Genomic DNA, 72,089 nt, shown 5'->3' with positions numbered 1-72,089 from the left:
CCAACCTCAACCGCTACCCTACCTCATATCAAAACCATACTAACCTTATTAATATTACTTGCACTCCCTTATCTCCTTTTAATTGTGCCCTTTGGAATCCACGGTCTGTATGTAACAAGCTTCCTTTCCTGCACAACTACTTTGTGAACAACTCTCTGAATCGGTTGGCCCTCACTGAAACCTGGATCCAGGACTCTGACACTGTCTCCCCTGCTGCCATTTCCGATGGTGGCTTACAATTCTCCCATTCCCCAAGACCCACAAACAGACAAGGTGCTGGAGTCGGCATACTCTTGTCCCCCCAATGCACGTTCCAGGTTATACCCCCAGTTCCATCACTCTCTTTCCCTTCTTTTGAGGTCCACACCATCAGGCTCTTTTGTCCCATCTCCCTCAGAGTAGCGGTCAGATACCGGCCCCCAGGCTCACCCACCCACTTCCTGGACCACTTCTCAGCCTGGCTGCCGCACTTCATGTCCTCAGAACTACCAACCCTTATCCTGGGAGACTTCAACATTCCCATTAACAGCCCCACATCTGCATCCCAGCTTCTATCACTAACCACTTCTCTAGGCCTCTCACAGCTCTCAACCTCTGAAACACACAAAGATGGTAACACCCTGGACCTGGTCTTTGTCTGGCTCTGTTCAATCTCCTACCTTGATAACTCACCGCTTCCCCTCTCTGACCACAACATTCTATCCTTCACACTCACAATTACTCGCCCACCCCAGCACTCTCCTACCTACCACACACTCAGAAATCTACATGCCATTAACCCTCATACACTTTCAGACTCCCTACACTCATCATTGTCCCCAATCTCTTTTTTTTCCTGTCCTGATCTGGCTGTACATCACTACAATGACATTCTTAGAAGCACCCTTGACCAAGTAGCTCCCCTCACCCTCAGAACCTCCAAACACAGAGTGAAACAGCCCTGGCTCACATCGCAAACCCGATTTCTCCAGTGATGCTCTAGGAGTGCTGAACGCTTATAGAGGAAAACTCACACACCAGAAGACTTCATACACTTCAAATTTATGTTAAGGACCTATAACTCTGCCCTTCACCTCGCCAAACAGTCCTACTACACCACCCTGATCTCCTCACTATCCAACAACCCCAAGAAACTTTTTAACACCTTTCAATCCCTCCTCAGGCCAAAAGCACAAGACCCTATCACAGACATTTGTGCTGATGACCTGGCCTCCCACTTTATAGAGAAAATAGACAATATCCATCAGGAAATCTGCTCCCAGACACCAAGTGCAATGACTCCCATTCCTCCCTGCATCTCCCCTGGCTCACTCTCCACATTCGATCCCATCACAGAAGAAGTCTCCAAGCTCCTCTCCTCTTCTCGTCCGAAAAAATGCACTACTGAACCCATTCCCTCTCATCTCCTCTAGTCTCTCTCTCCAGTCGTCACAAGTCACCTAACTACAATCATTAATCTCTCCCTCTTCTCTGGCATTTTCCCCTCCTCCTTCAAACACTCTATCATTACTCCATTACTAAAAAAAACACCCTTGACTCATCCTGCACAAACAACTACAGACCAGTCTCCAATCTCCCCTTCATCTCAAAACTCCTGGAGCGCCTGATCTACTCCCGCCTTACCCATTACCTCTCCACTCATTCCCTCCTAGACCCTTCACAGTCCGGTTTCCGCCCCCTACATTCGACAGAAACTGCACTCATCAAGGTGACCAATGACCTTATGACAGCAAAATGTAACGGTGACCACTCTCTGCTCATTCTCCTCGACCTCTCTGCAGCTTTCGACACTGTTGACCACCCTCTCCTACTCTCTAGGCTCCAGTCACTAGGCATTAAGGACACTGCTCTCTCCTGGTTCTACTCCTACCTTTCTGACCGCTCCTTCAGTGTTCTGTTCTCTCGCTCCACTTCATCTCCTCTTCCTCTAACTGTCGGGGTACCTCAGGGCTGTCCTTGGCCCCCTTCTCTTCTTCCTCTACATAGCCCCAATTGGACAGACCATCAGCAGATTTGGCTTTCAGTACCATCTTTATGCTGATGACACACAACTATACACGTCATCCACTGACCTTACCCCCGCTGTACTACAGAATGCCACTGACTGTCTGCAGTCTCCAACATCATGTCCGCTCTCTATCTGAAACTCAACCTCTCCAAAACTGAACTTCTTCTGCTCCCGCCTTCTACTAACCTTCCTAAATCTGACATTTCCCTCTCCATGGGTGGCACCATAATAACACCCCGGCAGCAGGCACACTGTCTGGGTGTTATTTTTGACTCCGATCTCTCCTTCACCTCCCACATACAATCTCTTGCCCGCTCGTGCCGCTTACACCTAAAGAACATCTCTAGAATCCGCCCTTTTCTCACCATGGTAACAACAAAAACCCTCACTGTCGCCCTAATCCATTCCCGCCTGGACTATGCAATGCTCTATTAATTGGCCTCCCCCTTACTCGACTTTCCCCTCTCCAGTCTATCCTTAATGCGGCAGCCAGGGTCGTCCATCTGGCTAATTGTTACTCGGACATTTCCGCTCTTCGCCAGTCGTTACACTGGCTGCCCATTCATTACAGGATACAATTCAAAGTACTTGTTCTCACCCACAAAGCTCTCCACAGTGCGACACCCCCTTACATCTCCTCCCTCATTTCTATCTATCAGCCTAGCCGACCGCTGCGCTCTGCAAACAACTTTCGACTAACCTCTGCACTAATCCGTACCTCCCACTCCTGACTCCAAGACTTCTCCCGTGCTGCGCCAATCCTCTGGAATGCTCTACCCCAAGATATTAGGACCATCCACAACTTGCACAGTTTTAGGCGCTCGCTCAAAACACATTTGTTCAGAGCAGCCTATCACGTTCCCTAATGAAACTCATTTTATGTTTGTGTGTGTGTGTAGCCCATTCACTATCTCCATCTACCCCCCACCCCCTGAAGATGGCTGGACCATCATTGTAAATACATCATTGTAAATACACACCTGTACTTTGTATCTCCCCCACCTCATTGTAGATTGTAAGCTCTCACGAGCAGGGTCGTCTTATTTTGATTTATTATTGTATTGTTAATGTTGTTACCTATGACTGTTGTGTTTGAAACTGTTAAACTGTAAAGCGCTGCGGAATATGTTGGCGCTATATAAAGATTATTATTATTTATTTATTACCTCCCACACCTGCTATTCGCTTACCGAGAGGTTCTGAAGGCCTCAACAGGGTTCTCACCGTTCGAGCTCCTGTACGGCAGGCAACTCTGGGGACCCCTTGGGTTGGTAAGGGAATCCTGGGAAGAGGAGTCAAACCCTTCTGAAGTGTCCATAGTGGAGTATGTCATGCACTTTCGTGACAAAATGCAGACCTTGACGAACTTGCTACATGACACAGGCTCAGGCTGATCAGAAGCACTGGTACGACCAGAATGCCCTGGGAGCGGACCTACCACATGGTTCTAAAGGTGTGGGTGCTGGTCCCGTACCAAAGGATAAGCTTCAGGCAGCCTGGAAAGGCTCGTACATCATCCACCAACAGCTCAACCCAGTCACCTACGTGGTCACGCTTGACCACACTTGGGGTAGACGAGAGGCCTTTCATGTCAACATGATGACGGCTCATCACGAATGTGAAGCTTGCGTCCTACCGGTTTGCAGCCTGCCCGAAGACAGGGAGGTAGACCCCCTCCTGGACATGCTGGCAAAAGCCAAGGCTGGTGGGTCCATTGAGGACGTGGAGGTAAGCGCCTTGTTAACCGAACCTCAGCGGTTGCAGTTGCGGACCACGCTGGAATCCTTCCGGGCCGTGTTCTCCAACCAACCTGAAGACCATGTTAGCAGTCCACGAGGTGGACACCGGAATCATGCCCCACTCCGTCGAACACCCTATCGGCTCTCCGACTAGGTGCAGCAGGTTATGCGCCAAGAGATCGATGAGATGTTAATGCGCCAGGAGATCGATGAGATGTTACAGCTGGGGGTGATTCAATGATCAAAGAGCACGTGGGCCTCACCTGTAGTTCTCGTGCCAAAGAAGGATCGAACCACCCAGTTCTGCGTGGACTACAGTGGGCTCAACGCCATCACAGCCTCTGTCATGCACCGAATGCCGCACATCGAGGCACAAAATATCTGACCATAATGGATCTGAGTCGAGGATACTGGCACATTCTCCTGAGCCCCAAGGCGCAGAAGTCACCCCCTTCGGACTGTACGAGTCCACGGTCATGCCCTTCGGCAAGAAGAATTCCCCTGCCACTTTCCAGTGGATGGTCAACCACCTGCTTCGGGGACTGGAGAAGTATGTGGTGGTGTACCTGAATAACATCCTCAGTTCCTCCTGGGATGAACACCTGCAGCATCTTCAGGAGGTGCTCAGGCAAATTTGCAGCGCCCCAGAGTCCTGGTCATTGCAGTACTGTCGCTCCACCACTAAGGGGAGTGATGGTACGTCTGATGGCACTTAAGGAGTCCACCTGACCAGGTATCACAGTCACACATTACACTTCACACTCTGGCCACCAGGGGGAGCAAAGGGTTCTATGATTAGGCCACTCCTCACAATCTGGTAAAACTGGGGGTTGGATAGGAAGTTAGAGAGAAGCTGACTGGGTTTGATCTAGGCAACATCCTGTGGCAGAGGCTGTTGCGGGGGAGAACTCAGGGGGGTCCCTGTCAGGGGTGGGATCCTGACAGAGGCCTAGTGAACAGAACAAATCGTTACGGAGCCGCGCCTCTACTTCATTGCGGCGGTATCTTAAGAAAGGATAAGAAGCGAGGTTTATTGTGGAGAAGTGAGAAACGAGATCACAGCACAAAGGAGAATAGAACCAGTAGGAGTCGTGCCCCGAGATCAGCAACATCCTACTGAGGCGCGTAGCCGGTGGCCGGAAAGCCGAGAAAGTATTGGGCTCCAAGCATTACTTCAAACAGCGGCAGGGCAGTTGACTTTAGGTTGGCTGTCTCACCTAAATCACCTAAGCAGACATAGGAGGCAATTGTGGGAGAGGGGCAACTCTAGGGTCCCGGAAGAACTCCAGGCCTACCCGTCAAACGGGTGCGTCCTAGCCATATCATCTGGGGGACGGAGAAAAACATCAGAAGAGAAACGATAGTTGTGAGGAAGAAAATCAGAAACAGACACAACAGTTGTGAGGACTATCCCGTGGTGCTCAGCAGGGAGGTACTACAACACACAGGCGCTAGAAGGTAGGCACTGATTTCCACCTGCTAAGGAATCTCTGGATGTGCCTTTGGACCGGCCGGTCTCAGCCAGCCCTGTTAGCAGTGCTCTGGATTGCGGACCCTGAAGCCTTCAGTGCACCTTGCACCCCGCACCGGCACCACAGCTTCCATTGGACGCCCCTTAGCAGGGTCACGGACCGGGTTTAGCCACCGTGAAAACCTCAGGACCGAGACAGAGAGGCCCGATACCGAGTACCCCACGACCCTGCGTCTGGGGGCGCTCCAGATTCACTGAGCCAGTCTGACCATCAAGCTGGGAAAGTGCCAGATGGGCATGAGAGAGGTACATTACCTGGGCACCGGGTAGGTGGGAAGTCCATTAAGCCAGAGCCTGCAAAAGTGGACGCGATCACATCCTGGCCCACCCCAGGACCAAGAAACAGGTGATGTCCTTCCTGGGCACTGCAAGGTACTATAGGTCCTTCGTACAGAACTATAGTAGCCTGGCAAAACCCTTGACGGACTTCACCAGGAAGCAGCTACCCCACATAGTCGACTGGACCAACTGCTGTGACTGGGCCTTCCAGGCGTTGAAAACAGCCCTGTGTAATGCGCCTGTGTTGAAAGCAGTTGACAGCAGTCGACCATTCTTGGTGCAGACTGATGCCAGCGAGTTTGCCCTTGGTGCTATGCTCAGCCAGGTCAACTCGGGGAACCATGACCACCACATCTTGTACCTGAGCCGGAAGCTTCTGCTGAGGGAAGTGGCCTATTCCACCATCGAGAAGGAGTGCCTGGCCATAGTCTGGACCCTACAACATTTACAGCCCGCTAGGGAGAACCTGCCGAGGTGCGCATGGAGATGTAGCGAGAGGTCCTGCCTCCGTAGGGCAGTCCAAAAGGGGAGGTGTCAGGAACATGAGGTATCGCGCACTGAGCTCTGCCACATCCAAGAACAGAGAACAGACACCCGCTGCATGTTCGACCCCCCTTCTCTGCTGGCAGCACATTGGAATTCAAGCCACTCGTTCCCCCTTCCCTTCCCCCAGGAATGTCTTTGTTTGGTGAAGCTAAAACGTAAAGAGTGGAAAGAAGAGTGCATGCCATAACTCAGCCTACTCAGTGATGTCACGACGAGGATATACAGTTAGGTCCATATATATTTGGACAGAGACAACATTTTTCTAATTTTGGTTATAGACATTACCACAATGAATTTTAACCCCTTCCTGACATCAGACGTACTATCCCGTCGAGGTGGGGTGGGCCCGTATGACCGCCGACGGGATAGTACGTCATCACCGATCAGCGGCGCTCACGGGGGGAGCGCGGCCGATCGCGGCCGGGTGTCAGCTGCATATCGCAGCTGACATCCGGCACTATGTGCCAGGAGCGGTCACGGACCGCCCCCGGCACATTAACCCCCGGCACACCGCGATCAAACATGATCGCAGTGTACCGGCGGTATAGGGAAGCATCGCGCAGGGAGGGGGCTCCCTGCGGGCTTCCCTGAGACCCCCGGAGCAACGCGATGTGATCGCGTTGCTGCGAGGGTCTCCTACCTCCTTCCTGGCTGCAGGTCCCGGATCCAAGATGGCCGCGGCATCCGGGTCCTGCAGGGAAGGAGGTGGCTTACCGAGTGTCTGCTCAGAGCAGACACTTGGTAAGCCTGCAGCCCTGCACAGCAGATCGTCGATCTGGCAGAGTGCTGTGCACACTGCCAGATCAATGATCTGTGATGTCCCCCCCTGGGACAAAGTAAAAAAGTAAAAAAAAAAATTTTCCACATGTGTAAAAAAAAAAATAAAAAAATTCCTAAATAAATAATAAAAAAAATATATATATTATTCCCATAAATACATTTCTTTATCTAAATAAAAAAAACAAAACAATAAAAGTACACATATTTAGTATCGCCGCGTCCGTAACGACCCAACCTATAAAACTGCCCCACTAGTTAACCCCTTCAGTAAACACCGTAAGAAAAAAAAAAAAAACGAGGCAAAAAACAACGCTTTATTACCATACCGCCGAACAAAAAGTGGAATAACACGCGATCAAAAAGACTGATATAAATATCCATGGTACCGCTGAAAACGTCATCTTGTCCCGCAAAAAACAAGCCGCCATACAGCATCATCAGCAAAAAAATAAAAAAGTTATAGTCCTGAGAATAAAGCGATACCAAAATAATTATTTTTTCTATATTTTAGTTTTTATCGTATAAAAGCGCCAAAACATAAAAAAATGATATAAATGAGATATCGCTGTAATCGTACTGACCCGAAGAATAAAACTGCTTTATCAATTTTACCAAACGCGGAACGGTATAAACGCCTCCCCCAAAAGAAATTCATGAATAGCTGGTTTTTGGTCATTCTGCCTCACAAAAATCGGAATAAAAAGCGATCAAAAACGGTCACGTGTCCGAAAATGTTACCAATAAAAACGTCAACTCGTCCCGCAAAAAACAAGACCTCACATGACTCTGTGGAGCAAAATGTGGAAAAATTATAGGTCTCAAAATGTGGAGACGCAAAAACTTTTTTGCTATAAAAAGCGTCGCTGGTTTCACACTTGCGTTTTTGTCTGCAGCGTTTTTTGCACAAAAAAAGCATGCGTTTTTTCCCTATATTTAACATTGAAAACGCATGCGGTTTTTTTGTACGCGTTTGGTCGCGTTTTCAAACGCATGCGGTTTTTTTCTGCATGCGTTCATTTTCAGAAATACAACCTGCAGTATTTTCTTGCGTTTTTAAGCACATGCGTTTGTTTGCGTTAAAAACGCATGCATTTTTTCGAAAAAAAAAAACAGAAAACACACTGAAAAGCCACCCACCACCATCAAGGTGATAAAGGGATCCAAACCCTAACCCTAACTCTACCCCTAACCTCACCCCTAACCGTTTAATGAACATTTTCTGACAGTCATAGTGCCACGTATTTCAGTGCCACGTATTTCAGTGCCACGTATTTCAGTGCCACGTATTTCAGTGCCACGTATTTCAGTGCCACGTGTTTCAGTGCCACGTATTTCAGTGCCACGTATCACGTATTTCAGTGCCACGTATCACGTATTTCAGTGCCACGTATCACGTATTTCAGTGCCACATATTTTAGTACCACGTATTTCAGTTGCACGTATTTCAGTGCCACGTATTTCAGTGCCACGTATTTCAGTGCCACGTATTTCAGTGCCACGTATTTCAGTGCCACGTGTTTCAGTGCCACGTATTTCAGTGCCACGTATCACGTATTTCAGTGCCACGTATCACGTATTTCAGTGCCACATATCACGTATTTCAGTGCCACATATTTTAGTACCATGTATTTCAGTTGCACGTATTTCAGTTGCACGTATTTCAGTTGCACGTATTTCAGTGCCACGTATTTCAGTGCCACGTATTTCAGTGCCACGTATTTCAGTGCCACGTATCACATATTTCAGTGCCACGTATTTCAGTGCCACGTATTTCAGTGCCACGTATTTCAGTGCCACGTATTTCAGTGCCACGTATCACGTATTTCAGTGCCACGTGTTTCAGTGCCACGTATTTAAGTGCCACGTATCACGTATTTCAGTGCCACGTATTTCAGTGCCACGTATTTCAGTGCCACGTATTTCAGTGCCACGTATTTCAGTGCCACATATTTCAGTGCCACGTATTTCAGTGCCACGTATTTCAGTCACGTTTAGGGTTAGGGGTAGGGTTAGGGTTGGAGGTAAAGTTAGGGTTGGGGCTAAAGTTAGGGTTGGGGCTAAAGTTAGGGTTAGGGTTTGGATTACATTTACGTTTGGATTAGGGTTGGGATTAGAATTATGGGTGTGTCAGGGCTAGGGGTGTGGTTAGGGTTACCGTTGGGATTAGGGTTAGGGGTGTGTTTGGGTTAGGGTTTCAGGTAGAATTGGGGAGTTTCCACTGTCCAGGCACATCAGGGGCTCTCCAAGCGCGACATGGCGTCCAATCTCAATTCCAGCCAATTCTGCGTTGAAAAAGTAAAACAGTGCTCCTTCCCTTCCGAGCTCTCCCGTGCGCCCAAAAAGGGGTTTACCCCAACATATGTGTTATCAGCGTACTCGGGACAAATTGAACAACAACTTCTGGGGTCCAAGTTCTCTTGTTATCCTTAGGAAAATAAAAATTTGGGGGGCTAAAAATCATTTTTGTGGGAAAAAAAATATGTTTTATTTTCACGGCTCTGCGTTATAAACTGTAGTGAAACACTTGGGGGTTCAAAGTTCTCACAACACATCTAGATAAGTTCCTTGGGAGGTCTAGTTTCCAATATGGGGTCACTTGTGGGGGGTTTGTACTGTTTGGGTACATCAGGGGCTCTGCAAATGCAACGTGACGCCTGCAGACCAATCCATTTAAGGCTGCATTCCAAATGGCGCTCCTTCCCTTCCGAGCTCTGTCATGCACCCAAACAGTGGTTCCCCCCCACATATGGGGTATCAGCGTACTCAGGACAAATTGGACAACAACTTTTGGGGTCTAATTTATCCTGTTACCCTTGTGAAAATACAAAACTGGGGGCTAAAAAATCATTTTTGTGAAAAAAAAAAAAAGAATTTTTATTTTCACGGCTTTGCGCTATAAACTTTAGTGAAACACTTGGGGGTTCAAAGTTCTCAAAACACATCTAGATAAGTTCCTTGGGAGGTCTAGTTTCCAATATGGGGTCACTTGTGGGGGGTTTGTACTGTTTGGGTACATCAGGGGCTCTGCAAATGCAACGTGACGGCTGCTGACCAATCCATTTAAGTCTGCATTCCAAATGGCGCTCCTTCCCTTCCGAGCTCTGTCATGCGCCCAAACAGTGGTTCCCCCCCACATATGGGGTATCAGCGTACTCAGGACAAATTGGAAAACAAATTTTGGGGTCCAATTTATTCTGTTACCCTTGTAAAAATACAAAGCTGGGTGCTAAAAAATCATTTTTGAGAAAAAAAATAAAAATTATTTTCACGGCTCTGCGTTATAATCTGTAGTGAAACACTTGGGGGTTCAAAGCTCTCAAAACACATCTAGATAAGTTCCTTAGGGGGTCTACTTTCCAAAATGGTGTCACTTGTAGGGAGTTTCAATGTTTAGGCACATCAGGGGCTCTCCAAACGCAACATGGCGTCCCATCTCAATTCCAGTCAATTTTGCATTGAAAAGTCAAATGGCGCTCCTTCCCTTCCAAGCTCTGCCATGCGCCCAAACAATGGTTTACACCCACATATGGGGTATCATCATACTCAGGACAAATTGCACAACATTTTTTGGGGTCCAATTTCTTCTCTTACCCTTGGGAAAATAAAAAATTGGGGGCAAAAAGATAATTTTTGTGAAAAAATATGATTTTTTATTTTTACGGCTCTGCATTATAAACTTCTGTGAAGCACTTGGTGGGTCAAAGTGCTCACCACACATCTAGATAAGTTCCTTAGGGGGTCTACTTTCCAAAATGGTGTCACTTGTAGGGAGTTTCAATGTTTAGGCACATCAGGGGCTCTCCAAACGCAACATGGCGTCCCATCTCAATTCCAGTCAATTTTGCATTGAAAAGTCAAATGGCGCTCCTTCCCTTCCAAGCTCTGCCATGCGCCCAAACAATGGTTTACACCCACATATGGGGTATCAGCGTACTCAGGACAAATTGCACAACATTTTTTGGGGTCCAATTTCTTCTCTTACCCTTGGGAAAATAAAAAATTGGGGGCGAAAAGATCATTTTTGTGAAAAAATATGATTTTTTATTTTTACGGCTCTGCATTATAAACTTCTGTGAAGCACTTGGTGGGTCAAAGTGCTCACCACACATCAAGATAAGTTCCTTAGGGGGTCTACTTTCCAAAATGGTGTCACTTGTAGGGGGTTTCAGTGTTTAGGCACATCAGGGGCTCTCCAAACACAACATGGCGTCCCATCTCAATTCCAGTCAATTTTGCATTGAAAAGTCAAATGGCGCTCCTTTCCTTCCGAGCTCTGCCATACGCCCAAACAGTGGTTTACCCTCACATATGGGGTATCAGCGTACTCAGGACAAATTGTACAACAACTTTGGGGGTCCATTTTCTCCTGTTACCCTTGGTAAAATAAAACAAATTGGAGCTGAAATAAATTGTGTGTGAAAAAAAGTTAAATGTTCATTTTTATTTAAACATTCCAAAAATTCCTGTGAAACACCTGAAGGGTTAATAAACTTCTTGAATGTGGTTTTGAGCACCTTGAGGGGTGCAGTTTTTAGAATGGTGTCACACTTGAGTATTTTCTATCATATAGACCCCTCAAAATGACTTCAAATGAGATGTGGTCCCTAAAAAAAAATGGTGTTGTAAAAATGAGAAATTGCTGGTCAACTTTTAACCCTTATAACTCCGTCACAAAAAAAAATTTTGGTTCCAAAATTGTACTGATGTAAAGTAGACATGAGGGAAATGTTACTTATTAAGTATTTTGCGTGACATATGTCTGTGATTTAAGGGCATAAAAATTCAAAGTTGGAAAATTGCAAAATTTTCAAAATTTTTGCCAAATTTCCATTTTTTTCACAAATAAACGCAAGTTATATCGAATAAATAATACCACTAACATGAAGTACAATATGTCACGAGAAAACAGTGTCAGAATCGCCAAGATCCATCAAAGCGTTCCAGAGTTATAGCCTCATAAAGGGACAGTGGTCAGAATTGTAAAAATTGGCCCGGTCATTAACGTGCAAACCACCCTTGGGGGTGAAGGGGTTAAACAAAACAATTCAGATGCAGTTGAAGTTCAGACTTTCAGCTTTCATTTGAGGGTATCCACATTAAAATTGGATGAAGGGTTTAGGAGTTTCAGCTCCTTAACATGTGCCACACTGTTTTTAAAGGGACCAAAACTAATTGGACAGATTAAATAATTTGAAATAAACTGTTCATTTTTAGTACTTGGTTTAAAACCCTTTGTTGGCAATGACTGCCTGAAATCTTGAACTTATGGACATCACCAGACGCTGTGTTTCCTCCTTTTTGGTGCTCTGCCAGGCCTTCACTGCGGTGGTTTTCAGTTGCTGTTTGTTTGTGCGCCTTTCTGTCTGAAGTTTAGTCTTTAACAAGTGAAATGCAGGATCAATTGGGTTGAGATCAGGTGACTGACCTGGCCATTCAAGAATATTCCACTTCTTTGCTTTAGTAAACTCCTGAGTTGCTTTGGCTTTATGTTTTGGGTCATTGTACATATGTAGTATGAAATGACAACAAATCAGTTTGGCTGCATTTGGCTGGATCTGAGCACACAGTATGTCTCTGAAGACCTCAGAATTCATTCCTGTGTCACATCATCCATAAACACTAGTGACCCAGTGCCACTGGTAACCATGCATGTCCAAGCCATTACACTGCCTCTTCCGTGTTTTACAGATGATGTGGTATGCTTTGGATCATGAGCTGGACCACGCCTTCGCCATACTTTTCTCTTTCCACCATTCTGGTAGAGGTTGATCTTGGTTTCATCTGTCCAAAGAATGTTCTTCCAGAACTGTGCTGGCTTTTTTAGATGTTTTTTAGCAAAGTCCTTTTTCTTCTTGATGCTTATGAGTGGCTTGCACCGTGCAGTGAACCCTCTGTAGTTACTTTCATGCAGTCTTCTCTTTATGGTAGATTTGGATATTGATACGTCTACCTCCTGGAGAGTGTTGGTCACTTGGTCGGCTGTTGTGAAGGGGTTTCTCTTCACCATGGAGATTATTCTGCGATCATCCACCACTGTTGTCTTCCGTGGGCGCCCAGGTCTTTTTGCATTGATGAGTTCACCAGTGCTTTCTTTCTTTCTCAGGATGTACCAAACTGTAGATTTTGCCACTCCTAATATTGTAGCAATTTCTCGGATGGGTTTTTTCTGTTTTCGCAGCTTAAGGATAGCTTGTTTCACCTACATGGAGAGCTCCTTTGACCGCATGTTTACTTCACAGCAAAACCTTCCAAATGCAAGCACCACACCTCAAATCAACTCCAGGCCTTTTATCTGCTTAATTGAGAATGACATAACGAAGGGATCGCCAACACCTGTCCATGAAATAGCCTTGGAGTCAATTGTCCAATTACTTTTGGTCCCTTTAAAAACAGGGTGGCACATGTAAGGGAGCTGAAACTCCTAAACCCTTCATCCAATTTCAATGTGGATACCCTCAAATGAAAGCTGAAAGTCTGAACTTCAACTGCATCTGAATTGTTTTGTTTAAAATTCATAGTGGTAATGTCTGTAACCAAAATTAGAAAAATGTTGTCTCTGTCCAAATATATATGGACCTAACTGTATCGTTGATAATTATTGTTCCCGCCTGTGTGGGAGTAGTTATATCACCCTCGCTGCAGCGTGCCCAAGAGAGCTGCAAGTTTCAATGTGGAACTGGGAAGTGGGATAGATAAATCCCCTTCAGAAGAAACGAGGAGCAACCAAACAACCTCGGTTCATGACAATTTGGTGTGAGTGGTGGGGATGAAAAAGGTATCTTCCCTGTAAACTGTGAGAGTGGTGGGATCCCTGACATATCCGGTGGGTTTCGTGACATATTGGTGGCAGCACGGTGGGATTCATGACACCGCCTACATCTGCATGCATCCTACATACCCTAATTTTAACATTGGGTACGCAGGCCATGCAGATGTATGCGGATGCCTCCGCATGTCATCTTGATGCTGTGCTGACCTGCGTCAAACTCAACATGTTGCGGTCAGCGCAACTTCAAAATGACGCATGCAGAAGCATCCGTATACATGCGCATGGCCTGCGTACCAAATATTAAAGATGGGGTATGCAGGACGCATGCAGACGTAGGCGAAGCTGAAGGAAGAGGAGCGGCAGTGGGCGGGGCTTCACAGAGTTAGAAGGCTTTCATTCACAGCCCTGTGGAATGCTAGTGTGAAACTAGCCTAAAACAATCCCTTTTAACCTCTTTTCCGAAATCAGGCGTAAATGTACACAGATGTATGACTCCCTCCCTTTGATGTGGGCTCCAGCGCTGAAGCACATCTTTTCTGGCACATGTCAGCAAGTGCATCGGAAATCCCGCTCATCAGTGACCCCGTCACATGATCGCAGGTTACCAATGGGTTGGCATGACAACCAGAGTTCTCCAGCAGAAGTCTATGGTTGTCACTGCTGGATTGCTATGAGCGCCGCCCGCTAGCCGAAAAGGCATGAACCCAGGGATTCATCTCGCCAAACTCCTTCTATCCTTTAACCCCTTCCCGACATCTGACGGTATAGTACGCCACATGTCGGGACCCCCGCTTTGATGTGCGCTCCGGCGCTGAGCGCACATCAAAGCCGGGACATGTCAGCTGTTTTGAACAGCTGACATGTGCCCGCAATAGGCGCGAGCAGAATCGCGATCTGCGCGCGCCTATTAACTAGTTAAATGCCGCTGTCAAACGCAGACAGCGGCATTTAACTACCGCATCCGGCCGTGCGGCCGGATATGAGCGCATCGCCGACCCCCGTCACATGATCGGGGGTCGGCGATGCTCCTCCATTGTAACCATAGAGGTCCTTGAGACCTCTATGGTTACTGATTGCCGGTGGCTGTGAGCACCACCCTGTGGTCGGCGCTCACAGCACACCTGCAAATCTGCTGTGTAGCAGCGATCTTATGATCACTGCTGCATAGCAGAGCCGATCGGGCTGTGCCTGCTTCTAGCCTCCCATGGAGGCTATAGGAGCATGGCAAAAGTAAAAAAAAAAAGTTTTTAAAAATGTGAAAAAAATAAAAAAAATATAAAAGTTTAAATCACCCCCCTTTCGCCCCAATCAAAATAAATCAATTAAAAAAAACCCCAACCTACACATATTTGGTATCGCCGCGTTCAGAATCGCCCGATCTATCAATAAAAAAAAAGCATTAACCTGATCGCTAAATGGCGTAATGAGAAAAAAATTCGAAACGCCAGATTTACGTTTTTTTGGTCGCCACGACATTGCATTAAAATGCAATAACGGGCGATCAAAAGAACGTATCTGCACCAAAATGCTATCATTAAAAACGCCAGCTCGGCACGCAAAAAATAAGCCCTCACCTGACCCCAGATCACGAAAAATGGAGACGCTACGAGTATCGGAAAATGGCGCAATTTTGTTTTGTTTTTTGCAAAGTTTGGAATTTTTTTTCACCACTTAGGTGAAAAATAACCTAGTCATGTTAGGTGTCTATGAACTCGTAGTGACCTGTAGAATCATAATGGCAGGTCAGTTTTAGCATTTAGTGAACCTAGCAAAATAGGCAAGCAAAAAACAAGTGTGGGATTGCACTTTTTTTGCAATTTCACTGCACTTGGAATTTTTTTCCCGTTTTCTAGTACACGACATGCTAAAACCAATGATGTCGTTCAAAAGTACAACTCGTCCCGCAAAAAATAAGCCCTCACATGGCCAAATTGACGGAAAAATAAAAAAGTTATGGCTCTGGGAAGGAGGGGAGCGAAAAACGAAAACGGAAAAAGCTCCGGGGGTGAAGGGGTTAAACATGGGCAAAACGCTACTCAGGCAACACAGGGTGAGAGTAAAACAGTATGGCAATGCTTTATTGTACCACAAAATAGGCAGATAACATTGAACAGTCACAGCACAGTACCCAAGATGTGGAACATTACAGAGTCTCGCCCTTCCGCTGACTCACCGGGAAAATAGCAGCTGTGATTACAGATCTTCCAGGGTCACTACTTCACCTGTGGTACGCACACAGAGGAGGTAACGACAAGCGTAGGAAGATGCCAGTCCATACAAGGCCAGTTGATACGAGGATCACAACTTAGCTTCATATTCCGGGGTTGGTTACTCCACCTGTAGCACGCACACAGACAAGAGGTAACGACAAGCGTAGGAAGATTAATCCGAGAACATGAGGAATCGGAGTAAATTTATTCAGAAAAACAACCAGTCATACAGGGTATCTGCCAACGTTTCGGCCACAGGCCTTTATCAAGGCAATTATCTAGAAAATAATATAACACAATTTGATAACAGATATTCATAAACATATCCATTATGTACACCGGTTGTATTCCACACGCAGAAACTATCCAACTAAACCATTATAGATCATAGAGAGAATATAAACATAGGATAAGGATGTCACCTATAGGTATGGGAAACAAAAAAAGAAAGCAACAACAATCCAGTATATAACCTGCTGGGAATAAGGTAACAAAACAGTAAACAGCAAAGTAGACTCTAAATCCATGGTTCAAAGAAAAGAAAAGGGAATGATCCCACATCCATAGTAACCGAGGTGTATATTAGTGAAACTGGACAAGCATCAATCTGTAAATAGTGGAATAAAAATAACCTTGGAACCGCATGGTCTCAATAGGGAGTACGAGATTTTTTATTAAATTTGGTTTTTCCACAGTCGTATAGGTTGAGGAGAGATCACAAGTTTCCGATACTTATTATTATTATTTTTTATATTTCATTGGGTTCATGTTCCATAGGTATCTATAGGATGTATACACCTCCATATCATCATCTTGGAATATAGGTATTCTACGTGATCCTATGACACATATCCCAGTGACTTGCTGTCTTTATGCAGTAATATGTACGTTTGTATATATGTATATGTATGTGTATATATGTGTGTTTTTTTGTGTAAGAAGATATAATAAAATATAATATTATGCTTTTTATTTCCATAGACCTAATCCATTGGTCCATCACCCTGTGGTATTTTGATCACCTTCTACAGGTTTGTGGGGGTTTTCTTCTACTTCCTTTATATTATTCCTTGTTTCATTTTCTCTTTCCCATCCGTTCATGGGGCATGTGTGTCTTCTTCTGTCTTACTTTGAGCGGTTTTTCTCCACTTTCCTTTTCATTCCTCACCTCTTCTCTTACTTTTTCTCTTTCTGACCCATTTACGTTACTTAGTCTATGCGCATGCGCTCTGTTAGCCCCTATCATGGACGTGTACACGTCCCTGTTTTATTATGCACTCAGGGTATGTGCACACGTTCAGGATTTCTTGCAGAAATTTCCTGAAGAAAACCGGAAATTTTCTGCAAGAAATCCGCATTTTTTTTTTTGCGTTTTTTTTCCGTTTTTTTTGCGTTTTTTTAACATTCTGCAAGCGTAATTAGCTTGCAGAATGCTAAAGTTTTCCAAGCGATCTGTAGCATCGCTTGGAAAACTGACTGACAAGTTGGTCACACTTGTCAAACATAGCGTTTGACAAGTGTGACCAACTTGTTACTATAGATGCTGCTTTTGCAGCATCTATAGTAAAAGATAGAACGTTAAAAAATAATAAAAAAAATTAAAAAAATGCTTATACTCACCCGCAGACATCAGATCTCCTCACCGGCGTCCATTCCTATAGCTGATGTGTGCGCGCAGGGCCTTCCATGACGTCACGGTCACGTGAGCGGTCTCGACCAATCACAGGACAGTGACGTCATTCGGCAAGGTCCTTCTCCGCACACCAGCTACAGGAACCAGCCAGCGTGCAGCACAGAGGCGGGAACACTGCGCTGGACATCGAGGGTGAGTATAGGACTGTTTTTTATTTTATTTCTTATTTTTTGACCACTTATATGGTGCCCAGTGCGTGGAGGAGAGTTTCCTCTCCTCCACCCTGGGTACCAACCGCACATAATCTGCTTAGTTCCCGCATGGTGTGCACAGCCCCGTGCGGGAAGTAAGCAGATCAATGGACCCCTAGGTGTGCGGAATCCCCACAATTCCGCATTTTTAATGAACATGTTCCTTTTTTTCCGCTATGCGATTTTTTCGCGGAAAAAATCGCAACATTTGCACAAAAAATGCGGAATACCTTGTAAATAATAGGAGGCATATGTTAGCGTTTTTTTCGCGTTTTTATCACGTTTTTATAGCGAAAAAACGCGAAAAAAACGCTAAAAATCCTGAACGTGTGCACATGGCCTCAGTTTCTGACTTGCGCGTGCGCACTCATCCTTCGTTCACCCTCTGCCCCACTTCCGTCGGCTTAGCTGTACCGCGCCTGCGGTCTTTCCTGTTCTCCTATGTTAGCACCGTCTGGTCGCGCTTTCCACTTCCGGGTCTTTAGGTTATTTCTTCCTTATATTGAGCACCTTCTGCTTCCTGTTACACTCAGCCCCTCCAACGGTAGTGCCCGCATCCTGTGCTCCTATCCTTAAGGTAATTATAAGCGGTTCTCTCTTATATCCTAATTCTCCTGCAGATCTCTGGCTCTTATTCTTATGTTGTTCTTATCTTTATCGCACTCTTTATAGCTTTCCTGCTAACAGCATACAGGTAATATATATAATATATATATATATATATATACACTCACTGGCCACTTTATTAGGTACACCTGTCCAACTTCTTGTTAACACTTAATTTCTAATCAGCCAATCACATGGCGGCAACTCAGTGCATTTAGGCATGTAGACATGGTCAAGACAATCTCCTGCAGTTCAAACCGAGCATCAGTATGGGGAAGAAAGGTGATTTGAGTGCCTTTGAACGTGGCATGGTTGTTGGTGCCAGAAGGGCTGGTCTGAGTATTTCAGAAACTGCTGATCTACTGGGATTTTCACGCACAACCATCTCTAGGGTTTACAGAGAATGGTCCGAAAAAGAAAAAAAATCCAGTGAGCGGCAGTTCTGTGGGCGGAAATGCCTTGTTGATGCCAGAGGTCAGAGGAGAATGGGCAGACTGGTTCGAGCTGATAGAAAGGCAACAGTGACTCAAATCGCCACCCGTTACAACCAAGGTAGGCCTAAGAGCATCTCTGAACGCACAGTGCGTCGAACTTTGAGGCAGATGGGCTACAGCAGCAGCAGACCACACCGGGTACCACTCCTTTCAGCTAAGAACAGGAAACTGAGGCTACAATTTGTACAAGCTCATCGAAATTGGACAGTAGAAGATTGGGAAAACGTTGCTTGGTCTGATGAGTCTCGATTTCTGCTGCGACATTCGGATGGTAGGGTCAGAATTTGGCGTAAACAACATGAAAGCATGGATCCATCCTGCCTTGTATTGAGCATCTTTGGGATGTGCAGCCGACAAACCTGCGGCAACTGTGTGATGCCATCATGTCAATATGGACCAAAATCTCTGAGGAATGCTTCCAGCACCTTGTTGAATCTATGCCACGAAGAATTGAGGCAGTTCTGAAGGCAAAAGGGGGTCCAACCCGTTACTAGCATGGTGTACCTAATAAAGTGGCCGGTGAGTGTATGAGTGTATGTGTGTATATATGTATATATATATATATATATATATATATATATATATATATATATATATATATATATATATCTCACCTTTTTTATTCCACTATTTACAGATTGATGCTTGTCCAGTTTCACTAATATACACCTCGGTTACTATGGATGTGGGATCATTCCCTTTTCTTTTCTTTGAACCATGGATTTAGAGTCTACTTTGCTGTTTACTGTTTTGTTACCTTATTCCCAGCAGGTTATGTACTGGATTGTTGTTGCTTTCTTTTTTTGTTTCCCATACCTATAGGTGACATCCTTATCCTATGTTTATATTCTCTCTATGATCTATAATGGTTTAGTTGGATAGTTTCTGCGTGTGCAATACAACCGGTGTACATAATGGATATGTTTATGAATATCTGTATCAAATTGTGTTATATTATTTTCTAGATAATTGCCTTGAAAAAGGCCTGTGGCCGAAACGTTGGCAGATACCCTGTATGACTGGTTGTTTTTCTGAATAAATTTACTCCGATTCCTTATGTTCTCGGATTAATCTTTCTATTACTTCGCTTTTTTCTGAGGACATTATTAGACTTGGACTGAGATCCCCTTGATCATTTGAAGCGTAGGAAGATGACAGTCCATACAAGGTACAAGGCCAGTTGATCTGAGGATCACAACCTGGCTTTTCCAAACGTATCCATGGGTCAATGGAGCAAATCTGTATTCTTGCAACTGAGGCTGAAAACCCATAGGTTTACCTATGGAATGATAGATCCGTGTCCCTCGTAATGGAGCTGTGGAGAAAAGGGGTCAGTGGGTGCTCCCGTCCGCTGGCCCGGCTGTCTTTAGCAAGACTGCATGGACCACGGCTCATACCACTGAACACCCGCTCTATCTCCCAGTGGGCAATACACTACACAGACAACACAGGGTTAAGGTAAAACAGTGTGGCAATACTTTATTGAACCACAGCACACAATAGCAAACAGAACAATCCCAACATGGCTGGAATTGCTTGATTACATGGGCGCATATAAAATATCACTGCGTCTCCACGTATTTCCAGTATGACATGATGTCAGAGCTCCCAGGGTAGCTACTTCATCTGTGGATGCATGCACAGAGAAGAGGTAATGACAAGCATAGGGAGATGACCAAGAACTGTCCATAGAGTCCATACAAGGTCCAAAGCCAGTTGACACGAGAGTCACCACCTGGCTTATCTGACCATCTCCATGGAACGAGGCGATCAGCGGGTCCCAACCCTGGCTTTCTCCAAACATATTGATAGGGAAATCAGGGACCACCTTACTTCACTCTCATAATTCATATACATGACTATTAGGAATATGTCTTTACATGTCTAGAGACTTCTACTAAGTCATACCTGCTGACAACGTTATTATTGATTTGACCTGCTGACTGCTAATTAATATTGTTGATTAGGTCTAATAAAGATGAGACTTAGACCTTTAGCTTGTGACATGGCTAAACTCGAGTTACCCCTTATGTAAGACTCACCTGACCAGCAAGATAACCCTATTAGGAATTAGACCTGATATCTTAAGAATGATTTCATATGTAATAAACAGCTGATTGGCGCTCGGACATAATGTATACGCCTACTCAAACGTGTATATAAGTTCATGTCTAATAAACCAGGTTTTATGGCCTGATCAGATACCACATCTGTCTGTGTCCATCACTTTCCGGAAAGGTTCCTCCAATTCGGCAGCCGTCCAATATCCCTGACTGGTCTGACTTGCAGACCACCCCAACATATTTGGCGTCCCTGGGTGGGCGGCCACAACAGGAGACCGTCATTATCTGGAAGCCGGCATCCCGCAGCCCTGAGACCAGGACACACAGACAACATCACCGGTGAAGGTAAGAACCCTTAGCTTCTTACAAACTCTCTCTGTGTCTCCCATTGTCTCATAAGCTGCACGCCGGCCTCCAAGGTAAATTATAGTTTTGGTCTACCTTACAAGGCCGTCCTTATTGGCAAAGAACCGTAGAATATCCTAGTGATACTTAAAAGGCATATTGGATTGGTTGATTTTATGTGCTGCTATACCTGTTGTCTGTCTTGTTACTTGTTCAGTATATGACTGAAGATTGGCTGACTGTGTGAATTTGCCCTTGAGGAGACGTCCTCTTGGGACAGGTGTGATAGAGGTACGGTGTAAAAACCGGGCTGAATCGGGTCAGGGTCTTTGCAGTTCCCAACAGCGACTCCAAGTGGGCACTTTGGGTCAGAGGCCAGTATCACGTCCGTCTGTCTGTCTTATGTGTGCATAGATGCTGCCCACCACCTAGATGGTGCTAGTAGATCGAGAGATAGTTTTTATCACATTACTCTGCCTAGCGTTAGTTAGTTATGTTCTCTGGTTAGTATTCAGGGTTTCTGTGTACGTCAGGTTAAGTCAGAGACAGGTGCCCTAAGGTAGAAGGCCTAAGGTGGATTAGTGTGTGACGCTGCGGCGGTCACATCGGCCAAAACACTAATCATTAAAAACCCCCACAAACCTAGTGGCTGAGTTTTCGGCATAGGTTACGAAAGGAGCGGTAAAGGGGGAATTGCGTTTCTACACACCTTACCTGTGAGAAACAGGATAGGTTAGAAAGTGTAGATAGGGTGCTAGCACCATAGAGTAAAGGAGAGGCCGTGAGGAATGGGCACCTTAAGAGACTACACATGAGTAGAGTAGTTAGTTGTCAGTGTAACCAGAGAACGCAAAGTCTTCGGCTGATAACAGAGAGCAGAGGACAGGTGTAGGCAGATAACAGAGAAGCACTAGCACAGGCTGAAGTGATATCAGGCAGCAAGGAAGGGCAAGTCAGAGTACACAGATAAGGGAAAGATAGTGACAGCCGTTTAGCAGCTGAGTGAATAAATGTGTATGTCAGAGAGTGATTGATATATGAGACTCCTTGCTTGTTCTCGCATGATGTGTGTATCCATAAGGATTTACAAATAAGAATCCTGCGTGTATAAGGGAGTCCAAACTAGGTGTGGTCTTTTGGTCAATTGGTGCCGAGACAAAACATAGGAACGCTAGTAGTTAAAACACATAGTCACATGTGTATGATGAGCTGAAACCAAATATTTGTTACCTGGCTAACTGATATTTGGGGAGGCTGTAAGTGAACAATTGTGCTGAATGATCTGCAGAGTGTGTTAGAGAATATAGGGTCAAGTTTTTCAGACCAAGTATATATGTGTTAGAAATAGAGCTCATTTCTGAACACATAGGTCCGTATATAGGTTTTTGATGCTTTTTGTTGTATGGACAATAGTACCCAAGATTGTGGACATCCTTTGAGATACGTTAATTTATATTGTCCTGAAGGTTTTGCTTTTGTTTTTCTGGGACTTTTTGTATTTGTATGGTGTATAGGAATTAGGATTACTTGTAATCTTGTAAAGAACCGACCCCCAGCGCAAATTTTGTGAATGTCTTGCCCTGATTGCAAAGTAGGGATGATGCTGGCTATCTCGCCAGAAGGATGGAGAATTGTAAAAATAGTGGAACCCGGTTATAACCAGGAGTACACTGGGTTCGGACCTCTGTCACATAATTTCCCTGAATTGAAGTGTTTCCGTCTTAACGGTCACGGGGCAATTCTGTTTAGTCCAGGAACCTTGCTGAGTCAAATAGAAGATAATAATCTCTGGTACCCCAATGACGTACCATTCAGGTGTCCCCTGAATAGAGGGCACCCTGAGGATTATGTCCAGGTTGCTAGACACTTTGCTTATCTATGTGGATTTGATATGGACGAGCTGGTTGTTTCTGTCATGCAGCCAGATCAATAGAGGGTGAAGTCATGTTGATTTAGAAGGAAAAAGCATGTTGATAAGAAGGAACAACTGCAATGATGATCGCAAGTGTGTTTTAGATAAGACCGCCTAGCAAGGTACGAAAACTTGGCATTCTGCCAACTGTCCGAAATTTGCACGTAGGTTCTATACCCCAAGTATATGCTACCCTATTACCAGATTTTTCTGTTTTTGCTTAGTTCATAAGTTGTAGAAGTTTCAAATTTTTGGTTCCCCGCCAGCTAAAAACTTTTTCTTTAGTTGAATCCAGCTACTCTCCTGCACTGAGGTAGTGGATTCAAAAGGGGGGAAGAGTACTAGTAAATTACTGTATTTTCGCTGTTTTCTGTTGACTTTGTAAGATTGTACAGCCCTTATGGCTCAAGAAGTAAATGCAGATTTCTCACATGTCTCTCGTGTACCTCTCAGTAATCCAGATGTTAAGCTTTTTGTAGATGGTGGAAGGAGCATTGGAACGGATGGACGGCTCTACGCTGGGTATACGGTGGTCACACAGCATGAGGTAATTAAATCACAACCACTCCCTCCTCGCATGTCCACAAGAGAGGTGGAGCTGGTGGCACTCATTGAGGCGCTTAGAGGGGCAAAAGGGAAAAGATGCAATGTTTATGTAACGTCAGGATACCTTCTGAGAGTGACCCATGAGTTTGGCCCCACATGGAGGGCAAGAGGCTTTCTTACAGACACAATGACTCCTGTCAAACACTGGTACCTCATTAAGCAGGTGATGGACGCACTACTGCTCCTGAAAGAGGTTGCCATAGTTGAGTTAAGGACACATTGGAGGCTCTCTACCAACAAGGCACGAGGCACGAACAAGAAGAACAAGGCAGCCAAGGAAGCTGCAGGAATGCACAGGCGACACGAGACCTCTGCGGCCGCCCCACTTACTATGGTAAGCACGGAGTATAACCTGTTAACTGTAAGTATCTTGCAGGCTCTGACTTGGGCATTCACCGGGGAGGAGTCGAGGATCTGGTTGCAGAGTGATACCCGTCACCATGCAGGTTTGTGGAAGGTGGAACAGCAGGTGTGTCTGCCAAGGTCTTTGAACTCTGTGGTGGCCCAAGAGGCTCACAAACCGACGCACCGGTCCAAGGATATATGTGCCATGGTAGATGAGAGGGTCACTCACAACTTCATAATGCTCCCCTTTGGGTTCTGCTCAGGCATGTACCCCATTGCACAACACAGGTAGTATAGGCAATGCACCACATACACATGCCCAAGCCTCTCTTCTCGTCCCAATGACTGCAAACTGACTGCATACAACTACCCCCAGGTAGGAATGTATGTGCCCGTGTGTGTTGATCTCTTCCCAGGGTATCCAGAAGCCTTCCAGATGCCAAAAAGCTGCGGCAGCAGGGAGGTAATACAAAATGTTGTGTATCTAAGGCCGCATGGGAGAATGTCCCCTCTCAGACAACCTTGTAGCCGCGTCTAGAGCCACAAGGAGAGACTGTTGCTTATGCATGAATAAGTTTTGATTCTGTTCCAGGAGATTGTGTAGTGATCCAAAGACACGCAAGGAAACCACTGGAGCTGGAATCTCACGGTTCTCCCACCACAGCTACACCATTGGAGGGAAGACCCTGCGTGGAATCATGCAAGCCAGTGTATGGTCCGGGAGTGGAAGAGTGATGTCCCTGCTCCTGATAATATCAACAGTCTCATCCCAAGAAGGACGGATACCCATGCTAGTTAATGATGCCGCCGGGATACCAACAATTTGGTTTGATGCCGTGGGAAAATCTGTGACTTTTAGATTTGACTTTTGTAGGATAGTAGAATGTCAATGGAATCTTAAATTTGGGAAAAAGAGCAGTAATCCCAGTTATAAATTCTTAACAACAATTCAGAGTTCTGTGACACGGCCATCCCTGTAGACCAAGACACGGGGGGCTTTAAGGCTAAATGGTTCCAAGGACAGGCCACAGCAAGGAGTGATATATGGTGGATATGTGGAGATATGCTACTTAGAGCCAGGTTGCCAGCAGACTGGGTTGGCAGCTGTGCCCTAACGCAGATACTCATGCCATTTCAGATAATCTCATCAGAAGAGATACAAAGGGGTAAACTGAGTGTTGATGTTCTGCGTAGAAATAAGAGATCAGCACCTGCTGGATCCTTTGACCCAAGGATTTACATAGATAGCATAGGAGTTCCTAGAGGTGTACCAGATGAATACAAGGCTAGGAACCAGATTGCAGCAGGGTTTGAATCAGTTTTCTTTTGGTGGGTCACACTTAACAAAAATGTGGACTGGATAAATTATATATATTATAATCAGCAAAGGTTTATAAATTATACAAGAGATGCTATAAAAGGGATAGCAGACCAATTAGGGCCTACTTCATTGATGACGTGGCAGAATAGAATGGCTTTAGACATGTTGCTAGCAGAAAAGGGAGGTGTCTGTAAAATGTTTGGCACTTATTGTTGTACTTTCATTCCTAACAACACAGACCCAGATGGAAGCATCACTAAAGCTCTGGAGGGTCTTACATCACTGTCTGAGGAGCTGGCAGAGAACTCGGGTATCGACAATCCCTTCACAGATTGGCTCGAGTCATGGTTCGGAAAATGGAGCCACCTGGTGTCCAGCCTCCTCATCTCCCTCTCCGTCGTCACGGGAATCCTTGTGATCGCCGGATGCTGCTGCATACCCTGCATCAGAGGGCTCCTCCAGAGACTGATCGATGCGTCCCTTAACAAGACCATGTACATGCAGATGAAACCCCGCAATGATGAATATGAACAAGTGATATGATTGAGATGGGATATGATCTCCCCATCCTATGGGGGATTCGGCAGAAGAATTGACAAGAAAGTCCGACATTGGCACTAGGCCAGTGACAGCACCTATGGGTTAGGGGTAGAATCATATCTAATCTCAAAAGGGGGGACTGATAGGGAAATCAGGGACCACCTTACTTCACTCTCATAATTCATATACATGACTATTAGGAATATGTCTTTACATGTCTAGAGACTTCTACTAAGTCATACCTGCTGACAACGTTATTATTGATTTGACCTGCTGACTGCTAATTAATATTGTTGATTAGGTCTAATAAAGATGAGACTTAGACCTTTAGCTTGTGACATGGCTAAACTCGAGTTACCCCTTATGTAAGACTCACCTGACCAGCAAGATAACCCTATTAGGAATTAGACCTGATATCTTAAGAATGATTTCATATGTAATAAACAGCTGATTGGCGCTCGGACATAATGTATACGCCTACTCAAACGTGTATATAAGTTCATGTCTAATAAACCAGGTTTTATGGCCTGATCAGATACCACATCTGTCTGTGTCCATCACTTTCCGGAAAGGTTCCTCCAATTCGGCAGCCGTCCAATATCCCTGACTGGTCTGACTTGCAGACCACCCCAACAATATCCATGGTTCAGAGATGGTCACTGGATCAGATCTGTGTCCTTCCAACCGGAGCCGAAAACCCCTAGGTTGTTTCCTACAGAATCATAGATAAGTGTCCCTCGTGATGGTGCCATGATGAATTGGCTGCAGTCCTTTCTCTTGTCTATTGGGTGGTTTGCAGAATGTCTGGCTGGTAGCTCTGTGTTACTTCAGTCTCCCAGGATGTGATCTCTGAGTCTTTTTATACCCAAGGCATGTAAGCTATTTTTAGAATTACCCAGGGTCTTTCAGTCCAACATCAATGTAAGGTAAACAATGGTGATGGGATTAAGTAGCACTATTAGCATATAATCACACATCAATAAACAAAGCTTAACACACTAAATGTACAGTCACTATTACAGACTTACACAGTATGTTAGATAGTATATCAGTTGGTAAGTCTGTCTTCTTGACCCACCAGACATAAACACTTAAATTCACAAGCCAATATACAGATAAAAAGCCAGTTCTTTTGGTTTTGCAAAAACATGGTTGTCTAGGAAATTAAGATACAATATGGTTTCTTCACAGGAGCCATGATGTAAAATGGCTGCTGTCCTGTCCTTCTCATGTCTTATGATTGCACACATCCCTAGCCTTTATAACGATATTGCATTCCTTGACAGACTGCAGCATGGCCATTAGTTAGAAGCTGCTATTGATCTTTGGAGCATGTAAGTTTTCCCTGAGTAGTACATATTGGGCTGTCTGGAAACTGAGTTTAGTCCAGGACAATTTGTCTGCACTACTAATTAATAGCTGTTACAATACCAAACTGGGGCAGTCCCTATAGGAGATAAAACACAAGAATTATACCGTACTGTATTTTCACATACTATCTATTTCGGACACTGCAGTGGCTTATAAACTTACGAAGTATGTAGCTTGAGGTCTGGGATCTGCCAATATGTGGCTAGTTTTCTGACTGTTTCGGATGATACATGACTATTTTTTTTTTTTGTCTAGTCTTGCTTGAATATAGGTCAATATTAAATAGTCTCCTGTTGAGTCGCCTTTGGTGGGGATGATGAAACACATAGAAATGAGAGGCTTGGAGAGTGAGTGTGTATATGTCACCTCACCCTACATACTGAACTGTGAGGTAGATGTTTTTTCTATTAGTCACCTACTGACTAACCTTCAGGGGGTGAATTATCGGAATAGTTTTACATTTGGAATTAATAAAGTTTAGTTTTACCCTTTTGTCAGCAAACACGAGGAATGGCAAGAGACAACCCATTTAAGAAGATTCAAATTTAGTTCAAACTATTCCAACATTATGAACATAAAAAAGGCTTCTCCCCTATGTGATGTCTCTGATGTTTATTAACAGTCGATTTTCAATTAAAATATTTCCCACATTAAGAAAATGAAAAAGGCTTCTCCTCTGTGTGACTGCTCTGATGTCTAACAAGAAGCACTTTCCATTTAAAACATTTCCCACATTCTGAACAGGAAAAAGGCTTCTCCCCTGTGTGAGTTATATGGTGCCTAACAAGACTCCCTTTCTGGTTAAAACATTTCCCACATTCTGAACAGGAAAAAGGCTTCTCCCCTGTGTGGGTTCTCTGGTGACTAACAAGATGCAATTTATGTGTAAAACATTTCCCACATTCTGAACAGGAAAAAGGATGATTCTCCCCTGTGTGGGTTCTTTGGTGACTAACAAGACTCCCTTTCTGGTTAAAACGTTTCCCACATTCTGAACAGGAAAAAGGCTTCTCCCCTGTGTGGGTTCTCTGGTGACTAACAAGATTCAATTTATGTGTAAAACATTTCCCACATTCTGAACAGGAAAAAGGCTTCTCCCCTGTGTGAGTTCTATGGTGCCTAACCAAATCTGATTTTTGGATAAAACATTTCCCACATTCTGAACAGGTAAAAGGCTTCTCCCCTGTGTGGGTTTTCTGGTGAGTAACCAAATCTGCTTTCTTAGTACAACATTTCCCACATTCTAAACAGGAAAAAGGCTTCTCCCCTGTGTGGGTTCTCTGGTGACTAACAAGATTCCCTTTCCGGTTAAAACATTTCCCACATTCTGAACATGAAAAAGGCTTCATCCCTGTGTGGGTTATCTGGTGAGTAACTAAATGTGCTTTCTGGGTAAAACATTTCCCACATTCTGAACAGGAAAAAGGATACTCCCCTGTGTGGGTTCTTTGGTGACTAACAAGACTCCCTTTCTGGTTAAAACATTTCCCACATTCTGAACATGAAAAAGGCTTCATCCCTGTGTGGGTTATCTGGTGAGTAACTAAATGTGTTTTCTGGGTAAAACATTTCCCACATTCTGAACAGGAAAAAGGATTCTCCCCTGTGTGGGTTCTTTGGTGACTAACAAGACTCTCTTTCTGGTTAAAACATTTTCCACATTCTGAACAGGAAAAAGGCTTCTTCCTTGTGTGAGTTCTCTGGTGACTAACCAAATCTGCTTTCTTAGTAAAACATTTCCCACATTCTGAACAGGAAAATGACTTCCTTGCTTTAGGAGCAGTTTGTTTTTTGTTGTCTCTTTTGTGACTTTGATTTTCCTTAGCAGTCAGTAATGAATCAGAAGATGGGACCTGTTTCATAGGATCAGATGACAGATCTTTGGTGTGAATTGATGATGATATATCTGGAGAAACAGCAATCACTTCAGTTGTATCTTGTAGGATCTCAAGATCATCAGATTTAAACATTGAAGATGTCAACTGTCCCTCTGATCTCCTGGTACAGTCATCTGCTAAGATAAACAATTTTTTTAACACAATATCCTTGAGTTTTATATTATTGAACATTTCTGCTTAAACTGTCCATACAAATGGCAAGCTATGTACAACAACTTTATTTACTAAGACAATGACTGTTCACAGTCTAATAGAAAACCTTGTTGGATGAACCAGTAGTGTGTGGTGTTCAACTGTTTGGTTTCTTTTTATTCGATATATGGAAGGCAGAATGAACAATCAATGTTATGTAGGCAAAAATAATACCAATTCTCATCTCACAAAAAACAAGTCCCCACTCAGGTCCATCATCTGTCAATGGAAAAAACAGAGGTTTCCACACTATTAGTGGCTCAAAGGCTATTGAAAAGCAACAGAGTTTCTATATATCAATCCAGCAAAATCCTCTCTCATTTCTGAGTCTTGCAGTGTGCTCAAACAACATTTATAATCTCTGTATTTAGCAATATTATATAGTGAGAAGAATCCACTTAATTTGCGGTGTGTGTCTCCTGGAGCACAATCTGTGCTGGGTAATAAAATGGCAAATGTGTAATTTTCACTCTCCAACATCCACTGAGTCTTAATTTCCAGAAAATGGCTGTGGAGTCAAAATATTCACTCGACCTACACACTTGGTCAAAATTGTTGGTACCCCTCGTTTAATGACTGAAAAACCCACAATGGTCACAGAAATAACTTGAATCTGACAAAATAAATAAGAGATCTATGAAAATGAACAAATTCAAGTCAGACATTGCTTTTCAACCAGGTTTCCACAGATTTAAAAAAAAAAATAAAACTCATGAAATAGGCCTGGACAGAAATTATGGTACCCTTAACTTAACCGCTTTGTGACCACCAACCGTAGATAAACGTTGGCGCTGCACAAAGCCCTGCTAGTGCCGGCATTAAGCTACCGTTTGTCTACGGTCGGGAAGTTTTGTGCTCATCAGGACCCCCATGTACCTTATAACTAGGGGATTCCGGTGCACAACAGTTCCTGTGACCCCAGACCTCATCGAGACCTGATTGGTTCAGGTCCCGATGACGTCAGCGTCACACCAGCCAATGAGTCAAATCACTAGGAAAGTTTGTTGTAGCAACCAACTTTCCCGGGCGATCTGCCTGAGAAAAATGCTGTTTCTCCTCAGATCTCCTGTCAGTGAGAGATTAGAGGAGAAACAGTGTTAGAAGTGCTGCTGGCAACAGCTGCGTCAGTCAGCAATCTTGTTTTAAAGTAAAAAAAACAGAGAAGGCAGGTTAGGGTTAGTGCTATAGTTAGAGTTAGTGTTGGGGCTAAAGTTAGGGTTTATTCTAAAGTTAGGGTTAGGATAAAGAAGTAGGCTTTTCTCAATTGTCTCCCCAATAACTTGGTCACTTCAGAGTTTTCTATTAGCTTGCTAGAGCATACTGTCCTACAAATAAATTTATATGTGTCCCAATTCATCAGCCAGAATCCATGATCCTATTACAATTTTAGGACTTATATTCGCTATGGGGCTTGTTAAAAAAAAAAATGAGCATTCGGTCCTATTGGTCTAACTGCCCTGTTCAAGCCACCCCAATGTTTTCTGCCGTTCTTCCTAGGACCCGTTATGAAATGCTCATGAGATTTTGGCATTTTAATGACAAGAGTCAATGCCTGCTTAGAAATGCTCTAGAACATGACAGACTATTGAAAATCAGACCCATCATAGAAGACTTGACAGAAAAATTCTTAAAGCTTTACACCCCAACAGAAAACATTTCCATTGATGCGTCCCCTGTAAAATTCAAAGGAAGACTGCACCTCAAGCAATTTATTCCTTCGAACAGGGCAAGGTTCAGAATAAAGCTCTATAAAATGTGCGACAGTTCAACAGGATACACATGAGTTTTCGCATTTATGAGGGAAAAGATAGCCAACTAAACCCACCGGGATGCCCTACTTATCTGGGGACACCTGGAAAAACCATTTGGAAGCTGATAACTCCATTATTACAAAAAGGCTACAATCTGCATGTTGACAACTACTACACCAGCATACCCCTATTTAAAAGTCTGGTTGGACATAATATGGGGGCTTGTGGGACCATTCGCAAAAACAGTCAGGGGTTTCCACAATCATTGGTCAACGAAAAGTTCTGAAAGGAGCAGACAGGGGCTTTACACAATGGAGAGCTGCTTGCCCTTAAGTATAAGGATAACAAAGATATTTTTATCCTGAGCTCGATCTACACAGATACCACAAGGGCCACTGCAGACCAACAGGGATCCACTACTCCAAAACCTGTGTCTGTCATTGACTACAACAAATATATGGGGGGTGTGGACCTTGCAGATCACGTTCTTCAGCCATACCGGGTATGAAAAAAATCATATACCTGGTATAAAAAGTTAGTCATTTATTTGTTTCAGGTGGCCTCATATAATTTTTATGTGTTATACAAAAAAGCCAGAAATGCAGATACTTTCCTTGATTATCAGGAAAAGGTAATCGAAAATCTTGTTTTTGAAAATGTTGTCCCCGCCAATCCTTTAGAATCTGAAGCTGTCAGAAGACTCACTGAGGGACATTTTATTGCCCTCATTCCAGCAGCTGAAACAAGAAAGTACCCCCAGAAAAGATGTTGTGTATGTTCCAAGAGAGGAATGAGGCATGATACCCGCTATTATTGCCCACAATGCCCATCATTGCCGGCCCTATGCCTCCATGACTGCTTTATAATCTGTAAGCCTCATGAGCCCCTAGATAGGTATGTATCAATCAGTCTCATAAACTCGACTCGTTTCTCCTCCCACAAGAGGTTCATCAGGAGTGTATTCATATATCAGAGACCGCTACTTATCTTTTTATGTTGGCTGTCCATGATGATACAGGACACTATCTGGAGGGTATAGACTTGACGTGCTCTTGTCCTGCATCATCATGGACATGGCTTACAGTCTATGAGTCTGTGACACTAATGTACATATACCTATCTATGGATTAAGAATTTTTGTTTGAATCTGAAAGACAGATGTTTGTAGGCCTATTCATGGGTCTATGAAAGTATGTGAACCTGGGTTTTTACGGTATGCAGGTTTTTTCAATATGGAATATTAACTCTTATATGTAACTGATGTTATATTTGATCTATTGAGACCATTATCGTAGGGCATTGTGCAATATACGAGTATATTTTTTATACCTAGGGTGATTGTTTGTGCACAATCATTGTCCAGGGTTTCTTTTCTATTGAGATCTACAGTTAATATTACCTATATAAATATTGTATAACACCGATACATAGGGTATTTCCTGCAAGACTATGTTTTTCATCTTCTGTGTCTCCATGGTTCATCATTGCTTGTCTGTATATGGTCTTACACTTCAGCACTTTACATTATAGCTAGATATTGTGTGATAGAAATATGTATATCATGTAGATCTCACTTGCATGTATACTCCTCTATAATCATATATACTCTTATACTCACAGCTAATATATACATTATAATAAATGGTTGACACGAACTGATATAACCCAGACAGATCATATGGGGTTTTCCATCACAAATGCGGAACAGTGTCAGATGTTTTAACTCCTGATCAGATGTCTCCACTCTGTCCTACATGCAGAGAGCTACATTTTACTTGCTTGGTCAGCAGTCATGAGCATTAATCACAATATTCCATATATGTTTAGATAACCAATGACAGAGGAGCTAGACAATATGGTAATTAACTAACCACCCCTGACAACCCCTAACCACTCCTTTCTATGTGAAAATATAAAACTATGTATGTACAATAAAGTTTCAGTATTGATGGAATGTTGTTCTGACACAATGGTGTTGCAGTCTCATTCCTTTGAGCGCTCAAAATACTCAGTCTAATTGGGAGCGGCCGCAGCACACACAGAGGGAAAAATTTATCCAACCCAAATATTTCCATAACATAATGGCGCCCAACGTGGGGCATGGATGAAACGCACACGGGGACCCACTACTGACCGGAAAGAAGGAGGTGTTGCCACGGCCTTGGCACAGGGGCAGGAGACTGCGCAGCTCCATAAGTAAGGTAAGAAAATGTTATCATCTTACCTGAAAGTCCCCTGTGCCCAGTCCGGGTCTATACCTCTTGCCGGTCAGGTGTGGTCACCAATTCCCAGGTAGTGTAAAAAATCCGTAGCCACGAATCCAAACCCTGGGAGGTGTCTGCTGTGTGCCGTGTATGTGTTATGTGTTTGTGTAAAATCCGAGAGAAGAAGGAAAAAGTGACTTTTGTTTTTAGTGGCTGGTTAACAGACCGCAGGAGGTAAAAATCGCTCGATAAGTTATTGCAGGATTCCCGTGCATAGGAAGGACAGGTAGTCCTGGGGCAGTCCCATGTTCCAGGCACGGGTAGTGATAACTTAGAGGGCTACTGCAGATTCCCGTAGTGCCGGCGATCCAGTTAGGACGTCCGGACCGGGGTGGTAGATTTTCCGCTTGTTGTGCTTCTCACTCACTCAGGCGGCCCGGGCGCAGGTGCGTCCAGTGCGATTGGCAGTAGTCTGTTCCCAGCGCAACCTGCATGTGTCACAGAATTTAAAAGGGCATATCTTGGATTGTCTATCTGTTTCTGTTTGTGTCATGTACTATTGCCGCTTTAAGAAGCATGAAATAGTAAAAGAGAGTTTTGGGGTTTTTTTCTCTCTTTTGAACTTCCTCTTTTTTCAGCTGCGAGCAGAGATGTATTGTAAATCACACTGTCACATCTGTTTTTTTTTTTTTCTGACTGTTTTCAGCTGCAATGCTGGCTATGTGTAGTTTTTTTGTGAAGAAGTTAAATTAAATTGTATCTATCATTTTTGATGTGACATACGTGTTTTCAGATACGTGATTTTAGTGACATTTGATATTATTGCAATAGCATACGGAATAAAAAGAGGAAGTGTGTCTCTGACTGCATTTGAGCGCAGAGATTCTAAAAGAAAAAAAAAAAAGAGAAGAGAAAAGCAGTTTTAATTTTTTTTTATTTATTTTTTACTCTCTTAAAGGGTCTTTTTCTTTTTGCGGCATTTTAAAAATTTTTAATTAAGTTTTCCTCCATCTTCAATCTCTTTACCTTTTTACTTTTTTTGGGGGGGGAAAAAGTTTTTTTTCTTTCTTTTTGTATCAAAATTTTGAGTTTTTGATTATTTTGGTTCTTTCTTTTTATATACTCATTTTTAGAAGTTTTTTTTAGTACTGTTTTCCATTTTTGTGTGTTTTTCATTTTTTACTCTTGCCATGGGGAATAAAGTGGCCAACAACAGGAGAGTCTTTTATTTCCTGATGAGCAAACAGCCCCTAGATAGTGGCAGGACACGAAGGTGTTAAGTATGTGAAGATTTTTGGAAGGTATAAAGTACGTGAAATTCATTAGAATGGCAGATTTCAAGCTGCGGAGTGGCATGACGTAGAAGGGAAAATAAGGGAAGTTAGCTGATGTTAGATTGCTGAATGCCAATACATGGTATGAAGTGGTAGCAGAGCTTACATCGTTTAGGTGGTACAGAAAGTTATGTGAGCAAACCAGGAAGTGATTTTTGTGGGTATGAGACAGGAGAATCTGCGCAGTCTGCTTTTAGCATAATCCATGGTATAGGTAGTTATTTTTGCACAGTATGTGGTGCGCCCCGTCTCTCCCTACAGGGAGAAGGCATAATTGCTCCTCTCTATTATTCTTGTTGTTCTCCTCTATCCTCTTTTTTTCTCTGTCAGTCTTTTCTCTCCACATTCTCTCTCCTTTCCTCTCCTCTTCCTCCACATTTTTTCTCTTCTCTCTCTTCCCCTCTCTATCTCTCCCCTCCTTCTCCACTCCTCTCTTCTCCTCCCTCTCTCTTCCTTCCACACCTCCCATCTTCTCCTCCCTCCTTCTCCATTCCCCCACCACACCTTTCTCCTCCTTCTTTTCCTTCCCCACACCCATCTCTCCTCACCCTCCCTCTCCCCTCCTTCTCTCTCCTCTCTTCTCCTCCCTCTCTCTCCACATTCTCTCTCTCCCCTCCTACTATTCCTTTGTCTCACTCCTCAACCCCTCCCTCTTCTTCTTCCTCTTTTTTCCTCCTTGTTGCCGGCTGGGCCAATGCCCAATTCAAATAATATAGTGCTTACAGCACAAGGTTTCCCTCTATGCCCCTGGCACAGTCCAGCCATTGCCAGTTGTGATATTGGGGAAAGAAGGTGAAAGCCCCCCCCTACAGTGGGCAGCCCCAGACACATCAGGTAGCAGACAGCTCAGCCCTGGGTGCAGAGGGGGGAGGACTAATATCACCATGTATTGATAATGTACAGCTTCAGCACCGGTCAGAGCTGCCAACATTCACACCAACATGAAACTATAAGCCTAATCCATCATAGCTTCAGCAAGGGGGGAGACATCCTCACATAAAAAAGCAACTTCTAAGTCCAATATCAGTCAGTGTACGACCCCAGTACAAGCTATCACAACTATTCCTCTGATGAAGATGAAGAGGGAACATCATACATGCTGTCCAGTACTAAGAAAAGAAACCCACAGGCACCAAGAATGCAAGGGCAGATAGAGGCACCACCATTACACTATGTGCACTGCACTTCAAGTCAGGTGACAATCTTCCAGACCCAGGGATGCATCCCATGCCATTTTACCGAAGAATGTAGCAGAACCAGCGAACATATGCAGCCACCTGGAATGATCTCTGGGCCATGAATGAAAATAGAAGCAGGTGATGCACTCTGGCCAATCATGAGGGAACAATTCAAACTTCCAGCAGAATCAGACGTACACGCTTGGGAGTCAGGGCCACAGCTAATTGAACAACTCAGAGTGGGCCAAAGGCAGGCTGGCAGGACAGGCCCTCAGCTTACATGACATGAGCCAAGATAAGACAGAGTCTGTAAAGAAGTTTCATGGAAGAGTAATGCAAGTATTCCAAGACTTGGGCTTCACCATTCATGACCAGATACACAGGCCTTTGTGCATGGACTGAGACAGCCAATTAGGGAACCACTGATAGTGGCTAGGCCTAGGAACAGGTCAATAGCAGTGGACTGACCCAGAAAAAAATGTTTTATGTGCGCCTAGGAGACTGTTTATTGCTAATTGTTGCCAAAACTGCCGCCATTATAGCACCACAAAGAGCGCGAAGAAGGAAACGGGTGCTGTGCTGCTGAGAACGCCAGAAGGGGAGCCAGAGGTGAAGGTGCTGCAAAGTGCCGACCAACACACCAGAAGAACCGCTGCAGATTCCAGAGAGGAGACACCGACCTCAATAAGGTTAGCAAAGGGGAGAAGCTATGTCGGAGCAGGGGGAAGAAGTGATTGCAGATGCAGCCGCAGCCCCTGTAATGCCCCAAGACCTTGGGTTGGATGCAGTCGCCGATCTCATGGCACCCCCCGGGCCTCGCCACGAATGCACCTGCAGGCCCCGTCTTACCACCGCAGCTTCAATCAGCAGGCCGGACCCCGCTGCCGCTACAGTACCCATCATGTTGTCCACAGTAGCCAAAGGGATTGAGTCCCAACCAGGGGTGCAGAAGACAGCCCCTATCATGGTGACCACTGACCTGGAAGCGCAACCACCCTACAAAGACAGAAGAAGTGTCAAGTGTTACATCTGTGGCAAGTTTGGCCATTTCCAGAACCAGTGCAGGGCACCCACGCCCCCGAAGGGACTGGACCCATGCAACCCAAGAGTTGGTCCAGAGAAACAGGTCAAGGAAGAAGTGCAGAAAGCAGTGAAGTACCCCGTCCATAGGACAGAGGCAAGCAAGCCAGGTCCTCAAGACACTACGCTCCTGACATGTGAAACTTCATCTGCAAGACCAATACCTCAAATTACCCTTAAAATGGATGGCGTTGTCAGATCCAACGTGGTGCAGCCAGAAGTGTGATGACACCTGTGGAACTCGCTGATCCCACCTGCCTATCAGAATCCTCTGTGTCTCGCATGGGCATTGATGGTCAAGTCAGACATTCTCAGCTTACAAAGCCACTGAGCGTGTGCACTCAGCCAGGACACTCTATCCTGTCCCAGTTTGTGGTGTAAAGGACCTGCCACTCAACCTGCTGGGAACGAACCTACTGTAGAAGCTGAAGGCAACCACAGTGTTCCACGAAGATGGGACAGTGACACTTTCTTCATCGCTGACCCACGAAGAGTCATGCTGGCGGCCCTACAAGAACATTAAACAATCGATGAGGCCTACCCAAGGAGGTACTGGATGTAGTACCAGAATATCTATGGTCTAAGGGACCCCAGCACATGAGAAAACCTCAAGTTGCCCCAGTACGGGTGTCACTCAAGCCATGTACCCCGTACCCTCGTAAGGCCCAGGCCAGGCCTAGAGTCAAGCTGCCTCTGACCAACTGAAGGTCTACCTGGAAATAGGAATCATTGTTCCTCGCACATCGCCTTGCAATACCCCGCTTTTCCCCATCAAGAAAAAGACTGTAAAAGGAGAGCCAGCCAAGTTCAAAATGGTATATGACCTGAGAGCTGTGAATGACGCCACGGTGTTTGAAACTGCAATTATGCCGAATCCGCACACTCTGCTCTCAAATGTGCCTGCCACAGCAAAAGTGTTCACAGTGAACAACCTGGCTAATGTTTTCTCCAGTGTTCCCCTTCATCCGGAAGACCAGTTCCTGTTTGCCTTAATGCACCAGGGGGGACACCACACATGGACAGTGATGCCACAGTGGGCCCAGAACAGCCCTCCACAGTTCACCAAAGCAATGTCCACAGTCCTCACCAACTGGGTCACAGAACATGCAGAAGTAACCCTGCTACAATACATGGACGATGTATTCCTTTGTGCAGTTGACTTTGACACGTGTAAAGCCCATTCCTTGTATCTCCTACTCTACCTGGCGGAGCAGCACTGCAAGATCTCAAAGAACAAAGTCCAGTGGTGTCTGAAGCAAGTTACGTTCCAGAGACACTGTATTGCTCACCAGGCGAAACACCTGACAGATGACCGGAAGACCACAGTGGAGAAGATGGTTCTACAGGCCTTGCTTGGCCCCGTTCCTCCTGACTGATGCAGTCTTCAGCTCGTTCAAGAAGTTAAAAGGCACAGTAGTCTCAGCACCAGCACTAGGCCCATCTGACTACGAGAAGCCATTCCGTCTCTACTTGATGAGAAAAGAAGGCCTTGCTACTGGAGTCCTGACACAGCTTCAGGGGGGAAAGCAGAGACTTTCGGACTACTTTTCAGCTTGCCTGGATCCGGTTGCAAGGGAAGCCTCTTCCTCCCGCATGAGAGCAGCAGTTGCAGCACATGCCCTCCTGGACAGGACTACTGACATCAGTGGAAAAACCATTGGAAATCCTGGCTCTGCATGACATCTCAGCAATCCCCAACCAAACCCAGCTAAAACATCTCTCCACCGCCAGGCATCTTCGCCTCCAGTGCTCTCTACTCCTGCCCAACAATGTCACCATCTCCAGATGCACAGTCCTCAACCCGTCCACTCTACTCCCACTCCCAAGGGGGGATACAGATATGGACCCTCAGATAAAAAGTCTGCATGGGATCTGAATTTGCTCCGGACGGATGACCATGATTGCTTCAGCATCATGCAACAGGAAACAGCAGGACTACCCAAGGTGGCAGAAGAGCCACTGACCAACCCAGAGTTGATCCTCTATGTGGATGGCTCCAGATTCGCAGATGATGAAGGAAGATTCCACACGGGATGTGCAGTGACCAGCAATCAAGAGATCCTGTGGTCCAGAAGTCTGCCGCCCAGTCTGTCAGCCCAGGAAGCAGAACTGATAGCGCTGATGAAGGCCTACCAGATGGCAGAAGACAAGACTGAGAAAATGTATACCGATTCAAGGTACTTGCATGGCATAGCACACGACTTCGGACCCATCTGGGCTGCAAGGGCCTTCATCACAGCAAGCGGAACAACCGTGAAGCATCAATGGAGCCATTAAGGACCTGCTGAACACACTTCAACTTCCAAAAGTGGTGACAATACTAAAAGTCAAAGCGCATGGAAAACTAAACACAGTAGAGGCACGAGGCAACAACATGGCGGATATGGCAGCCAAAGAAACAGTCAAGGGAAGACCATATGGACAAGTGGAAGAGGTCGTAGAGCCGGACGGCTACTACAGGACGGCTGAAGACAGGAAACCTGACAAGATGACATCCTGGGATCTGCTCAAAAAAGTTGCAAGAGCAAGCCCCAAAGGACAAGAAGGAATGCTGGATGCAGAAGTGAGCAACACATGAAGAAGGAAGGGTATACTCAATGGACTACAAACCCTGTTTACCCCGAAGCATGTACCCTATGGTGGTCCAGTGGGCACATGGGCCCACACACAGATTAAAGACACATATGAATGATCCGATTGGTGCTTACTGGTTCGCTCCAGAAATCTCCACCCTAACAGCCAAGTTCATAAACAGCTGTCTGACCTGTGGCAAATGCAACTCTGGAAGAATGAAGAAAGTTCCCACACATCGTCTTGCCAGACCACTGTACCCCCTTCCAGAGGATCCAGATAGACCACATCCAGATGCCGCCAAGTGGAGGATTCGAATATGCCCTTGTGGTCGTGGACATGTTCTCAGGATGACAGCCAGAAGCTTTCCCAGTGAGGAATCAGTCAGCAAAGACTACTGCAAAGAAGTTACTCTCAGAGACAAAATATGCAGCTATGGGGTCCCAGAAGTGATAGAGAGTGACCAGGGACCCGAATTCACAGCAAATCTCACACGAGAGATCTAGTCAGCAGTAGGGTCAGACTTAGGCCTACACACTCCCAATCACACTACTTAATGTAAGGCATACTTCCAGAGGCCCAGCAAAGCTGTCACCATATGAAATTTTGTTTGTGTCTAGTCCCAGGTTAGGGGTATCCTTTCCCTCAGCAGCTGACTATGTAATATGATACTTTGTCTGCTTATGTAATTGAAATCACCAAGAAACTTGCTAACATCCATTCTCGAGTTTTTTTCTTCATTGCCAGATCCAGATTCAGTGTCCGGTATGCACTCCTAGAAGCCAGGAGACTGGGTGTTGGTGAAAAAGTTTGAAAGGAGAACACCACTCGATCCCAGATTTGATGGTCCTGCTCAAGTGCTGCTGATGACACCAAACTCTGTGAAACTGGAGGGAAGACCCACTTGGATCCACTCATCGCATTGCAAGAAAGCTCCCCTACCAGAAGATGACATCCAAGCCAGAATGATGTTGCGGCCTGACCGAATAGATGACCTACCTGATAAAGACTACACATCGCTCACTACACATGCTATTGACTAAGAGACTGATTGCAACGAACCCCCTTTAGGGACAGATCTCCTGACCGCCCATTTTCGAAAAGTCTGTACGGAGTGGGGCACAGGCGTTAGGCTTGTGTCAGTTCGCCGACAGCACAAAAGAGTTGCAGCGCTTTGGGACAGGAGGCTAGGAATAGGGCAAGTGATATCTAAGGGGGGCTTGTGATAGAAATATGTATATCATGTAGATCTCACTTGCATGTATACTCCTCTATAATCATATATACTTATACTCACAGCTAATATATACATTATAATAAATGGTTTAAAATGGTTGACACGAACTGATATAACCCAGACAGATCATATGGGGTTTTCCGTCACAAATGCGGAACAGTGTCAGATGTTTTAACTCCTGATCAGCTGTCTCCACTCTGTCCTACATGCAGAGAGCTACATTTTACTTGCTTGGTCAGCAGTCATATGAGCATTAATCACAATATTCCATATATGTTTAGATAACCAATGACAGAGGAGCTAGACAATATGGTAATTAACTAACCACCCCTGACAACCCCTAACCACTCCTTTCTATGTGAAAATATAAAACTATGTATGTACAATAAAGTTTCAGTATTGATGGAATGTTGTTCTGACACAATGGTGTTGCAGTCTCATTCCTTTGAGCGCTCAAAATACTCAGTCTAATTGGGAGCGGCCGCAGCACACACAGAGGGATAAATTTATCCAACCCAAATATTTCCATAACAATTGCCCCTATACTAATCTAGTTAGGGCATCTTTGGGACAGCCGTCGAGGAGCGGGGGCACCATATATCGTAAAATTTAGGGTGCCAACCTCCGCTGTGAGGCAGGGTTAGATTAAGGGACAGTTTTCATCATTTATTGGTCTCTATCTACCAACAGTACATCTATACACCTTTCCATCCCTTCCCGTATAGGGAGTTTGAGGATAGAAGGAACAGTCGAGGGTGAGCGGGGACGCCATTGCGCAGGTTTAGGGTGCCAACCTCTGCTGTCAGGTAGGGTGCCGACGAGCGATAGGCAACTAGGGATAGGCACCTCTCTAGGCCTTTTCTATATAAGTACATTTATTGGGTGACGGTTTTGTGTGCACTAATTTTTAATTAGCCTCCTTTGACATCAAAGACCTCGCCCTATCCTGGATCGCCTCGTACCTTTCCAACCGCACTTTCAGCATCTCCCACTCCCACACTACCTCCTCATCCCACCCTCTCTCTGTTGGAGTCCCCCAAGGCTCTGTTCTAGGACCCCTACTCTTCTCAATCTATACACTTGGCTTGGGACAACTCATAAAGTCCCATGGATTCCAGTACCACCTCTATGCTGATGACACTCAGTTCTACCTCTCTGGCCCAGACGTCTGGCCCAGGCGATTGGATGAGGAGCGAATAAGTGTGGAGGAGAGGAGGTCTTGGGAGGACCGGAGATTACGTGAGGGAAGATATATGGAGATTAGTTCAGAGATATATGGAGGAGACAGGTTATGGATGGCCTTGTAGGTCAGTATTAGTAATTTGAACTGGATACGCTGAGGGAATGGGAGCCAGTGAAGAGATTTGCAGAGGCGGGAAGCGGAGGAGTAGCGAGGAGAGAGATGGATTAGTCGAGCAGCAGAGTTAAGGATGGACTGGAGAGGTGCAAGGGTGTTAGCAGGGAAGCCGCAGAAAAGGATGTTGCAGTAGTCAAGGCGGGAGATGATGAGGGCATGCTCAAGCATTTTAGTAGATTGAAGGTTGAGGAATGGACGGATTCTGGAGATATTTTTGAGCTGGAGGCGACAGGAGGTGGAAAGAGCTTGGATGTGCGGTTTGAAGGACAGGGCAGAGTCGAAGGTTACTCCAAGGCAGCGGACAGAGCGGTGGCTCTGCTGTCCAGAATCCCAGAGTGCCTATCAGCCATATCCTCCTTCTTCTCCTCTCGCTTCCTCAAACTCAATGTGGACAAATTTGAACTCATCATCTTTCCTCCATCTCATAGATCTTCCTTACCTGACCTATCTGTCGCAATCAATGACATCATGCTTTCCCCCGTACCGGAAGTCCGCTGCCTCGGAGTAATCTTCGACTCTGCCCTGTCCTTCAAACCGCACATCCAAGCTCTTTCCACCTCCTGTCGCCTCCAGCTCAAAAATATCTCCAGAATCCGTCCATTCCTCAACCTTCAATCTACTAAAATGCTTGAGCATGCCCTCATCATCTCCTGCCTTGACTACTGCAACATCCTTTTCTGCGGCTTCCCTGCTAACACCCTTGCACCTCTCCAGTCCATCCTTAACTCTGCTGCCCGACTAATCCATCTCTCTCCTCGCTACTCCTCCGCTTCCCCCCTCTGCAAATCTCTTCACTGGCTCCCATTCCCTCAGTGTATCCAGTTCAAATTACTAATACTGACCTACAAGGCCATCCATAACCTGTCTCCTCCATATATCTCTGAACAAATCTCCATATATCTTCCCTCACGTAATCTCCGGTCCTCCCAAGACATCCTCTCCTCCACACTTATTCGCTCCTCATCCAATCGCCTCCAAGACTTCTCCCGAATATCCCCCGTCCTCTGGAATTCTCTGCCCCAACACGTCCGGTTATCCACCACATTCGGATCCTTCAGACGGAGCCTGAAAACACATCTCTTCAGGAAAGCCTACAGCCTGCACTGACCCCGCTGCCTCCTCATCACTACCGAAGCTACCGCCTCACCAATACCGGAGCTCCTGCAACCCCCAACCTACTGTCTCCTTCCCCATAATCCTGCAGAATGTAAGCCCGCAAGGGCAGGGTCCTCGCCCCTCTGTATCAGTCTGTCATTGTAAGTTTGTCTACTGTAAGTGATATTTGTAACTTGTATGTAACCCCTTCTCATGTACAGCACCATGGAATCAATGGTGCTATATAAATAAATAATAATAATAATTAATTAAGTTAATAAAGGTATTTTTTAATCTTGGGATTATTCTGTGAACTGTTTACTTTAATTCACTCCATTGGCTATTGATTTGAATTTTTTTGCATAACAACAAGAGGTCTCCCGAAGACCTCTATGGTTGTTGATGGCAGATTGCTGCGAGCACCACCCTGTGGTCGGCGCTTATAGCAATGCTGCAATTCAGATACATAGAGGTGATCTGAGCATCACCTCTATGTAGCAGAGCCGATCAGGCTATGCCAGTTTCTAGCCTCCCATGGAGGCTACTGAAGCATGGCAAAAGAAAAAAAATTTTCTTACAAAAATATGAAAAAAATAAAAATAATAAAAGTTCAAATCACCCCCCTTTCGCCCCATTCAAAATAAAAAAAAAAAATCAAACCTACACATATTTGGTATTGCCACATTCAGAATTGCCCGATCTATCAACAAAAAAAGAATTAACCTGATCGCTAAACGGTGTAATGAGAAAAAAATTCCAAAAGCCAGAATTACTTTTATTGGTCGCCGCGACATTGCATTAAAATGCAATAACAGGCGATCAAAAGATCGCATCTTCACCAATATGGTATCATTAAAAACGCCAGCTCGGCACGCAAAAAAAAAGCCCTCACCCGACCAGAGATCACGAAAAATGGAGACGCTACAGGTCTCGGAAAATTGCACATTTTTTCTTCTATTTTTTTTTTTTTTTTTTTTAGCAAAGTTTGAATTATTTTTTACCAATTACATTAAAAATAACCTAGTCATGTTTGGTGTCTATGAACTCGTAATGACCTGGAGAATCGTAATGGCAGCTCAGTGTTAGCATTTAATGAACCTAGCAAAAAAGCCAAACAAAAAACACATGTTGGATTGCACTGTTTGACAATTTCACGCACTTGGAATTTGTTTCCTGTTTTCAGGTACAAGACATGGTAAAACCAATGATGTCGTTCAAAAGTACAACTCGCTCCGCAAAAAATAAGCCCTCACATGGCCAAATTGACGGAAAAATAAAAAAGTTATGGCTGTGGGAAGGAGGGGAGGGGAAAACGAAAAAAGCTCCAGGGGTTAAGGGGTTAAAAATGGGGCCTGATTAAGAACACAAAACTGGCTGCGGGAAGAGGATAAATCAGAGTATTGTGGACACTACTGTAATCAAAAACTGTGACTATAGACAATAACATCTACTGAAATGCTCAAACTGAACAGTCTCCATCAGTAATAAATGAGGAGCTAGTGGTGAAACCTCTCTGGGGTAATTAGAGCACGGGGCTCGGTGACTTCACAGTCTAAACTATCGGAAGCTCCAATATTTTCTGTCAGATGAGTTTCAAGAAGAAATATTACACATTTATAGAGAACTGTGTATAATAGGGCAGAGCGGAGATGTCTTAAAGGGAACCTGTCAGCAGGATTGTGCTCAGTGACTACAGACAGTGTCAGGTTGGTGCCGTTATACTGATTACACTGATACCTGGTGATGAAATCCGTCTTGTGGTTGTTGTCTAATCTGTATTTGTAGTTTTCAGTTAATGAGATTCTTGTGCTCTGGGTCGGGGCTGTGGGCGGGGCTTTGTGGTGCTCTGGGGCGGGGCTTTATGTGGTGCTCTGGGGTGGAACTGTGGGCAGCCTGCGGGCTGTTATCAACAATAATATCAACACTATTATATGCATTATGTAAAAATGGGGGGCAGTGAGGGATCAGCGACCTGTCATAAGCCAATACAGATGAATATGTAATCAGAGCACCACATAAAGCCCCGCCCACAGCCCTGCCCCAGAGCACCTCATAAAGCCCCGCCCCAGAGCACCACATAAAGCCCCGCCCCAGAGCACGAGAATCTCATTAGCTGAAAACTACAAATACAGATTACACAGCAGTAAACCAGAGTTGCATTCATTTATGGTGGACCATTGGAGCTACTATGAATCCTGACCAGAAGATTAGAGAAAATAATATTGCTCCCCATTTCAGGAGAGATTGTGCAGTAATCTGAATTTCTTAGGATAAAACAATGTAATTTATGAGGTGGAGTGAATCCATGAAACCAGGGCTGGAGCCAACACATCTCCTGCAGGCGGGAATAAATGTATATTACAGCCATCAGCCGCGCACAGCTCAGAGATATATCATGGCACCGGTGTGATGGGTTTTATGTAGATTATCACAATCCTCCTTGAAGTTAGTCGGTTTTAATACAAATTAAAAAGTCAGGATAAAGGGAAACTCTGTTATTGTCCAGAAATTCACACTTGGCCTCACTGCACATTTAATGTTGTCGATCATAAAAGTGAAGTTTGGCCAGAAAGACTGGACCTGGTCTTGTAGGGACCATATGATCACATTCAGCAGCACAGAAGGGAGAGAAGGGAGATTCATCCGATAAGATCTCAGGGTTCTAGGAAGCCAACAGCATCATTACCCTCCGCTTTCTCTTACAGGCCCATCAGAATATTTTTCTTCAAGTGATTTTCCATCTTGTCCGCACATTCTACGTACGCGGTCATTTGGCTTTATAGTTCACAGATCTGGGCAGGTAACAGCGTCTCCTAAACCCAGGGGGTAGGTGGATCTACCAGGTTGTAAGTTCTATAGAAAAGGGCTTTCAATGCCCAAAGTCATTAGAACAGTTTTGGGTGGAGGAGAATGTTGTGGTCTAGAGGCAAAATGGTGATCATGGTAATACGGCCGGACTACACCACCGATAAAGCAGCCACAGCCGGTGATGAGAAGAATCTGTGACTTCTCTGCATTTAGTGGTCACTACTCACCTGGGTAGTCACATGTAGGAATCTCCTCTTTACAACACTCATCCCCCCTCACATATGTCTCTGTAGTATTAATATGGGTCAGATCTTCACCCTGAAACAAATATTATAAAAGTCACCGACAGATGGAGAAGTCCCATCTATGATCAGCTCTAATCCTGCCATCTCCACCGTTCTCATTACACAAGTATAAAACATATAATACTGGTGGATAAAACAAGACTGAGCACAAGACCTTCACAGTCGTCTACACATCATAGGGGAGATCTCCTGACACCTTCTCTCCATCTACCTGATGGTCCTGAGGAGCATTGGGATCTTCTTGGTTACAGTCCTGTGGAAGAAGAGGTGGGGGACATCTCTCTGGTGTTGTCCTCTTACTGGATAGATCTGGAGGAAACACATACAGGGAGTGAATCCATTCTTTACATACAGATAATTATAGGCCGTGTGTATTTAGTCCTGTCTATTACCTGGAGATGTGAGGGGCTGGGGAACCTCCATTATGACGTTCTTGTACAGATCTCTGTGTCCTTCTAAATACTCCCACTCCTCCATGGAGAAATAGACAGCGACATCCTGACACCTTATAGGAACCTGACACATACAATGATACCGTCATCCCCCGATCCCTTCATAGTGTTACTGTATAATGTCCCAGCATTCCCAGCACTGTCACCTCTCCAGTCAGCAGCTCAATCATCTTGTAGATGAGTTCTAGGATCTTCTGGTCATTGATGTCCTCATGGATCAGGGGGTGAGGTGGAGGCCCCGTGATTGGGCTCAGGGGTCTTCCCCATCCCTCAGACACAGGGTCCTGACAGCGATCACTAGAGGTCTTCTTCACCACTGTGTAATCCTGGTAATGGAGAGACACATTAATAAATCTCACTACAGACATTTCCAGAGTCCTCACCTCTCCAGTTCTGTCCATCTGTTATTCCCATAGATAAGAATGATGTAATGTGACGTCATCAGAATCTCTCACCTCTCCAGTAAGCCGGAAGAGGATCTCTAGGGTGAGGTGTAATATCCTCTCCGCCATCTCGTCTCTGTCCATATCCATCTTTGATGGGTAAATCAGGAAAATTCTCTTTTGTAGAAGATCTTCACTGAGAGGATCCGATATTGTAGAGACCTGAATGAGAAGATGAGCCGATGTAACATCATAAGAATCCTGTGTAATAATACAATTACTGGAGATAATAAGGGAAACATAGGAGGAGATTTATTATTTTACAGTATTTAGTTTCCTTCTTTACATCTACTAATAAATCCTATATATTTAGGCCACAGACAACAAGCAGTTTCCTCCTCGGAGTCGGCAGCTGAATACGTTCCTCATAGACTCATCTTCCATAACGCTAATTCTCGTCTCATTTACTGACCCTGGAATCGGCATTAGCAATACTGCAGGAGATATTCATTACACGCGACATGAGAAATAACTACTTCATGATGAGGACGACATCTTCATCTTCTACTACGGCTCTAGAAACATATTTGGCCAGAGTCGGTCACTGACTCCATCACCACCGGCCGTCTATATGAAGGTTTCCCGTCTTCCCCGCACTGTAATCTTCTATCACGTTAGATCTCAGGTCTGATTCACACACAGAAGTTTGAGGTTTTGAGAATGTGTGATGGGTATATGGGCACTGGACTATGGGACGGAGGATGTGTGATGGGTACATGGGCACTGGGCTATGGGATGGAGGATGGAGGATGAGTATATGGGCACTGGACTATGGGATGGAGGATGTGTGATGGGTATATGGGCACTGGACTATGGGATGGAGGATATGTATGATGGTATATGGGCACTGGACTATGGGATGGATGATATGTATGATGGGTATGTAGCTGAATGGTGGATTAGGAGCTTTCGACTCCCTGATTCACTAATCTATTCAGCGGTATCACCGTCATGGGAATGTGGATATCACTTAAATTATGATGATGGGAAGGAGAGGGTGACCAATACCACACCCCACTGAGCCCTGTCAATTCATAGGCATCATAGCAACCGAGTGGGCTACCTTTATGGATGATACACTCCTGCCTATCCAACTATCGTATGGTAAATATCTCATAGATCCTGGGTTCATTAGTATTTGCACCAAGAATGAGGCTAAGTGAGTATTTATTAACTGTCGGAGGTAGTCAGTGAGGTAGTTGGTACCATATTGTGCATGTAGGGGGCAGTACTGTGGGAACATTAAAAAGTGGGGGGATGGCAGTACTGTGGGGACATTATACTGTGTGTGAGGGGGATGCCAGTCCTGTGGAAACATTATCCTGTGTCTGTGGGAAGTCACTAATGTGGGAACTTTATACTGTGTGTGGGGGTATGGCGGTAGTATAAGAAGATTATGCTGTACTAGATGGTGGCCCGATTCTAACGCATCGGGTATTCTAGAATATGTATGCATGTATATAGCAGCCACATAGTATATAGCACAGCCCACGTAACACAGACAGCCACTTAGTATATAGGACCCACATAGTATATAGCAGCCACGCAGTATATAACACAGCCACGTAATATATAGCACATCCCATGCAGTATATAACAGCCCACGCAGTATATAGCACAGCCCACGTAATATATAGCACAGGCCATTGTTATGATCCGGTGACCCTGGAGCCGCATGAGACTATCTCTGGAGTGGGTGGTACCTGTACCTGTACTGACCGCAATCCTAATACTGACACCGCAACTAGAAGTAACCGTGGGATGTTCCTAACATGGCCTAGACACCTCGACACAGCCGGAGGACTAAATACCCCTAAAGATGGAAATGGGAAATACCATCTTGCCTCGGAGCAGATCCTTAAAGGATAGGCAGCCCCACACAAATATTGACTGTGAGTTTGAGAGGAAATATGTACACAGGCAGAATTTAGCAAAAGAGGCACTTCTAGCTAAATAGAAAAGGATAGGACAGAGTTCTAAGCGGTCAGTATAAAACTCTAGAAAAATCCACAGCAGAAAATACTATATTCTATATCTAACTAAAGACATAGAATGTATATCTGCATCTCCAGAGAATCCAGCATGACAGAAAAATCCAAACAAAGTCTAAGCTGGACAAAAACACAATAGATTGCACTGCACATAAAAGCACACTGCATGCGTGCTACAGAGAACAAAAACCAGACACTTATCTTAGCTGAAATGAAAGCAGGGCAAGAGGAGCCAGACAGAGATGCAATCCCTCCAAGATACAATGGACAACTGGCAGGGATAGATGGATCCTACACACCTAAATACCTAATAGAGCTGCAATAAGCAGAAACACCTGCCCTGGCTTACAATCCAGAGACCACTGCACTACCACTAACAACCACCGGAGGGAGCCCAAGAGCAGAATTCACAACAGGCCATGCCATGCAGTATATAGCACAGCCCACGCAGTATATAACAGACCACGCAGTATACTGTATAACACTGGCCACGCAGTATAACACTGCCCATGTAATATATAGCACAGCCCACGCAGTATATAACACAGCCCACGCAGTATATAACACAGGCCACGCAGTATATAACACAGGCCACGCAGTATATAACACTGCCCACATAATATATAACACAGCCTGTTGTGAACTGTGTTTCTGGGCTCCCTCTTGTGGTCACGAACGGTATTGCATAGAGTCAGGTGTCCGTTCAGATAGCATCGCCAAAGGATTAGCAGATTTGCGCTCCCGCAAACGCCGATCAATTTGAATGGCCAGAGCCATTGAATCATTCAGACTTGTAGGGATAGGAAACCCCACCATCACATTCTTAATGGCTTCAGAAAGACCATTTCTGAAATTTGCGGCCAGGGCACACTCATTCCATTGAGTAAGCACGGACCATTTCCGAAATTTTTGACAATACACCTCAGCTTCGTCCTGACCTTGAGAGATAGCTAGCAACGCCTTTTCAGCCTGATTTTCAAGATTAGGCTCCTCATAAAGCAAACCAAGCGCCAGAAAAAACGCATCAACATTCACCAATGCAGGATCTCCTGGCGCCAGAGAGAAAGCCCAATCTTGAGGGTTGCCACGCAAGGAGGAGATAACAATTTTAACTTGCTGAGCGGAATCACCAGAGGAACGAGGTCTCAGAGACTGAAACAATTTACAATTATTCCTAAAATTCAGGAACTTAGATCTATCTCCAAAAAACAGCTCAGGAATAGGAATTTTTGGTTCAGACATAGGGCTATGGATAACAAAATCCTGAATGCTTTGCACCCTAGCAGCAAGCTGATCCACACTAGAAGTCAGAGTCTGAACATTCATGTCTGCAGCAGAGCTCAAAGCCACTCAGAGTATAAGGGGATGGAAGAAACTAGACAGACTGCAGCAAGGAAAAACAACACAAAAAAAAAACAAAAACTCAGAACTTCTTTTTAATCCCGCTTCTGCGATGCAATAAACATTTCCTTCTGGCCTGGTATACTGTTATGATCCTCTCCCAATAGGATCATAACAGCCCACATAATTTATAACACAGCCCACATAATATACTGTATAACACAGCCCACGCAGTATATAACGCAGCCCACGCAGTATATAACGCAGCCCACGCAGTATATAACGCAGCCCACGCAGTATATAACGCAGCCCACGCAGTATATAACGCAGCCCACGCAGTATATAACGCAGCCCACGCAGTATATAACGCAGCCCACGCAGTATATAACGCAGCCCACGCAGTATATAACGCAGCCCACGCAGTATATAACGCAGCCTACGCAGTATATAACGCAGCCCACGCAGTATATAACGCAGCCCACGCAGTATATAACGCAGCCCACGCAGTATATAACGCAGCCCACGCAGTATATAACGCAGCCCACGCAGTATATAACGCAGCCCACGCAGTATATAACGCAGCCTACGCAGTATATAACGCAGCCCACGCAGTATATAACGCAGCCCACGCAGTATATAACACAGCCCACGCAGTATATAACACAGCCCACGCAGTATATAACACAGCCCACGCAGTATATAACACAGCCCACGCAGTATATAACACAGCCCACGCAGTATATAACACAGCCCACGCAGTATATAACACAGCCCACGCAGTATATAACACAGCCCACGCAGTATATAACACAGCCCACGCAGTATATAACACAGCCCACGCAGTATATAACACTGCCCACGCAATATATAACACTGCCCACGCAGTATATAACACTGCCCACGCAGTATATAACACTGCCCACGCAGTATATAACACTGCCCACGCAGTATATAACACTGCCCACGCAGTATATAACACAAGCCACATAATATAACACAGCCCACGCAGTATATAACACAAGCCACATAATATAACACAGCCCACGCAGTATACTGTATAACACAGGCCACGTAGTATAACACCGCCCACGCAGTATATAACACAGCCCACGCAGTATTTAACACAGCCCAAGCAGTATATAACACAGCCCAAGCAGTATATAACACAGTGTGGGCACCATATCCCTGTTAAAAAAATAATTAAAATAAAAAATAGTTATATACTTACCCTCCGCCGTCCAGTGAAGCTGTCCCAAAGCACACGCTGCTGCCACCAGCTTCCGTTCCCAGAGATGCATTGCGAAATTACCCAGTTGACTTAGTGGTCTCGCGAGACAGCTAAGTCTTCTGGGTAATTTCGCAATGCATCCCTGGGAACAGAAGCTGGCGGCAGCAGCGCGCACATCGGCTGACGACGGAAGGTGAGAATAGACGATTTTTTTTATTATTATTTTTAACAGATCTTTTTACTATTGATGCTGCATAGGCAGCATCAATAGTAAAAAGTTGGTCACACAGGGTTAATAGCAGCGTTAACGGAGTGCGTTACAACCCGGCATAACGCCTTCCGTTAACGCTGCCATTAACCTGTGTGAGCGCTGACTGGAGGGGAATATGGAGGGGACACTGACTGCAGGGGAGTAGGGAGCGGACATTTCACGGCCGAACTGTGCCCGTCACTGATTGCTAGTGGCCGTTTGGCCGCGACCAATCAGCGACTTGGGATTTCCGTGACAGACAAACAGATGGAAGTGCCCCTTAGACAATTATATAGATAGATGTGGTGGGATCGAGGTACTGAAGGAACATTATACTATATGTGGGGGTATGGCGGTACTGTGAAAACATTATACTGTGTGTGGGGGGTATGGAGGTACTGTAGGAATATTATACTATATGTGGGGGTATAGCGGTACTGTAGGAACATTATACTGTGTGTGGGGATATGGCGGTACTGTAGGAACATGATACTGTGTGGGGGGTATGGAGGTACTGTAGGAACATTATACTGTGTGGGGGGTATGGAGGTACTGTAGGAACATTATACTGTGTGTGGGGGTATAGCGGTACTGTGAGAACATTATACTGTTTGGTGGGATGGAGGTACTGTAGGAACATTATACTGTGTGTGGGGGTATGGCGGTACTGTAGAACATTATACTGTGTGTGGGGGTATGGCGGTACTGTAGGAACATTATACTGTGTGTGGGGGTATGGAGGTACTGTAGGAACATTATACTGTGTGTGAGGGTATGGCGGTACTGTAGGAACATTATACTGTGTGTGGGGGTATAGCGGTACTGTGATATTATACTGTTTGGTGGAATGGACGTACTGTAGGAACATTATACTGTGTGTGGGGTATAGCGGTACTAAGAGAACATTATACTGTGTGTGGGGGTATGGCGGTACTGTAGGAACATTATACTGTGTGTGGGGGTATAGCGGTACTAAGAGAACATTATACTGTGTGTGGGGGTATGGTGGTACTGTAGGAACATTATACTGTGTGTGGGTGTATAGCGTTACTGTGAGAACATTATACTGTTTGGTGGGATGGAGGTACTGTAGGAACATTATACTGTGTGTGGGGGTATGGCGGTACTGTAGGAACATTATACTGTGTGTGGGGGTATGGCGGTACTGTAGGAACATTATACTGTGTGTGGGGGTATGGAGGTGCTGTAGGAACATTATACTGTGTGTGAGGGTATGGCGGTACTGTAGGAACATTATACTGTGTGTGGGGGTATAGCGGTACTAAGAACATTATACTGTGTGTGGGGGTATGGCGGTACTGTAGGAACATTATACTGTGCGTGGGGGTATAGCGGTACTAAGAGAACATTATACTGTGTGTGGGGGTATGGCGGTACTGTGAGAACATTATACTGTGTGTGGGGGTATGGAGGTACTATGAGAACATTATACTGTGTGTGGGGGTATGACGGTACTAAGAGAACATTATACTGTGTGTGGGGGTATGGCGGTACTGTGAGAACATTATACTGTGTGTGGGGGTATGGAGGTACTGTGAGAACATTATACTGTGTATGGGGGTATGGCGGTACTATGAGAAGTTTATACTGTGTGTGGGGGTATGGAGGTACTATGAGAACATTATACTGTGTGTGGGAGTATAGCGGTACTGTGAGAACATCATACTGTTTGGTGGGATGGAGGTACTGTAGGAACATTATACTGTGTGTGGGAGTATGGCGGTACTATGAGAACATTATACTGTGTGTGGGGGTATGGCAGTACTGTAGGAACATTATACTGTGTGGGGGGGTATGGCGGTACTGTAGGAACATTATACTGTGTGTGGGGGTATGGCGGTACTATGAGAACACTATACTGTGTGTGGGGGTATGGCGGTACTGTGAGAACATTATACTTTGTGTGGGGGTATGGCGGTACTATGAGAAGTTTATACTGTGTGTGGGGGCATGGAGGTACTGTAGGAACATTATACTGTGTGTGGGGGTATGGCGGTACTGTAGGAACATTATACTGTGTGTGGGGGTATGGCGGTACTGTAGGAACATTATACTGTGTGTGGGGGTATGGCGGTACTGTAGGAACATTATACTGTGTGTGGGGGTATGGAGGTACTGTAGGAACATTATACTGTGTGTGAGGGTATGGCGGTACTGTAGGAACATTATACTGTGTGTGGGGGTATAGCGGTACTAAGAACATTATACTGTGTGTGGGGGTATGGCGGTACTGTAGGAACATTATACTGTGCGTGGGGGTATAGCGGTACTAAGAGAACATTATACTGTGTGTGGGGGTATGGCGGTACTGTGAGAACATTATACTGTGTGTGGGGGTATGGAGGTACTATGAGAACATTATACTGTGTGTGGGGGTATGACGGTACTAAGAGAACATTATACTGTGTGTGGGGTTATGGCGGTACTGTGAGAACATTATACTGTGTGTGGGGGTATGGAGGTACTGTGAGAACATTATACTGTGTATGGGGGTATGGCGGTACTATGAGAAGTTTATACTGTGTGTGGGGGTATGGAGGTACTATGAGAACATTATACTGTGTGTGGGAGTATAGCGGTACTGTGAGAACATTATACTGTTTGGTGGGATGGAGGTACTGTAGGAACATTATACTGTGTGTGGGGGTATGGCGGTACTATGAGAACATTATACTGTGTGTGGGGGTATGGCAGTACTGTAGGAACATTATACTGTGTGGGGGGGTATGGCGGTACTGTAGGAACATTATACTGTGTGTGGGGGTATGGCGGTACTATGAGAACACTATACTGTGTGTGGGGGTATGGCGGTACTGTGAGAACATTATACTTTGTGTGGGGGTATGGCGGTACTATGAGAAGTTTATACTGTGTGTGGGGGCATGGAGGTACTGTAGGAACATTATACTGTGTGTGGGGGTATGGCGGTACTGTAGGAACATTATACTGTGTGTGGGGGTATGGCGGTACTGTAGGAACATTATACTGTGTGTGGGGGTATGGCGGTACTGTAGGAACATTATACTGTGTGTGGGGGTATGGAGGTACTGTAGGAACATTATACTGTGTGTGAGGGTATGGCGGTACTGTAGGAACATTATACTGTGTGTGGGGGTATAGCGGTACTAAGAACATTATACTGTGTGTGGGGGTATGGCGGTACTGTAGGAACATTATACTGTGCGTGGGGGTATAGCGGTACTAAGAGAACATTATACTGTGTGTGGGGGTATGGCGGTACTGTGAGAACATTATACTGTGTGTGGGGGTATGGAGGTACTATGAGAACATTATACTGTGTGTGGGGGTATGACGGTACTAAGAGAACATTATACTGTGTGTGGGGGTATGGCGGTACTGTGAGAACATTATACTGTGTGTGGGGGTATGGAGGTACTGTGAGAACATTATACTGTGTATGGGGGTATGGCGGTACTATGAGAAGTTTATACTGTGTGTGGGGGTATGGAGGTACTATGAGAACATTATACTGTGTGTGGGAGTATAGCGGTACTGTGAGAACATTATACTGTTTGGTGGGATGGAGGTACTGTAGGAACATTATACTGTGTGTGTGTGGGGGTATGGCGGTACTATGAGAACATTATACTGTGTGTGGGGGTATGGCAGTACTGTAGGAACATTATACTGTGTGGGGGGGTATGGCGGTACTGTAGGAACATTATACTGTGTGTGGGGGTATGGCGGTACTATGAGAACACTATACTGTGTGTGGGGGTATGGCGGTACTGTGAGAACATTATACTTTGTGTGGGGGCATGGAGGTACTGTAGGAACATTATACTGTGTGTGGGGGTATGGCGGTACTGTAGGAACATTATACTGTGTGTGGGGGTATGCAGGTACTGTAGGAACATTATACTGTGTGTGAGGGTATGGCGGTACTATGAGAAATTTATACTGTGTGTGGGGGTATGGCGGTACTATGAGAACATTATACTGTGTGTGGGGGTATGGCGGTACTATGAGAACATTATACTGTGTGTGGGGGTATGGCGGTACTATGAGAACATTATACTGTGTGTGGGGGTATGGCGGTACTATGAGAACATTATACTGTGTGTGGGGGTATGGCCGTACTATGAGAACATTATACTGTGTGTGGGGGTATGGCGGTACTATGAGAAGTTTATACTGTGTGTGGGGGTATGGTGGTACTATGAGAACATTATACTGTGTGTGGGGGCATGGTGGTACTATGAGAACATTGTACTGTGTGTGGGGGTATGGCGGTACTATGAGAACATTATACTGTGTGTGGGGGTATGGCGTCACTATGAGAAGTTTATACTGTGTGTGGGGGTATGGAGGTACTGTAGGAACATTATACTGTGTGTGGGGGTATGGCGGTACTGTAGGAACATTATACTGTGTGTGGGGGTATGCAGGTACTGTAGGAACATTATACTGTGTGTGAGGGTAAGGCGGAACTGTAGGGACATTATACTGTGTGTGGGGGTATGGAGGTACTATGAGAACATTATACTGTGTGTGGGGGTATAGCGGTACTATGAGAACATTATACTGTGTATGGGGGTATGGCGGTACTATGAGAACATTATACTGTGTGTGGGGGTATGGAGGTACTGTGAGAACATTATACTGTTTGGTGGGATGGAGGTACTGTAGGAACATTATACTGTGTGTGGGGGTATGGCGGTACTATGAGAACATTATACTGTGTGTGGGGGTATGGCAGTACTGTAGGAACATTATACTGTGTGGGGGGGTATGGCGGTACTGTAGGAACATTATACTGTGTGTGGGGGTATGGCGGTACTATGAGAACACTATACTGTGTGTGGGGGTATGGCGGTACTGTGAGAACATTATACTTTGTGTGGGGGTATGGCGGTACTATGAGAAGTTTATACTGTGTGTGGGGGCATGGAGGTACTGTAGGAACATTATACTGTGTGTGGGGGTATGCAGGTACTGTAGGAACATTATACTGTGTGTGAGGGTATGGCGGTACTATGAGAACATTATACTGTGTGGGGGTATGGCGGTACTATGAGAAATTTATACTGTGTGTGGGGGTATGGCGGTACTATGAGAACATTATACTGTGTGTGGGGGTATGGCGGTACTATGAGAACATTATACTGTGTGTGGGGGTATGGCGGTACTATGAGAAGTTTATACTGTGTGTGGGGGTATGGCGGTACTATGAGAACATTATACTGTGTGTGGGGGTATGGCGGTACTATGAGAACATTATACTGTGTGTGGGGGTATGGCGGTACTATGAGAACATTATACTGTCTGGGGGTATGGCGGTAGTGTGAAAATCCCTTTGTTACGAGAGATGCCAGTACTGTGGAAACATTATACTGTGTGAGCGCCATCATATATATTACATAAGGGGTGTAAAAAGGAGAGTCATAAAAAAGCCTCCTCGGGGCTGTGCTGCATTTGTACAGACTGCTATCTGCCGTCCAGACGGGACCATGTGACACCAATGGGAAGAGGGAGGTTTCCGGAGGGAAGAGTCTAGAGGGTGCACCTGGTCAGGAGACCTTGATGGCGCAGTTACTGATATTATAAAGGCCAGAGCCCCAAAGGCAGAACAGATTTGGCGCCAACAAAGGAAAGGGGTGCGGGGAAGAATCTGAGGTACCAGCTCCTGGTAAAGTGCCCGAGGCAGCTGGGTGTGGGGCAGAACCTGCTTACAGGGCATAATGGGGGCATTACACTGTGTGGGGCCAAGAAAGGGGCCCTGTACTAGGAGAACACTCCGCTCCTCACTTCCTGTCCTCCATAGTTGGCTCGTATGTATCTATTACAGGAAACAGGACAACAACGTTATGGTTCTTATAAAGGGGCAACAACAACCCCAAAAGAGTCTCCTCCGTGCAGAAGGGGTTAATGTCCCCGGCTGCGCTCAGTACTGGGGAATCTCCACATACCTCCACCTGCAGAGCCGCACTCCACAGATATGGCTGCTCTGTGCGCACAGGACCTGTGATGAGGTCACAGGGGAGGAGTCAGGGGTCACGTGATCCGCAGTGAAGACGCTACATGGAGACTTCTCCTCAGTGACATTCCCGCCATTATTCGCCCTCACTACTGGCACAATCACCTCGCGCCGCCTTTTCTACACAATGTTCTGTGTGGAATGTAACGTGTGATTTCTCTGGAGACAAATAGACCCAGTGGTGTAACTACAAAGTGAGGGGCCCCGATGCGAACTTTCAAATGCCCCCCCCCCCCCGCTCCAAAATATTTCCCACCGAAATTCACATTTTCCCTATTCATTTCGTACACTATAGTTTTGTTGCTTTTTTGCATAGTCTGACCTAATACTGCCCTGTAATCGCTGAGAAAAATAATTTTAAGAAGTCCCTATACTAATTAGGGTGATGTCTTCGGAAGTGCAGACTCTGGGCGTTCATGTCCTCCCTCGCTCTAAGGCCGGCGTCACACTAGCGAGTTTTACGGACGTATGAGCGCATAAACTACGTCCATAAAATTCACATTACACACGGCCCAATGATTCCCTATGGCCCAGCTCCTATCTGCCGTATATTACGCATCTGTAATATACGGTCTTGTACGGCCGTAGAAAATCGCAGCATGCTGCGTTTGTCACCGTATTGCGCAAAAAAATCGCCAATGAAAGTCTATGGGGCGAGAAAAATACGGATTACACACGGACCAGCAGTGTGACTTGCGAGAAATATGCAGCGGTGTTAGTGAAAAGCCGGTAATTCAATTGCCGGCTTTTCAATTCTCCTTCCCAAACCCGACATGATATGAGACATCATTACATACAGTAAACCATCTCATATCCCTTTTTTTTGCATATTCCACACTACTAATGTTAGTAGTGTGTATGTGCAAAATTTGGGTGCTGTAGCTGCTAAAATAAAGGGTTAAATGGCGGAAAAAATTGGCGTGGGCTCCCGCGCAATTTTCTCCGCCAGAGTGGTAAAGCCAGTGACTGAGGGCAGATATTAATAGCCAGGAGAGGGTCCATGGTTATTGCCCCCCCCCCCCCCCGTGGCTAAAAACATCTGCCCCCAGCCACCCCAGAAAAGGCACATCTGGAAGATGCGCCTATTCTGGCACTTGGCCACTCTCTTCCCACTCCCGTGTAGTGGTGGGATATGGGGTAATGAAGGGTTAATGTCACCTTGCTATTGTAAGGTGAAATTAAGCCAGGTTAATAATGGAGAGGCATCAATTATGACACCTATCCCTTATTAATCCAATTGTTGGAAAGGGTTAAAAAAAACACACGCATTATTACAAAGTACTTTAATGAAATAAACAAACAGGTTGTTTTAGTATTTTATTGTTCTCTCAATCCATCCGGAACACCCTCGCTTGGCAAAATAATAAACACACAATATACATATCCTCTGATGAACTGTCACGTCCCATGAGGTAATCCATCTGAAGGGGTTAAATCATTTTACAGCCAGGAGCTTCGCTAAAGCACTCGCTCGTGGCTGTAAAAACCCCGGGTGCTGAAAGGAAAGCTGGGTGATCTGTACTTACATTGAGTTGCGGTGAGGCGCCCTCTGCTGGATGAACTCATATGAACTCGAGCGTGGGAACTTTTCCAAGGCTCCAGTTCATGAAGACATCCACCAGAGGGCGCCTCACCGTGACTCAATGTAAGTACAGATCACTCAGCTTTCCTTCATTCCCTGGGGGTTACAGGCACAAGCGAGTGCATTAGCGCAGCTCCTGGCTGTAAAATGATTTAACCCCTTCAGATGGATTACCTCGTGGGACGTGACAGTTCATCAGAGGGTATGTATCTTGTGGGTTTATTATTTTGCCAAGCGAGGGTGTTCCGGATGGATTGAGAGAGCAATAAAATACTAAAACAACCTGTTTATTTCATTAAAGTACTTTGTAATAATGCGTGTGTGTGTTTTTTAACCCTTTCAGACAATTGGATTAATAATGGATAGGTGTCATAATTGACGCCTCTCCATTATTAACCTGGCTTAATGTCACCTTACAATATCAAGGTGGCATTAACCCTTCATTACCCCATATCCCACCGCTACACGGGAGTGGGAAGAGAGAGGCCAAGTGCCAGAATTGGCGCATCTTCCAGATGTGCCTTTTCTGGGGTGGCTGGGGGCAGATGTTTTTAGCCACGGGGGGGGGGGGGGCAATAACCATGGACCCTCCCCTGGCTACTAATATCTGCCCTCAGTCACTGGCTTTACCACTCTGGCGGAGAAAATTACGCGGGAGCCCACGCCAATTTTTTCCGCCATTTAACCCTTTATTTTAGCAGCTACAGCACCCAAATTTTGCACATACACACTACTAACATTAGTAGTGTGGGATATGCAAAAAAAAAAGGTTATGAGATGGTTTACTGTATGTAATCATGTCTCATATCCTGTCGGGTTTGGGAAGCAGAAATGAAAAGCCGGCAATTGAATTACCGGCTTTTCACATATATCGCGCTGAATTAAATATAAATACAGAATATATATGCCATACGGATTACATACGGAGGATGCCTTGCGCAAAATACGCTGACACACCCTGCCTACGGATGACATACGGACCACTATTTTGGGGACATTTCTGCGTATTACGGCCGTAAAAAAACGGACCGTATTTTTATACGCTAAGTGTGAGGCCGGCCTAATTCCAAGTGCACTCCCGGCGTTTGAAATCTGTGTGCTGTTTCTTCCTGGTATGATGCTGCAGTGCGTCATTTCCAGACCAGTGCAGTGTGGGGGTGTTTTGGGTGTACTGGTCAGCTCCGGAGCATACGCACTGCACATTCTGACGCTGGCGAGTACACCTAATACTCCCCCACAGCCGTGTACCATTCTTCCCGACACGGATATTTACAGCCCGTACACACGTGGCTTCCCTCAGTGAACCCCGTACACACACGGCTCTGCATCGTACACCTTGTACACGCGGCTCCGCTCCTTACACCCGCGGATCTGCTCCGTACACCTCATACACACGCGGATCCACTCCGTATACCTCACACAGCTCCGCTCCATACACACACTGCTCCGCTCCATACACACGCGGCTCCGCTTCGTACACTCCATACACACGGCTCCGCTCCGTACACATGCGGCTCTGCACACCTCCTACACAAGCGGCTCCGCTCCATACACCTCGTAAACACGCAGCACCACTCCATACACCTCATACATACACGACTCCGCTCACCTCTTTCACACTCACCTCAGCTTTGTACACCTCGTACACACCTGACTCCGCTCCCTATACCACGTACACATTGCTCCACTACACACATACACGGCTCCGCTCTGTACACCTCCGGCTCTGCTACATCCACACTATAAACCCCTCCTGATCCCACGCAAACTTCCCCTCATTCAGCACCATGACAATCAGCACAGCAGAGTCCTGCATACAATTAATTGAGACATCAGTAGGTTGTGTTTTTGAATATCCATATTAAATCAGGAGCCCCATATAATCCTGCATAAAGGTTAATAATGGCCCCATAAGATGCTCCGTAGACACATTTGCCCCATATAGTGCTGCAGAAACATTGATTATGGCCCCATAAGATGCTCCATAGAGACATTTGCCCCATATAGTGCTGCACAAACGTTATGGCCCCATAAGATGCTCCATAGAGACATTTGCCCCATATAGTGCTGCACAAACGTTATGGCCCCATACAGACACTTGCCCCATTATAGTGCTGCACAAACGTTGTGGCCCCATAAGATGCTCTATACAGATGCTTGCCCCATATAGTGCTGCACAAATGTTATGGCCCCATAGATGCTCCATACAGACACTTGCCCCATATAATGCTGCACAAATGTTATGGCCCCATAGATGCTCCATACAGGCACTTGCCCCATATAATGCTGCACAAGCATTATGGCCCCATAGATGCTCCATACAGACACTTGCCCCATTATAGTGCTGCACAAGTGTTATGGCCCCATTGATGCTCCATATAGACACTGGCCCCATATAGTGCTGCACAAATGTTATGGCCCCATAGATGCTCCATACAGGCACTTGCCCCATATAATGCTGCACAAGCGTTATGGCCCCATAGATGCTCCATATAGACACTGGCCCCATATAGTGCTGCACAAACGTTGATTATATGGCCCCATAAGATGCTCCATACAGACACATGCCCCATATAGTGCTGCACAAACGTTATGGCCCCATAAGATGCTCCATACAGGCACTTGCCCCATTTGCTGTTGCTGCGATAAAAAAAAAAACACATACTCACCCCTCCGTCGCTTAGGCCCCCAGCACTTTCAATATTCACCGCTCCTCGTTCCAGCCGCCGCTGGCCGCTCCATCTTCCGCCTCCTCCGCACTGACGCTCAGGCAGAGGCGCGCGCTAACTACGTCACCGTGCCCTCTGACCTCAGCATCACTGCAGAAGACGGAGCGGCGGCTGGAACGAGGAGAGGTGAATATCGCGCAGCGCTCCCCTCCCCGTTATACTTACCTGGCACGGTGCAGTCCCTGGTTTCCCAACGCTGCTGCTTCCTGTACTGAGTGGTCACTGTTACCGCTCTTTACAGTAATGAATATGCGGCTCCACCCCTATGGGAGGTGGAGCCGCATATTCATTACTGTAATGAGCGGTACCATGTGACCGCTCAGTACAGGAAGAAGCTGGGGCGCCGGGCAGCCAGGGACCTGCAGGGACCGCGCCAGGAGTAGGTGAGTGTAAATAGACAGCCCCCGCTCCCTGGCCCTGAAAACCCCTGGATACGCCACTGGGCGGGCCCCTAAGCACTCCGGGCCCGGTTGCAACTGCAACCCCTGCGACCGCGGTTGTTACGCCCCTGAATAGACCCCACACATGAGGGAATTATTACCAGTTACCGGACGTCTAGTATATGGCAGCTTTTGATTGTGCTATCAACTCCACACTAGGAGCTAAAATGCCGAAATCTCGCTTATTTACCCCCTTCCAGTGTCCGGCTAAGGGTCATATACGGCCATGCACCTCTCCAGTTGCTGTGGGGGTTTGGTAATAGGATGGAGGGCGGCGTCCATGCTTGGACTTAATAATAATAATAATAATAATAATCTTTATTTTTATATAGCGCTAACATATTACACAGCGCTTTACACTTCAGAGAGATTAATAAAATCACAGCTCCTCTTCCCTATCCTTTACCCCTTACACCTGACTTGTTTAGCCAATTACCTGTAGATAAATGGTTTTACAGACTTAACGTGAGAGGGGCATATAACCTTATACGTATCGCCATGGTGACGGATGGAAGACCGCACATAATACACCTGAGGGGCAGATTGAACATTTGATGCTGCCATTCGGGGTAACCAATGCTCCGGCAGTCTTTGAAAATGTCATTAATTATATTTTTCTCACTGATTGGTAGATTTGTGGTAATTTTCCTGGATGATATATTGAGTTACTCACGTTCTCTGGAGGAGCATGGTGAGCATGTCAGACAGCTGGAGAGGGAAAAACATTACCTAGCAATACGTTTTTGACATTTCGAATAGAGCTCCATTATTAAAAAATGTCCTAGCACCAAGAAAGATAAAAAAGAAGATGGAAGATTCACTAAAAGTGGCGTCTTCCGAATAAAGTCATTACATGCGATCTGACAAATTGTCTATGTTGTCATATGATCTGCCATGGTCTCTCTGAATTCACCCTTATTTCTACAGGTGACATTCTCCCTATGAAAAGTCCCATGTCATGTTCCACCTGTTCTGTCATCTATGTGATTATATGCTAATGTCAGAATGTATATGTGGGAAGGACGACCCAACCCCCCACAAAAGGCTGAACTCGCACCGTCCCAAGATCCAGTAGGGTTTTCTCACACATGGGCTTTCACACCACTGCACCATCAAACACAATAAAGATGACAAACAGCGGAAAATATTCCCCACAGACGAGATTCCCCCACAGGCTCAGAATCGCACTGGACAACTACATCGGAGAGAAATCTTGTGGATTTATAAACTAAACACCTTACAGCAAATGGACTCAGCGAAATCACAGATGTACTTTTGTGACCAACTTTCTGATTTCATAAACTGCATTATTTATTATAACAGTTTATTGTCATATTCATAATACATTTTATTGGTCTGTGCATTGGGGATCTTAATTATGTTAATATTTTTACCATACTTCTAATACTTTCATAAATGTCATTGTCATATTTATCACTCTTATTTATAATACAGTTTTCATACATTTCTACTATAATAACACAGAGTTTATTTATATCACATCGGGTAACTATTCTTTTCCTATCCCGATATTTACTATATTATACACTGCACACTTGTCACCAATTCCTGTGTGTGTAGTTTAGTGATGGGCGAGGACTAAAATGCTCGGGTGCTCGTTGCTCGGGTCGATCAAATTGGAATACTCAGGTACTCGACCCGAGCAACGAGCCCAATGTAAGTCTATGGGAAACCCGAGTATTTATACCGCGATCCCCTCGGGGGTCATTTTAGCGTCTAAAAATGTCAGAAATCGATGAGAACACTGCTCAAATGACACAAGAACATCATGGAGAAGACCCCTGGAAAGATTTCTGACTCCTCGGTCACAGCTGTGACCAATGTTGTCAGAGTGTGATGCCATTTTTACAGGCATAGAATAAAACATACAAAAACAAAACAAAATGGATTTTCCAGGGAAATATAACGAGGAACATCCTTTCCATGGTAATAATTTGTATGTAAGGCAAAATAAAGTACCCAAAACAAAAATGTTCCTCCAACTCTTGGACTATGGTCACATGTAGCGTTTTTGATGCGTTTTTCAACTTTAACATTGCTTTCAACTAATACAAATGCATTCACTGGGAAATGTAATTGTAACATGTAACAACCCTAGTTGGCCATGTGGTGTGTGACACATCATCAGACACATGTTTCATTTATGAAGGAGGGACTCTAAAAGTCACAAAGCCTTTTTTTACAGGATCATCAGGCGGCATTAATATTCTTAAAGGGCCATTATTATACAGTGTGTCTCCTATACTGTTATTGCCTATACAGTGAGTGGATGGGCTGCAAACAATTACATCGCACCCCAATACCCCTTTCACGAGACGTACAGAAGGGACTCCTGAAAAAATGTTCCCATTATAAGAAAGTGGGTCTCCCATAGTGTTTGCCTATGGATTGAATGCAAGGCCTGCCTTTCCTCAAAGTTACACGCACCCAAATAACCCTTGGAACAGACATCCTGGATGGCCACATGAAACCAAAGTTCCCTTATTTTTCATTTTGTACTGCCATACTGTTAGCCTATTCATTGAATGCAAGGCCTGCCCTGCACCAAAGTTACACGCACCCCAATAACACTTGAAACAGACGTCCTGGATGACCACATGAAACCAAAGTTCCCATTATCCTTATTTTTTTTACTCCCATACAGTTTGCCCATGAAGTGAATGCAAGGCCTGCCCTGCACCAAAGTAACACAGTAAGCCTTTGAGCCCACATACTGGATGGCCACAGAAAAACCAAGTTCACATTTTTCAATTGGTACTGCCATACTGTTAGCCTACGCATTGAATGCAAGGCCTGCCCTGCACCAAAGTTACACACACCCCAATAACCCTTTGAACAGACATCCTGGATGGCCACATGAAACCAAAGCTCCCATTATTTTTTGTATAAATCAAGTTTATTGAAGCAAATAAACAATACAGACAATAGTACAATGCTGAAACAATTGTTAAACACAGCGGGTTACAGCCCGTAGAACATATGAAAAGAGAGAGTCTCAGCAGGTATTAAATGTAGTTGGCCACTGCCAACGATAACACTTTCAAAATAGTAATGATAATCTTCACAGTTGAAATTAGTAAGCAGCATCAAAGGCAATCAAACATTACTAGCTATGTTAATCCTTTGTATTAGTGTATAATGACACTAGATATAAAAAGCAAGCAAAAGTAGAGAAGATTAAAGAGACGGAAAGAGGAGGAAAGAAGAAGAAGAAGAGAAAAAAAAAAAAAAAAAAAAAAGGGGGAGAGGGGAGGGGGGGGGGGGAGGAAAGCGGGTGAAGGTAAGAGGGCACACTGTGTGAAGAGTGCGACACTCCTCCCGGACCAATCCTAGACCCCACGTAGAGGAGAGAAAAACAATAAGTCATCAACATTGGCTCCAGGCCGCCACAGCAAGTCAGAGGACATGGGTCACCGCCGCTACACTATAGTTCCCAAATCGGCAACAGATATGAATTAGGACATGGACAACCATGCATCCAGTTCCGGGGTCTCCCTGAATACAATCCATGAAGCCCAAGTATTAAAAAATTTTGTCGAGTCCCCTATGGATTCACTTACCAACTGTTCCATTCTGTAAATGTTGTTAAGCTCTGCAACAAAGTCAGAGCCTGAGGGGTAACGATCTTGTTTCCAGAATCTAGAGATCAAATTCCTGGCAGCCGTAAGAAGATGTCTAAGAAGACTCCTTTTAAAACCAGATATCGACATGTCACACAGAGACAAGAGGGCCAGCTCCACTGTGGGTTGTATTTTGCGAAAGGCTAATTTGTTATGGAGATCAAAAACCAACATCCAAAATTTCTTTATGGGTGGGCATTCCCACCAGATATGGACATAAGTCCCTTTTTCTGATGAGCATCTCCAACAAGTATCCGGTATCACCGGAAACATGGTGTGAGCCTGGCAGGGGCATCTATACCACCTCGACAGAACCTTGTAACTCCTCTCCTGTGATACGGCCGACAGCGAAGTCCTAAAGGTGAACAGCAAGACCTTATCCCTTTCCTCTTGGGATAATGAAATCCCCAAATCACTCTCCCATCTTGAGAAAAATGTTGGGAAGTCATGTGTCGGAGTCTGACTCTCCTGGAAAAGATTATATAAAAGGGACACCTTACGAGACGGGGGCTCCTCCGCGAGACAAATTTTCTCGAAAGGGGTTAATACCCCCATGGACTTGTTGAGTTTAAATGATGTGCCTATGAAGCTCTTTAGTTGTTCGTAGAAGAACCAAGAGCCCTCAGGAGGTTCCCCCCCCCGATATATCTCCCGTAGGGACTTAATACCTGTCTGGTTTATGAAGTCAAATATAATGGGTTTTGAGGCTCTGTTTTTACTCAGGAAATTTTCCCTACGGAGACCTGCAGGGAAGTGAGGGTTGTCGTAGATTGGGGTTAGTGGACCCGGGGCTGAAGAAGTTATAGTATTTCTGCCACTCTGTCGAATAAGTAGAAGCATGTTTCTAGTCATGAACGGAAGGTTCGACCTCGTCCGCCCCCCCCCCTGTGTTCCACAACATCGTCTGAGGATCCCCGCCAATGAGATCTCCCTCCAAGCCCACCCATTTCTTGCTGTTGCTGCTATGATATAGATCTAATATGCAAGAACCTATTGAGGCACGACTATATACTAGGAAGTCTGGTAGGCCAATTCCCCCCCTCCTCTTGGACCTGCTTAATACAAAGTGAGATATTCTGGATCTGGCATGGGACCAGACCAGTCGGATGACCGCTTTCTTGAGTCGTGAAAAAAAGGACGCAGGAAGATATAATGGGATTGTCTGGAAGTAATATAAAAGGCGAGGCAACAAGTCCATTTTAATTATATTAACTCTACCAAACCAAGACAATTGTAATTTATGCCACTTCTCTAAGTCCAGCTCCGCTTTTTGCAACGCCTTTTTGAAATTTGCATCGTACAATTCAGATGTTTTGGCCGTTATTCTAATCCCCAGATATGGAAGTGAATCAAAGCGCCAGCCGAACGGGAAAGAGGCTCGCAGCCTACTCACCTCAGATGGTGGTAAGGATATATTTAATGCCATGGATTTATGGGAATTAATTTTAAAATTGCTGAGATGGCCAAATTTCGATAATTCTAGTATAATATTGGGTAGGCTAGTTATGGGGGAGGTAACATATAAGAGGATATCATCGGCAAAAAGCGCCAACTTGTGTTCCTCTGAACTTAATTTAACTCCTCCTATGGAGGGGTTATTGCGTATGGCGGTTGCCAGGTATTCCATTGACAGGATATATAGAAGAGGGGAAAGCGGGCACCCCTGCCTCGTGCCATTTCGTATCTCGAACGCATCCGAAAGGGTACCATTCACCTTCACCTGGGCATTAGGGGAGGTATACAGGGCCTTTATTCTGTGCATCATATTATCTCCCAGACCAATCCCCGCCAGAGCCCGGAACAAAAACTCCCAGTGCACCCTGTCGAAGGCCTTCTCAGCATCAATCGACAGGATACACATGGGGTCGCCTTCCTCCCGTCCCGCCCTTTCTATTAAAGAGATGGTCCTAATGGTGTTGTCGCGCGCCTCCCTACCCGGGACAAAACCCACCTGGTCTTGGTTTATCACGTGTGGGAGGAGAGGGCTCAATCTATTTGCAATCATCTTCGCGTAGATTTTAATGTCTAAATTTATAAGAGATATTGGACGGTAATTATTACGTAGCGAGGGGTCTTTATCTGGTTTTGGTATGACCGTGATATGAGCGGCCAAAGCCTGAGGGGGAAATGAATCACCCGAGGAAACCGAATTACACACTTCAAGAAAAATCGGGCTCAATAATGAGGAGAATGATTTATAGAAACCAGCTGAGAACCCGTCTGGACCTGGGCTTTTCCCTTGTTTCAGACTTTTGATAGTTTCCAAGACCTCCTCCAGCGTGAACTCCCCCTCTAGGCCCCGAATCCTGTCCTCCGGTATAAGGGGTATATTGTTTTGATGTAAATACGTATTAATTTTGTTATGGAGAGCGGATGTGGACAGATCTTTGTAGTGGCCATCTATGTTGTATAAGTCTTTGTAGTAGTCACAGAAGCTCGAGATGATGTCTCTAGTACTATGTAACTTTTCCCCTTTCCCATTTTTAATGAAAGGGATAAAAGTATTTGGGCCCCGTGGGTTGATGTATCTAGCCAAGATCTTGCCACTTTTGTTTCCAAATTGGTAGAAGCGATTTCGGAGCCTTTCTCTGAGGTAGCGTGATTTTTGGTCCAGTAAGGCGAGCAACTTCTGTCTGGTTGTGGACAAGTGTACGAATGTAACCTCATTAAGATCTTTTTTGTGTTGTGTTTCTAGTTTATGAATTTGGTCTGAGAGTTTAATTATTTCTGCGACCCTCTCCCTCTTCAAACGTGCACCGTGTGAAATAAGAGTTCCCCGTATCACGCTTTTCAAGGCCTCCCACTTCATTGGAGAAGATGTGGTGTCCCCCCCATGGTCTGCTACGAAATTGGATATCGTCTTTTCTACATCGGTTTTGCATTGTGCATCCTGGAGTAAGTTCTCATTCAGGCGCCACGAAAAGCCCGATTTTGTATTAGAATGGAATAGAATTGATAAAAATATCGGGGCGTGGTCCGACCACAAAATCGAACCTATCTCTGCTTCCATTGGGAGATCCAGCAGGTTGTGTGATATAAAAAAGTAGTCAATTCTGCTGTAGGTGTTATGCACTTGTGAGAAAAAACTGTAATCCCTTGTACCCGGGTGAAGTACCCTCCATATGTCAACTAATCTCATGTCGCGCATTTGTTTCCTAATTCGAGCAATTGAAGAAAGCGAATATGAAGTCTTACCCGAAGAGACGTCTACCACCGGGTTCATGGGGATGTTGAAATCGCCCCCCAGTATCACAGGAGAGGAGCCAGCAAATTCCCCGAGTCGCCTTCCACACTCCGCATTGAAGCTCTGCTGACCTTGATTCGGAAAATAGACATTAGCTAAGACCAATTGACGTGTATCACAGAAAATTTTTAAAAACACGTATCTACCATCTGGGTCTATAGAGGAACTCAGCACTTCAGGTACAAAGTTTTTATGGAAAGCTATCGAAACCCCCTTAGATTTGGCATGTGGATTGGAACTGTGGTACCATTTGGGGTAATACTTTGAAACACAGAGGGGGATAGCCCCAGTTTTGAAATGCGTCTCCTGGAGCATCAGGACCGAAACCTGTCGCTTATGACTTGTGTATAAGACCTGTCTCCTTTTTTCAGGGATATTTAGCCCCTTTACATTAAAGGAGCAAAACTTTAATTTACCCATTATCTAAATGTGCCGCTGTGCAGCAAATTCTTATTGATCTGCCCGGAAGGAGTACCCGCATGAAGAGGAAATACTTAGAGAGGGGAAGAAAAGGGACGGGGGTAGAGAAAAAAAGGAGAAAAGAAGCAAAGAAAAAAGAAAACATATCTATAATTACTCTAACATCAGAGCTTTGTAGCTCTCACTACAGTAAGGCAAGTATTGGTAGTATACTACCTGAGAACCCGACCAAAGGGAAGGAAGCCCAAGGAGGAACCATGACCCCCCACCCCCCCACCCAAAGAAAATATAAGAAATATCTATAGGACACATGTCAAAACAACAAGTTAAATATGTCATATAAGTAACAAGACAATTGATTATCAGTTCATGAACCCAAGTGTGAAATCAAGTCTAAATATAAGTTGTGAAAAGTGTAAACGCAAGCCCATTTGTGCAGGCAAATCCTCCAAGTGGGAAGGAAAAAAAGGGAAGGGATAGGAAGAGAGAGTGGGAAAGGTAGGGAAAAAGGGTGGTAAGGAGAGGGGGAGGAAGGAGAGGTGAAAGAAGGGGAGAGAAAGGGATGTCTAGGAGAAGAGGAAGGGGAGGGCCTGGAGGGAGAACACCTGCTACGGGCCTACGACTTCCCGCAATCTTCAACACTTGCATCTAAAACACTAAAAACATGAGAATAAAGTGCAAACATAATAAAACTAAGCAGTAAATGCCAGACTAACATTACCGACATAACAAAAAATACAAAAAAGAGAGAAAAACCAAGCTATAAAAGCCTTCGGGCAAAACCCTCTCCTTCAGCAGACGGAGCTCGCCCTTCTGTACCACCAAACCAGGATGCTAAGTTCTCAAGGCGGATCAGTTAGAACCCGCTTGTTGTCTCGTTTCTTGGTTTGTTGAACCTTGAGCCATTTTGGTGGAGCTTCAGGGAGTGTTGGGCCCACGGGCCACTCGGGAAGATTCACCATAGGAAGTTCGAAAATGCTCAGGAAAGTAGTTAGGTCACAAAGCCTTCGAAAAGAAGCCGACTTGCCTCCCTTATAGGCCGTTAATTGGAATGGGAACCCCCATCTATATGGAATATCTCTTCTCTTGAGTTCGGCCAGTAATGGTTTTAGGGCTCTGCGCAGTAATAAAGTACGTCTAGATAGATCAGAAAGGATTAGGATTGGGTGATCCTCAAATCTGATGACTTCTTTCCTCCTGGCAGCCGCCATAATGGCTTCTTTGATTCTGTAGTAGTGGATTCTGCATATAACATCACGTGGTCGGGAATCGGAAGTAGGTTTGGGACCCAAAGCGCGATGAATCCTATCGAACTCGATAGAGCCACCATCCTTGTCGTCCAGCAGGTCTAAGAAGATATTTTGTACTGTACGGTCCAGATCAGAAAAACCCACCGATTCTGGGAGGCCTCGTATGCGAATGTTATTCCGTCTATTGCGGTTTTCGAGGTCCTCCATTCCAGATGAGATATCTTCTAGTTTAAGAGTATGATCTATTAAGAGGTCTCTATGGGCCTGCAGTTCTCGAGAAATATTCTCATGTGTTTTTTCAACGTCCTCTATTCGTGTGGTAAATTCTTTTTGCAAGTTGTGGATTTCTTGCTTATATGTATTTTCGAGCCTGCAAGCGAAACCTTCAAGATCTTGTTTAGTAGGTAGGGCTCTGATGTACTTGCTCAATTCTACGATGTTCATTTCCTCTGAACCCGCGATGTCCTCCTCGAGGCCGTCAGCAGACGAGCTACGTGCGCCCACTGAGTCCCCAGACGGGGAGTTATCACGGTTAGTAATGGAAGTCATTGCAGACCTTGTATTTCTAGGCTGGGGAGTTGAATTTAGATAACGTTTCATATCTTCAGAAATAATTTCCCCGACCAATTTTGTTTTCTGTTCAGGGATCTTTTTGGGTTTACCCATAGATGTCTATGTTAAGCACAATGTGTCCAAAGTA

At 45.1% G+C, this 72,089-nt stretch overlaps 1 protein-coding gene across 1 annotated transcript; it reads right to left on the bottom strand.

Annotated features, from left to right (window-relative positions):
* Positions 1 to 26,606: 26,606 nt before the first annotated feature.
* On the bottom strand, positions 26,607 to 69,614 carry LOC143768279 (uncharacterized). Its single transcript, XM_077256973.1, has 8 exons — positions 68,183 to 69,614; positions 58,016 to 58,068; positions 47,267 to 47,416; positions 46,958 to 47,137; positions 46,752 to 46,875; positions 46,571 to 46,668; positions 46,282 to 46,372; positions 26,607 to 29,360 (listed from the first exon to the last, which is right to left on the bottom strand). The coding sequence occupies exons 1-8, from the start codon at positions 69,612 to 69,614 to the stop codon at positions 28,000 to 28,002; spliced, it is 3,489 nt and encodes a 1,162-aa protein (XP_077113088.1). The 3' UTR covers positions 26,607 to 27,999.
* Positions 69,615 to 72,089: the final 2,475 nt, after the last annotated feature.

The sequence above is a fragment of the Ranitomeya variabilis genome, chromosome 4 (genome assembly GCF_051348905.1).
Source record: "Ranitomeya variabilis isolate aRanVar5 chromosome 4, aRanVar5.hap1, whole genome shotgun sequence".
Lineage (NCBI taxonomy): Eukaryota > Metazoa > Chordata > Amphibia > Anura > Dendrobatidae > Ranitomeya > Ranitomeya variabilis.
The sequence above is the reverse complement of the archived record's forward strand: the minus strand, read 5'-3'. Positions and strand labels throughout refer to the sequence as shown.

Coding starts and splice junctions, on each gene's coding strand:
- LOC143768279 (XM_077256973.1), bottom strand. CDS start 69,614: ATGAGATTAGTTGACATATGGAGGGTACTTCACCCGGGTACAAGGGAT. Junction 47,417..58,015: donor GTGCGGCTCTGCAGGTGGAG/GTATGTGGAGAT, acceptor CTTCTCATTCAG/GTCTCTACAATATCGGATCC. Junction 29,361..46,281: donor TCCTACATGTGACTACCCAG/GTGAGTAGTGAC, acceptor TTATCTTAGCAG/ATGACTGTACCAGGAGATCA.